Consider the following 53602-nt stretch of genomic DNA (forward strand, 5'->3'; position numbering starts at 1 on the left):
TATGATGGATTTCTTAGTTACCAGTACTTCTAACATTACTAATCAGCTTGGCCTTTGGCAATCTCAGCCATGTGGTCACTGTGAATACATGACGCACACGTTGCTTTCTAATGCTATAGTTCAGTCAAGCCTGGACAACTGCTTGGTGGACCCATTTGTTTGAGACTTACGTCTTACTGGTAGATCTAGCAAAGCTTTCATGTATCTCTGGCTTGCATATGTTTAAAATATCTGAGGTAAGCATCTTGCTTTCAGAGCTGGTTGTCCATCTCTATAAGATGGATTTTTAAATTCCTAATTAAAGGACTACACTATCGCAGCAAGAAGTGTGAAGGTATGATGAAACATGAATTCTAATCATTATGCTATTTGTTGATAGCAAACTTGACTGTAAATCATACAATGGATGGCTTTAAAAGAACTTCATACTTTTTGTAAGCTTTATCAGACTGAATTGGAATCATCTCTACAATACCAGCCAATTTAAAATAAAATGTCTGGTTTTCCCCTGATAGTTGTTATTTAAAAAAATACAACTCAGACAATTCTTTTCCATATGGTAAATGAACATATGATCAATTTTATCCTATAGTGTTCTCATGTAGTACCTCCTTAGCTAAAACTATTGGCTTTCACTACTGTGTGTCTAGTTGGATCTGTGAACACAGCTCTAGCTAACCTCTGTTACAGAAAGGAATGTAAGTACAAAGGAACAGATACTGCCATAAAGTTTTCAGAATAGATATGCCTCAAAAGGTTAGTACTGGACCTTCACTGTTAAGGGCAAGGCACAGCTGGAGCTAAACCTGGCAAGGGATACAAAGAATATTAAGAAGGGCTTCTACAGGTACGTCAGCCACAAAAGGAAGGTCAAATAAAGCATTCCCCCCCGATAAGCAAGACTGGCAAACAGGTAACAATGAATGAGGAGAAGGCTGAGGTACTCAACAACTCTTTTGCCTCAGTTGTCACTGGCAAACCTCTCTTCCCACACCTCTGGAGTGGATGGACCACAAGGAAGGGACTGGGGGAGGAAAGACCCTCGTGCTGTAAGAGATATGGTTTGTGACCACCTGAGGAACCTGCACATACAGAATTCCATGGAACCTGATGAGACGCATCCCAGAGTCCTGAGATAACTGGCTGATGCAGTTGCCAAGCCTCTCTCCATGATATTTGAAAAGTCATCGCAGTCAGGTAAAACCCCTGGTGACTGGAAAAAAGGTAGAAAGGAGAACCCTGGGAGCTACTGACTTGCCAGCCTCACCTCCATGCCTGGGAAGATCATGGAACAGATCCTCCTAGAAGCTATGCTAAGGACGGATGACAGGGAGGTGATTAGAGAGAGCCAGCATGGCTTCCCCAAGGGCAAGTCCTGCCTGACCAACCTAGTGGCCTTCTATGATGGAGTGACTACAACAGTGGACAAGGGAAGAGCTGTGGATGTCATCTATCTGAACTTCTGTAAGGCCTTTGACATGGTCCCCCACAACATCCTTCTCTCTAAACTGGAGAGGTATGGATTTGATGGGTGGACTGTTTGGTGGAAGAAGAACTGGTTGGATGGTCGCATCCAGAGGGTAGTGGTCAACAGCTCAATGTCCAGATGGAGGTGGGTGACAAGTGGTGTCCCTCAGGGTTCCATACTTGGACCAGTACTGTTTAATATCTTCATCTCTTATAAGAAAGGTGGGGACAGACTTTTAGCAGGGCCTGTTGCAATGGGACAAGGGGTAATGGTTTTAAACTAAAAGAGGATACATTTAGACTAGAGAGAAGGAAAAAATTTTTTACAGTGGGGATGCTGAAACACTGGGACGGGTTGCCCAGAGAGGTGGTAGATGCCCCATCCCTAGAAACATTCAAGGTCAGGTTGAATGAGGCTCTGAGCAACCTGATCTAGTAGATGTCCTTCCTCATTGCAGGAGGGTTGGACTAGATGACCTTCAAAGGTCCCTTCCAACCCAAGGTATTCTATGATAAGGCTACATTTTTTGATAATAGTACTGCAAAAGACCAAGCAAAACACCTGTTTTCCACACCAATAGCTGGCCAAAATCCACTGGTAGAGAATTGCTAATCTTCGAAATACCTAGAAATATAACTTTGTATGAGTTCCCATAATGATAAACACTAGGATATTAATACCTTGATCCTCATTCTTTATGTTTCTAGATTAATACTTGTTTTGAAAGCTTCTCAAAGTACTTCAGAGTATTTCAGTATGTTATTTACCAACTGTCACGGTTTTAGCCTGCCTCGGTGCGTCCAGACTGTAGACCTAGACCTGCATTCTCCTTCTGGGTAAAGCATTGAACAGGTGAGTTTCACACCTTGCAAACATTCGAGGTAACACCGCTATCGACTTCGTGTAAATGCTGTGTCTTCCGATACCTTTTTCCTCCGTAGCTGTTAAATGAAGTTGCTTGAATTGTTGCACTAGGCAACAGTGTCTTATAACCATCGAAGGATCATAATCGGGTATAAATAAAATGTACAAAGGGGCACCATAGTTCTGGTAACTTCCTATTGCTGTCTTTGCTATGCAAATTGGATACCACCTAAATTCTCTCCAGTTTAGGTATCTTGTGCACCTGCTGAAGACAAACTTTAAGGGTAAGGAACTAACTCAAGGTTTTGATTTGGAGGGAGTGAATTTCCATGTTTCCTTTTGTGAGTTCAGTGAAACACTGGAACTACCCTGAGACGGAAGGGTGCGCTGGTTTTGACTGGGACAGAGTTAATTTTTGTCAGAGTAGCTGCTGTGGTGCTGTGTTTTGGATTTGCGACCAAAACACTTATCAATAACACAGGGATGCTTTGGCTACTGCTGAGCAGGGCTCACACAGCATCAAGGCCACCTCTGTTTCTCTTGCTGCCCCACCAGCGAGCAGGCTGGGGGTGCACAAGAAGCTGGGAGGGGACACAGCCGGGACCCCTGACCACATCGGATCAAAGGGAAACCCCAGAGCACACGATGTTGTGCTCAACACTACAAGCTGGGCGAAGGAGGAGGAACTTGGCTGGCGCGATAACGTAGCAGCCACCAGAAAGTAAGCTACACGCAGTGTTCAGCTAAAATGCTACCCACATTTCAAAACAACCCAAAGTCAAAGGACTAATTCTAAGTAACCTGCAATACGTAAGGCTTTTCTAGTTTTTCTCCACCTCCCAAAGTTCTTGAGCTTAATCAAGTTGACAGCCACTTTGCCAGGAACCTGGTCTGTATTCATTGAGGTCAAACTTACATTGCTTTAAAAATCCTTGGTTTCAGCAACTGAGTTTCAAAATATGATTGCTTGTCCTAAATACTTCATAAAACTGTTGCTATAGTGCACCTGCAGACTTTTGGAGCTTTTAAAAAAAATAAACCCTTTGCTTTCCCTTATCTCCCCACTTTCCTTTTTTTCCCTTCTCCTCCTTTTTTTCTGTACTTGCATGCTGGTGCAACTTGCATTTCATTTACTTGTTTTTAGTTTCTTTGTGTAACACTTGTCCTTTTCACATAGGTTCTTCTCTCAGCAGCACATTAGATAGCTGACAAGAAAATCTCAGAGTTTTACCTCAGATTCTTTACTTTGCAGAGTAGCAGACCAGATTTTTTTTTTTTAAATTCTAATTCAGTTCCTGATCCATTATTTTGAAGTAGATGAAGCCTGAAATATTAACAGAATCTTTGCTCCAACAAAAAGGCATATGAGTTCTGGCTTACAAGTAGTTACTTTCAATCTGAAGTTTCTGAAGTTACATAAAAATATTTCGGTTAATGATTAAACTTATTTTTAGAATAACATAGCCACTGGTATCTACGGAGGTTCATGTTTTACAGGAAGAAATATCAGGCAAACATCAAACCCAGCACATAGGTAGACTAAAATGCTTGCAACAATACTTCCACGACTAGGAAGGAAAGGAAGGAAATAAGCACTATTGAACTGGATGTTGCTCGATTTAGGTACTTGCTGGCGTTGCTTCCTTGATGGCTGCTGTGTGCACAAAAAGTGGGTCCTGAAAGGAAAATCTTGGGTGTAAAATTTTTTCCACTTTGTTTTGTAGTGAATGTTGTGTGTTAAAAGTGCTGTTTTAAATACAAGTGGTAAGTGCAATAACATTCTGAAAAACATTTTAGGAAGACGTTAAAATAGTCTTTAAGCATATTTTGTTCTCTATTGATATCTTTTACATCACCAGCTTCACATGACTCAAGTCCTTCAATGAATCAATTTCATAACTTTTACGTTCTTGTACTGCCACAGAAATGGAATAAAACAAAAATGCTTTTCAGCTATCCATAACATTCTAATTTTGGAAAAGGAAGTAGAGATAAAAATCCTTTAAAGTAATTTGGTTTTAGTATGATGCATGATTCAAAATCTTTAAAATGGGCAGTTTTCACTGGACTAATCTTATTTACTGTCTTAACCAAAATGGCAAAACGACAAATTACCATAGTTAACAATAAATACTTTTTACACTCACATTGGTGTGATTTTTTTTTTATATTTTATGATTACCAGACATACTTTCCCCTGCTTCTAAGAAGAAATTAAAAGATGAGTGAAAGTACCTACAATTTCTTGCTAGATGCTGCAGAGCTGCGTCACTGGAGAACAGAAAGCCAGCTCGAGTGACAACGATGAGGTGTTCTGCACCACCGCAAAAAGTGATGAAAACCACAGAGCACACAACCTCCGAATGCTGGGTAGGTGTAATTCACTTTTACAGCTAGATTCTTCTTTTCTTCTGGGCAAACTTATTAAGGGACAATATTTTTGTATAAAATCATTATAGTATTAGATGTTTTAAGATTTTCCTTGTAAGCAATTTAGGAACTTACGTTATTTAGTGACAGTAAAGATGTTGTGGCAAGCATTACCATATAGTCCCCTCGGCAAGAGAAGGGTATCCCTGCCATAAACGGCACTCCTGCACATTCACCGTTGTTAAGAAGAATATTCTTCACTATAGGTCACATAATATGTAAGTTGAGGGAAGTACTGCTGTTTTCTTAATTGAGGAGCAGTAATGAGAAATTACACTTTATACTGTAATTACAATGAACAAATGACGTATTGTCCAATTTTGTTCTTAAGGCGTCTATATAACAGTAGCATCTTGTAATTGCCCTTGTGTTTGACTATTCCAAAACACAGCAAATAGTCTTTCTGTTATTTCTACCAGTTAATAACAGGTCTCTGGTTTGTAAATGTTATGTAAAACATCACCTGCAGAAGTAACTAAAGGATTTGGCTCACAAAGATCATATTAGACATGAGGTTTTTCTGGCGTGCTGTTGAGCTGTGAACTGCACCTTTGATAGCTATCTTATGCCTGCATGGATGTTGTCCTGGTTTGAGTGACACAGGATTAGTTTCTCCTCTAATGCTTGGGAAAACTGCGCTTTTGAAGACTCTAGTATCTGAATTTGCCAAAATATTTACTTTATAGACAGCTAGGCTATCTGGGATTCAAGGTCTTGGTGTTTTTGAGCCTTGCCAGGTGCAGGGATGTGGAGCGAGACCCGGGCACTTGACCCAGGCTGGCCAACAGGATTATTTTGTACCATGAACGACACATTCAATATAAATTTGCAAGTTTGCTGTATAGCATGCTCTCTCTCTCCCTTCATGGTGGCTTTCCAGAGAACTCCTTGCCCCAATGCCAGACCCCTGAGCCCTCTCTTCCTCCCGAAGCCATTGTGTTTGCAGTGTCCGTCATTTGCCGTTCACTGCTGGGAGTGCACAGCTTCCCACTGATAGAACTGTCTGAGTATAATCCTTGTAGATTTTATATTGGTATCAGGATCAATACTGGTTCTTTAGCATTATTAATGTTAATTATTTAACCTTATTCTGTTAAATCTATTAATATTTCAACCCTCGTGCTTCCTCATTTTTTTTCACGCTGATTCTCCTTCCTGGTGAGGAGGAGTCATTGGGTGATAGAATAATTTTCTAAATGACAGTAAATTGTTGTGGGTTTCTCAAACCATAAGAGATGTTTAAACCTTCGTTTGGTTCACCTGCATGTTCTAGGATTTAAGGGGAAATATTGGACAGAGGAGGAGAATCATAGCGGGGTAAATGCTTGCAGTTAGGAGTGGTGTTTGTGTATTTCTGACAAACTGAGTAGAATGCATCTTCAGCCCACTGTCACACGCAAATGCCATCAAGATAATCAAACCACTTTCAGGGTCTACTGATCTACAAAACGATGAGGAGAAGTACCAGGAGCATGGTGGGAAGCATGACGTGCGTTTTAGGAAGCTGCTTGCAGCAAGTTTCTCCCTTCCTGCAGCTGCGAGCCCGTCTCGTGCGGCAGCACATACCTGAGGTACCTGGGTAGCCAGGGGGATAACATCAGTTCTCACTGACCATGCCACTGTTCAGTTTTGGTGTTCTCACTTTAATTCTTGTACCACCAGCTCATGAGGTAGCAAATACCGGGCAATCAAGCCCGGTACTCGAGCTGGGAAACTACTACAAAAAGGAATAAGCTATTAAGAAAGGAATATAGGACTTTTTTTTATATATATATGTATTTTTTAAGGGCAGTGAAAGTCCGCTCTGGCACAGAGAGAGGGGTCTGGAAGCATCCCCCGGGCCTGTGGGGCCGCTGTGCCTCCGCCGGCGCCGCCGCCGCCGCCCCGTGAGGTCCCAGCAGAGGCCACCGAGGGGCGGCGGACGGAGGGCGGCACCTCAACACCCCCGCAGCAGTGACAGCCTGAACCGGTGGGCCTGGCCGCCCGCTCCCCGCCGCGGCCCTGTGCCGCCGGGCCCGTCCCCTGTCGGCGTCTCCAGGGACGGAGAAAGGGGCAGGCGCCCCTGGATGCGGCAGAGGAGCCAGCAGCTCCACACGCACCGTAGTGGCAGCGGCATCCCCTTCCGCGGCCGCCTTCTCCCTGAGGGAGCGGGGCGCGGCGGGCCCCACAGCCGCCCCCGCGGCAGCTCCATCCCGGAAACCGCCAGCCGTTCCGCAGGACTTTTTTTTTATCCGTACAACAACATGGCGCCCGCCTCTGGCGGACCTCTGCGCGCAGCCGGCCGTAAAGCAGTGCCCCGCTTCCCGATACCCAGCTGTCGCAAACCGGTGAATGGCTCCGGAGAGGAACCGGAGGGGGTGGGGCGCGCGAGCCTGCGATTGTGGCCCGGGGGGGGGCGGCAGCGCGAGCGGCGGCGGCGGCGGCTCCTCTTCCTCCCGCAGCCCCCGGGGGAGCGCTGCCCGCCGGCGCGGGAAGGGGGAAGATGGACCCCAACAGGATCATCCAGGCCCTGCGGGGCACCATTGACCCCAACCTGCGCATCGCCGCCGAGAACGAGCTCGATCAGGTGAGCGGGAATTCAGCGGCGCCTCAGCTCCGCCCCCGGCCGCGCCTCAGACCCGGCCGCCGCCCGGTATGGGGTCGTCTGGACCCGCCGGCAGGGGCGGGGGGGGTCGCGGCGGCCCCCCCCTCCGCGCCGGTACCGGCCGGCTCCGCTCCGCAGCGAGGGGCCGCGGGGCGGCTGAAGCGGAAAGCCGGGCTAGGCCGGCGGCGGCATCCCCCACCGGAGCTGCCTGTCAGCGGCCGCTCGAGGGAGGCCTGGCGGGCGGGCAGCAAACCCGCCCCGCTCCGGCTGCCGGGACCCCCGGGGCGGGGTCTGCCGCTGCCGGCTCCCGGAGCTTCCTCCTGGGCGCCGGGCGAGGAGCGCCGCCCCGGCGGCCCCCCGTCCGTGGGTGGTCTGTGGCCCCTGGTCCGTAGGTGGCCCCCAGTCCGTGGGTGCCCCTTGGCTGGGCGGGATCGGCGCCTGCAGTCAGTGTTGTCCTGAGTGCCGTGACCCGGGGAGCAGGGCGCAGCGGGGCGAAGTGCGGCAGATCTCATCCTCGGCGTGGCCCGAGCTGGGTGCTGGAAGGCACGACATTGGGCTCCGCGCTGCCCAGGTCGCTCTGTCTTGCTCTCACAGGTGACAGACAGCAGTGACTCTCGGGGACTGATTTTGTCCTGTCCAGCAGTACGCCAAGTAAAACTTTGGGAAAGGCACATTGGATTTTTGTGGGTAGCATTTGTCACAGCATCCCACAGTTAATGTAGCGCCAGTATGCACTGAATCAACACGGTGACCGCAGTCTCAATTTGGATGTTTGAAAAAGGAGAAAGTTCCTTTACGCAGCATAAATAAAACTTTAACCTCTATAATTCGATGGAATATTTGTTTGGTTCTATTGGAGGTCTTGGATTTTTTAGACTGCATTGGTATGTTAACAAAACGGTCAGTGAGAATTGGCTTTCAGGAATTACTGCTTCTCTGGCTTGATTTTCTATTTAGGCAACTTAAAACTCCTTCTGAATTAGCTGTAGCTAATCCTTGCTTTAGCAGTTGGCAAGTTCCTTTAGTAAATCGGCGGATTAAGTGCTGGACATTGAGAATGCTCTTGTGGATAGTTAGATAAAAATGCAAAACTTTTTTTTCCTCATTTGGCGTAGTAACTTTAAAAATTCATCAGTACCTATTTTTATCCCTGCTATTAAGGACTGAGAGGGAAAGTATAAATATTTGTCAGCAGCCTGTTGCACGGGAATCAAAACTACAGTAATGAATTGCTGCGTGTTTGGCAGGCTCAGAACAAAGAGGCAGCTGTCTGGGTTCCTGGGTCCTGCTCCTAACACTGTCATTTTAACATCACCAATAAGTACTGCAAGGCTCAGGAGAAGTTTTAAAAGTGTTTTAAGACTGACACCGGTGGCATGTTTTAAGTTCAAGTGATGGATAATGCAATTTGCGTGAAAGACCTGGGTTTTAGTTTCAAGATTGCAAGTGTATTTATTGAGCACAGGTTGAGATACATATTTTTATTTAAAATAGGTGACACATTTTCTCTTTTCTGATTATTATAAAGAGTGAATCTTGAAATTAAGACATACCTATTATTGTGTAGGCTTCCTGTTACTAAATGAAGCATGATGTATCTGATATAATGTACTGATGCAGCGTTGGTAGTTTGACATGACTCTTTGGATGAGCGAAACAAAAGTGCTCCTGAGGAATGTTGCTGAACGTGGGCCTTTGACATCTTGAAGCCTTTCAATGCTTTTGAAGCGAGACTTCAAAGCGACTTGTCAGACGCAGTGTATCTAATGATAGTGTTGACATGTAACTGTGCTCCTGCAAGTACTGGAATCCAGATGCTGTTCTAGCTTTTATCTTGCCCTAGCAAGGGAACCGATCCACCAACCAAACAGAAAACCCTCCAACAATAAGTACTTGAAGTGGAAATACAACATTTGGCCAAACAGAATAGGGGTCACCATTATTCTATGTGCTAGTTAAACTGGTGCTGCTCCTGAGACACGCCAGTGGGTATTGAGGTAAAACTTCTCTTGTGTTATCCCCATCAGCAGTGTACGTTGGTTTTCAAGTTTGAATCCAGGTAGTGACAGGAGCTTCCCAGAGAGTATAAATCCTACTAGTCCCCCAATACAGCACCTCTCTGTAGGCACTGCATTGCTTTTACCAATACAGATAGTCCTTTAGAACAGTATCATAATAGTCCCGACTCCATAGCTTGCTTACAGTGTGGAGCGTGGGGAATGGAGTTAAAATGAATGAAAGCTTGCCTACCTGTAAGAAGTCCCAGCATGTTTGAAAATGCCTCTTTTTCTTCAGTATGTTCCTGCGCTTGTGTAAAGATAGAGCTAAATCAATGAAGTTGCTGTCTGCCTTCTGGATTATCATCTAACTGCATTCAGAAATGGAATCAAGATTCCTTTCTTTTTCCCCCCTTATTATATCTATTGGAAGGCTCTTTGTGAGTTTTCTTCCTCCTGCAGCTAGAAATAAGTGTTGGTTTTCAGCCTAAATTAATTTATGCTCTATTTATATCCATTTGTGCCGATCTTACTTCTTAGCTAGAATAGGTTTTTTGGTACCTGCTCTGGCATATTTGTCCACGGCTGATCCCTACCAGCCTGTTTTCCTAGCCTCAACAGGCTGTATTTCCTCTGCAATATCATAAAACTGAATTTATGAAATCTAATAATAGGAGAGCACAGCTCTTCTGCATACTCATTTCCATTTGAATTAATCTTTCTTGTGTAATTTGGTCATTTGTATTTGCAGCATTCAAGAAAGTCTCATGCTCAATGCCCCTAATACCTCATTTGATACATCCTAAAATTACAATTATCTTTTTCATGTCCAATGTGTACATATTTCTTATCACTTAATATACCGAGGTCCTTTTATCCTATGGTTCCTCACTAAGAAACCTGAAGCTTTTAGGAGAAATTCCTATTATCTTTGGGTGTATGACCATGTACTTTGTCTTATTACCCCATTCCATTTTTGTTGGTGCAGTTCTAAAGATCATTCAGTTCTTAGTAGAATTTTTTTGATCTTTCTGCTTGGATGATGCGTGCTGCTTCTGAGTCATCAACAAACTTCACTTCTGTCAGTGACCTGAACACAAATGTAAGTGCGGGATTTGTCTGAAATGTGATTCTTGAAACTAGAGCAGTAATTTCCTGCCAGGTCAGTAACCTCTATCATGTAACTGTTTAATTTCCCTGTTAGCCTGTTGATTTTCTAAGTGTACACATCTTTCCATCTCCCTCTTTTTCTTTTCTTGTGTCGTGTCCCCTCCCACCCTTTTTTTCTTCAGCTCTGTCACATCATAATCGGTGTGCATCTTATAATCATGTTTATGGATCACACTTCTTAGAACAGTCAGTTATATCAAGAAAGATACTCAATTTCTGTGCACTTTTCTTTGATGTCTCTTCTAGGCTGTTCCCTCTTGTTAGAGCTGTCTCATGGACTTCAGGGATTTTTGCTGGTTTTAATTTCCTTTTTTTTTTTTTAAATGGCTAAATACTGCTTTCATGTGCCAGTTCTTGGAGTGCTGTGGAATGTACTGTCTGATTGTGTGAACGTACAAGGTCATCTCTGATTCCAATTCAGATAGGATTACCACACAATTTTTGTGCATTAATCTTCATTGGCTCAACCTGCTGTAATATGTCTCTTTGGCCTGTAACAGAGAGGAAAATAAAACACAATTGCAGAAATATAGATGTTTGTTTAAATATCGAGAAGGAGTTGCAGAATTTGACTTTGATGGGAACTGAGCAGCAGTGCTGGAAGAAGAGTAAGAAGTATGAGAAGACTGCCCAAAAGCAGAAGAGTCCAGAATAAAGTTGGGCTTCCATATCTTTGTTGAGCCGGCTGCCACAGTGGACAGGGATCCTAAGGTGACTCTGAAAGTGACAATGAAGACCTCTTGTTACCTAGAGGAAGGAATCTCAGGTATTTGTATTGAAGAGCAATTTGATGAGGAAGTTGCGTGATTAGAAGTTCCGTGGAAAGCGGAGTTTGTTTGAGACTGAGTGAATTTGACAGCAGAACCCATAAAGGAAAGAAGCTCAGGTAGGTTCTTACACATGCTTATTTTCCCTGTGTATGAAAACACTGTGTGTTTTCCCCTCCCCAGACAATACCTTTGCGTGTAAGACAGGGAAAGAAGAAAGTGTCTTTTGAAGTTCTAGTTTGTTTTAACAGCTGTCTGTGACTGACAGTGTAAAAAACAAGAGAGAAAATAGTATTAAGAACTGCGAAAATATTCCCGAGTGTGACAAATACTGACGGAATTTTTAAGTAACACATTTTCAGTGCACAGCAAACAGAAAATAAAGCTCAGTAAACCAGATCATTAAGCATTCATATCAGATGTACGTAAGCCTTAAAATAACCTTTGTAAACAGGTAATTTCATATGTATTCAAGGTACAAATTTCTTCTGTGTATTTGTCTTTGCAAATAAAGATGTAGTGCCTTGATTTTTCAGCAATTTTTACATGCCATACTTGGATTCAGAGGTACAGAGAAAGAAATGTGTATCACTGGTGGAGAAGGGATGGTCGTGGCTTCACTTTCAGAACCTGAGGGAAGGCTCTGGTTTTCTCTATCCATTGTCCTAGATCGTCCCATTGTTGTTCTGCAGGGATAAAAACAGCTTCTAGTGCTGTTCTGCATTCAGCCACTGTGGTTGTCATCAGAGCAATGGGAAGCTTAGTGACAGATGTGACTATGGAGCAGTTGCTTGCTCTGGGCTTTAAATGCAACAGGAAACAAGACACAAGAATAATGCTTACTGAAATGAGTTTAGTAATATATAATGCATCATAACCTGGGAGCCAAATCTGGGTGTTAGACATGAAAAGTATTTGCTTCGGTAGGATCCATTTGGGGAAATTTTTATATATTTTTCCAGCTTATCTCTCTTTGTATTGTAGTCCTTTGCATGTGACGATGTTCATCTTGCTGTTTTTCAGTGGCCCATCTTAGGCTTTCTCGGGTATCATCTGTTCTATGCCCAACCAAATGGAAAAGGAAACAGGCAAAAAAATTGATTTGTTCTCTGACGTTTTGAAGAGTGGAACTGTGATGCTGAGGTGGGGAAGAATGTGTGTTAGGCCAAAGGTGTGAAAGGACCAGGTGCAGGAAGTTGTGCACAGATCTCCTGAGACAGCGGGCACAGATGGAACAAGATCTGTGGGGACATAGGCATCTCCTTGGTCATTGCTGTAAATTTACCCAATTGTATCCTACCAGTGCTGTATGCCTCTCCCAGTTTAGCTGCTAGCCTTGCACATGCTGTATCCCATCCTCTTGATCACAATGGAAATTAAATGAGATTTTTTTTTTAGCATAAATGTCCTGATCTGTGATTCATGCAAGAGCAGTCAGTATGTGTTTTACACAGCTTTAAAATAATCTTTGTAAGTACTCAGTGAAAGTTTATTTTTCAAAAACTTTTACTTTCTCCTTCAAAATAAACATATGCCCCCATTGATCGACGCCTTCATAGAAAGTTTTACCAAATCACAACAGTGTGAATTCAAGGCACTGTAATTATTCACAAACTGCACAAAGCGGCGTGCTGTGTTATGGGAGTTGTGCTGAAGGTCTTTTTTCAGCCATCTGGTGCCTCCCTGCGGCTCCTGGGCACGGCTCTTCAAAATCGGCAGCTAGCTTTCCATTCCTTCCATTGGACTGATGGTATTCCTGCTCTCCCTTTGTAAAAGTTCAGGTGTGGCTGTAACAATACAAATGAATTCATCCAGCTCCGAGGTCTCTTCCTTGTCTCTTTCCATTTACACAGTGGACACCTGATGATTGCTCTGCACTTTACTCACTAGTGTCCAGGTGCCTGTTGTATGGTTTCCCGAGCAAGGCAGGGAAAGGATACATCCTCAGATCACAGTTAGCATGACAGCTAAACCAACGAGAATGTGCTGCTATAGAAAGAATGTTGCTGCATGCAGCTTTTTAGAAAGTCCTCTGTTCCAAAAATTGCAAGCGGTGTGTGGTTTTCCTGATGGGGTTTGTTGCTGCACAAGTGAGCAGGATGGTATTTGAGCTTCACAACTACAATAGAATCGGGTGTCTTGTTTCTAAAATGGGCACACAATCTCTTTTGATCTCTGCAGCATTTAGGTTTCTGATAAATGAGTAGAAAACAAAGCTTTATAAAAATGTGAACTATGCTAATGACAGTAGCACAGAGTAGAAGGATTTAGTGGGAGCTTGATACTGTGTCCCCGTGATCTCTTGAGGGGTGTCGGTATGTAAAGTCTAAAGAAACCCTCATAGCAGTGTGCTGGTAGGGATGGGGCCCCCTCTGAGACACTGTGCGTACCTTCTGCGTAACATGTCTTTTGTCACTCCAGGCACTTGCTGAGAGGATTTGCTGCGCAGGCCAAATAACCATATTTGTGTACATCCTGGCAAAACTTCAGGGATAGCAGTTGTATGCCAGCACAAGTGGTACTAATAAAGCTCCCTGGAGTAGTGGTGACTTTAATGTAGATTCAGTAAAAGTTATTTGGTCAAAGAAAGGGAAAGAATTTATGCTGTTATCGGTGTATCCACCCTAAATGTGATACTGGTAGGATTACTGCAAGAAAACAACAAAACAACCCCCAAAACAGTTGCATTCTTAATCAGTGTGTTTATAGTAGTAAAAACTGTGTGTAGATTGGGTCTGAGAACAGCATATTGGCACTACTTAGAAGAAAAAAGATGATTAAGGGTTCACACACATTTTTGGTTTTCTGTGCTGCTGGGATTTCTTGTGCTTTCCTTATCTCCCTGGAAGTTGGGTGTTGAGTGCTGGAGGCTACTGCAGCCCCTGTCAGAACCCACCAACGTTGTACGGATTCTGTCCGGTAGTGACTGAAGGACAAACTTTGGACTCCAGGATACTCGATTAAAGGGTGATCTTTGGAATCCAGTACACTTCAACCAGCTGACATTGAAAGCTGGTATTTCAACGTGTCGATAGATAAATGGAGTTCCTGTGCTGTCTGTTACAGCTTTTACTTTATTTAGAGCATTTCTTATGGATAATTAAAGTTTTTTAGAGAAGGGAATTGCAGGAAAATATGCTTTTGATTTGCTGTTACTGCTTTTATCTGAGATCTCAGATTACTCTATAAACATCAAATGAGTCTCTGAGCACAACGTAGGTTAGAATTACAAAATCATTATAATGAGTAAAACGAGGGCCAGAAAGTTAAGTGATTTGGTAAAATTATTGAATGATAGTGTTGTGTAGCAGCTGTTACACTTAGGCATCATGAAAGCGATGTAATTTTACCTCATTACGGAAATGTTAGATCAAGGAACTGGGTACATGAAGAGTAAAACCTACCTCTTATTTCACAGCTTTCGAATGCAGCAAAGTTTATGGAAGATGCAGTATACTTGTACTTAAAGCACAGCTCTGGAAACAACCACAGAACTCCCAGGCATAGTCTAGTTGGAAAGAAATACTGTAAAAGGTGAAATAAAGAAAGCTTCTGCCATCTAGCCCTAAGAAACATCTCTCTTTGAATGTAAAGCACATGGATGAAAGATCTGACATACTAGTAACTACTGATGTTGCCAAGGCTTAGTAGTAACTGCACCATGCTAAGTCCGCGATTCTTCATGTTGGAGGACCCCAGTTGAATGACAGCAGTATAATGCTATCAGATTTTCACATCTTTTAAATCTGGCATGCTCTGCTCAGAAGTTCAGTGAGCATTGTTTTCTCTTTGAAATTCTTCAGCTCCATGACTGATGTAATGTTTGAAAAGTTCCCAGGAAGACTGTGGGTTTTGAAATGTTATCTGCCTATGCTTGATTTTAATTAAAAATGGTTATTCTGCTGTGTTTCCCCAGTTGTTTTTTTTCTGTTAAGACGCGCTATACATCTAGTTTGTTAAAAGATAGCTGTGTAATATATGGCAAAGGCAGATGCTGTTTACACTTGAAAATAATTTTAAATGTTTTTTTAATCTCTTCAAAATCCAGTATTGCTATTGTACCAGAATCTATTTTGTAAATAAATAGTAGGTATTGATGAAGCATGTCAATATCCATTTGACTTATGAGGTTAAATAATTCGAAGACAGATCTGCAGTGTTTCTCATTATGCAGTCTCACAATTTTTTAAATATACGTTATCACTAATCTCTAATAGAGAGCATTGTCACAATGCTTATTCCACCCATGTGCAATCATGTGCTCTGCTTTTACAAGTGATTATTTGGATTGGTGCAGATGTGGATAAATTCAAGTGCTAAAAACTTTCATACTTCATGAGGAGAGTCAAAGAACACTGCAAAATCCTTATTTTGTATTTCTTATTCAGCTTTTGGTAATACGGTCTTTTTTAAACATAGTGTTTTTCTAACTGTGTTTTATATGTGTTTCAGTCCTATAAGATCATCAATTTTGCTCCAACTCTACTCCAAATCATAGTATCAGATGAAGTTGAATTTCCAGTGCGTCAAGCAGGTGAGATAAATTCCTCGTTTCATTTTCTTTCAGTAGAAATTCAGTCTCTCTGTTATTTCAAGAGAGTATTGAGCTGTTGCAATGTAAGGAAGTTCATGTTTGTTCTGAGTGTGGAAAAGGGTCTGTCTTTGCTGTTTCTTTCCTACAAGAGGATCAGATAAAATTGTGCATATAGGGTAGAGTCCTTCTTTGGCTTCTCTGTGTTTGTAGTGATCCCTACTGGATTGCTGTGATACTGATACAAAAAGAAAATGATTTCTGCTTAAAACTGGGTACCCAGGGAGCCTTAGGTATTCTTTAATTTTCGTGGTGGTCATGAAGTAGTGATGCCAAGACAAGTGGAAATTTAAAAAAAAAGTTAAAATTGAGTCTCATTTGAATACATGTTTCTCTATTTGTATCCCGTTTCCTGGAAAAAATGAAAGTTTTGGAAAAATGAAAAAAAACCCGCAGTTCCCTTCGTCAAGGGTAGCCACATATGCTTAGTCAATATCTATGATGTCCACCCACAAAAGTAGATATGAAGGAAGGTCACATCACTGATAAGTTATAAATTTATAATCTCAGCATGTCTAAAAAGATTGCCCAACTGTTTGTAAGTTCAGGAATGGTGATGTAGTTGACTTTACGGTATACATTTGTGTAAGATCAGGTTCTAAATATTCATAATTTATTTTTACTCCTATACAATATTTTTGACAGATACAGAAAATATTCAGCTTTTTCAAGAAATTGATGAATACTTGTCCTGGTTTCAGCTGAGATAGAGTTAATTTTCTTTCTAGCAGCTGCTGTGTTTTAGATATAGTATGGGAAGAATGTCAATAACGCATACTGTTTTAGTTGTTGCTAAGTAATGTTTACATTGGTCAAGGACTTTTTCAGCTTCCTGTAGAAGCTGAGAGGGACCATAGACAGGACAAGCTGCCCAAAGGAGTATTCCAGACCACAGATGTCATGCTCAGTATATAAAAAAGGGTTGGCTGGGGGGCAGGAATCCATGATCGCTGCTCGGGATGGGCTGGGCAACCAATCATTGGGTGGTAAGAGCAACTTGTGTTGTATCACTTTAATTTGTATATTCTTTTACTGTTATTATTATTATTATTGTTGTTGTTATTATTATTTTCCTCTTCTGTAACTGTTCTGTTAAACTGTCTTTATCTCAACACATGAGGTTTTTTCCCTTTTCCCTCCTTTTCTCCCTCTTCTCCCTCTCTACCCGGGGGGGAGGCGGGGAGTAAGCGAGCGGCTGCGTGGTCCTAGTTGTTGGCTGGAGTTAAACCATGACAATATTGTTTCGTTCACAGCTCTGTTTTTATCCTATGGAACAGCGTTTCCCATAGAAGCACTGTTGGGTTTTTTGTACAGATCCTATTAATCCCCTGAGTGCATGCTGACATATGCTGTTTGTCATGCTGGCGTTTATTTTTTCAAAGATAATCCAACTTTGAATGGCATTGTTAAACCATTCTGTAGTAAAGTTTGATGCTTAATCTAGACTACATCAGGCTAATTTTATAAATTAATCTCTCATTTCAGGATTGTTCAGGGGGGAAAAAAAAGCCCAAGTATGTAGAACGTGATTTTTAAAATTTTTGGTTTTTTATTTTTTACGAAGTACTTGTATAAAATAGAAAAGCACATATAAATTACATATGTAAGTCAACAGATTCCCCTGGGAAATTTCTATAACAACAAATCTATGGACAAAGAAAATTAAAGTCTTGGGCTGGTCTTTCTGGACCTGTTTCTTGTTTGAATATTCTGGCACGTCATAAACAAAGAACTGTTTTTCCTCCTGCTCCTGTGAAATCTTTTGCAAACAACTTGTTTTCATACTTTGTAATTTGTCTTCACCAAGAAAAATGATTGTACCCAAGGATATCTTATTTATACTTTAAACTCCTAGCTAGTAATCAGCCCAAATAGTACAGGGATAAGAGTCTATTAAGAATGTCTTATACCATATTTCCTATGTTTCCTAAAGAATGCCTACAGGCATTTTAGTACCGAGGCATAAATGCTGCTTTACTTTCAGTTGAAGATTAACTTTATTTTTTGTGTTTTTTCATGTGAGACAGAAGGGAACAACTCTGAGGGATTATGGGAAATCCTAATAGTGAGTTAAAGCTTAGGGAATGCACAACAAACATTTCTGTCTGAATAGAAGGTAGGCCATGTGCCAGTTTCATACTGGGCATTTCCCCAAGCAGAGTGTCCCATCTGCGTGCACAGTGATTTGTTTACACAAGCCTTCCAAAACTTCACTTACTGAGCTTGAGTAGTTGTTTTAGGGATGAGTAAAAATGCGGATAAATAGATTTTTGTGTGCTTGTTTGTAATGATGGAATATTATGTCCATAGGGAAGACTACTGTAATAAAGAATGCACTCCAATAGAAGCTGTCTGAAATGCTATCCTGTTCTGTTTAGGACCAGCCACTTGAGCTGGATCTTGTGTGGAATCATAAAAAAATTTGTTTTCTGACTTAGCTGCGCTTAGTGCCTATAATTGTCAAGAACTCATGCAGTGGTTTTCAGTCATCTTTTCAACTCTTTGTTCTACTTTCAGCTGTACTATGTGTTGAGCACAGAGTAATGTGGAGATGTGTTAGAATTAAATTATTATTTCCCCAATGTTTGTATTTAGCTGCCATTTACCTGAAGAACATGGTGGGATGGTACTGGGCGGACCGTGAACCACGTCCTGGAGAAGTAGTATTTCCATTCAACATTCATGAAAATGATCGTCAGCAGATTCGTGATAACATTGTAGAAGGAATAATTCGTTCTCCTGACTTATTGAGGTACCTTATATTGTGTAGAGATATTTCTGTAGCTCAAGTTTTCAGACTGGTAGTCAGGATGTAGTTAATGTGAGAATCTCAGTTTCTTGGGAGATGAAGCAAGTACTACTTTTGAAAATGCAACATTTGAAAATTTGCATTTGAAAATGTAAATTTTACCACATTTATTTGCACTTGTTTTTCAGAAATGTATTAACCTGGCTAAGAGCTCTGTAATGTGATTTGTCCTTTTACAGTGTAGTTTAAAGTGTCTTCTAACACTTGCTGTAGTGACAGCCTGCCTGTTTGGCTGATTCAGAGCAGATAGTGTAGAGGGCTATCTGTAGTACGGAATTACCCATTCAGAGAAATACTGCTCGAGATCTTTTTTTTTTTCTAGTAGCCCTTTTCTCAATTACTTTTGCCATTTTTTATATGTAATCCTAGTATTTAAATGTGTGCTAGCATTCTTGGTTTTAAGATGTTGAAAGAATGAAAAAAATGTTGTTCTCTTCTTTTGCTGGAAGAATAGTTAAGATTCACAGACATACTACAGTCTATGATTGTTCACCACTCTAATTAAAGTGAAGCTGATAGGATGGGATTAGGCTGTAGTGTATAGATGTTCATCTTTGCAAAACAGAAGAAAATCTTCCTATTGTCTCCTCCTCCTCTCCACCAGCTAGGTGCCCAGAGGTGTCTTTTTTGTCAGTAGTCATATCTGGAGGAGGAGTGCTTGTCTATGGATTGAAATTAGGATTAGAGAAAACACTTTAAAAAAATAATGAAACACTGGAACGCATTAGGCTGCTATAGCATTGCTGTCACTAGAGGTCTTTACAAATAGATTAGACAAATACCTGCTGGGACTGCTTAGATCCTGCACTGAGACAGGAAAATGAACTAAAACATCGTTTCCAGTTCAGCTTTTCTAGCATGCTCTGACACAGATGTCTAGAATCCCCACTGAAAGAAGTAGTTGCTCCTTGCCAAGGTTGTGCTACAAGGTAAGGAAGCTCGTGTTGTTTCTGTGATAATGTAATAAAGGCATGTAGTTTCCCCTTCCATTATGTCATAAATGCCAAGGCTAAGTTTATACAAAAGAACACAAAATAATGGAAATTTGAGGAGGTTGGTCTTTTTTTTTTCTTCCCCCCAAGATCTACATCTAAAAGGATTGTTGAAAACCCCGGGAAAATCATCTGGAATAAAATAGAGGGTTTCTAAATAATGGCCAAACTTGTACATTTCTCAGAGGCTAAAAAAGTCAAAGAAACTTTACTGGAACTAGTCTGATGCTGTAATACTGATATTTTTTCACTGTTTACTTGTGAGAATAAGGGGGGAGGTGGAACCAAATCAACAATGAGCACAAACTCCAAAGGCTTGAGGGACAAGGTAAGTTTGTACAAAGCTAAAAGGATTGGTAGGTGAAGGGCCCCTTATTGAACTGCTTTGTAATAGTGGCTGCTTGTGTGAAAGACTCCAAGAGGATACCCAAGGGAAACTAAATATAGAAGAACCAATATTTTCTGTGGACTTTTTTTTTTTAATTCCTTAGCAGAGCCAAGAGTATTTATTTACAGCTTCCAGTTCAATGCTGCTCAGCTTTTCTAGTCACACCTTACTTTAGTCAATTAACAAACCTGTGTTGCCTCACCATTGTGAGTGGCATCTAAAAGCATGCGGAGGGAGAGGAATAGTAAGATGTTTTTACCTAATTGGCTCTACCGTGTGCTTCAGAGGTTGAGAAGTGGTGTTCTAGAAGATCCTGTAATTTCATGAGGAAACTCTGGCTTGGATCATAACACAAGCCAATATTTTTTAATAAAAATGTACAAATGTGTGTTTTTGTGGTTGCTTTCAGCCTCATAAGCATGTAGAAGTATAAACATTCATTTTCAAAGTACAAAGCTAGCTGGTTTCATTGAGCAATTAATTGTTTTCAAGTATTGCCTGATGGGTGTAGAGAGGGAAAAGGAAGGGACAAAAGTAGCTAAAGTGTTCTGAAATTAGTTTCTTCCTTAAAGTTAAATCCCCTGGGATTTTTTTTCTTGCTTTTCCTCTGCGGCTCCTCAGAACTCTTTCAGTGCTGTTAAAATATGTATGATAGTTAGGTAATATGTATATTGTGGCCAGTAAACCAAGATTTGGGATCTATCCTTTTAAACACCATACCATGATCTTATTTATTTATAATGTATTTCTTTTTCCCTCCTGCCGTAGAGCCCAGCTGGCAAGGTGCCTCCATGCTATCATTACATATGACTTTCCTGGCCATTGGACAGCTGTAGTAGACAAGATAGGCTACTACTTGCAGTCTCAGAACAGTGGGAGTTGGCTTGGGAGCCTCCTGTGCCTGTATGAGCTGGTGAAGAATTACGAGTAAGTTGGTGTCCATCAGTAGATGAAGAATCAGTACTTTTAGTCCCAGCTGATTACTGAGAACGTCATTCTTAAAAGCACTGGCAGTTCTACAAGGAATTCAGATAGAAAATGGGGATTAATAATTATCATATGCTTCCTTTTCTGCAAATAAATGAAAACTATTAATCATCTTTATATCTTCAGCGAATTGAAAGCAGAGATGCCAGCAATAATCTGTATGAATTTACTGACATTTTTTCCTGAGGCTTTGTACTTTTGATCTGATTTAACCCATCTGTGAAAAATTTCTTAAATGTTTATAACTTCTTTTGTTTGGAGATTCACCAAATTCTGCATATATGAATGCAAATTATTTTCTACTTCTATGCCATGAATACAGTACTGTCGTTGTCATATACTCCTATTGCATATTGTTACCTGTACCATCCTCCTGATAGTCTAAATCCAGAAAGTGTAGATTAGGATAAGCGTAGAATGTTCTCTCACTCATTTTTTTATTTTTAAATTATTTGCTTTTAGAAACGTATGTAAAAGAAATGTAAACAGAGAAAGAGAAAATCTTTTCAAAACAAAGGAATGGTCTTTCCCTTTCAATTGCTATTGACTCCTGTTTCTTCAGTACCCAACTTGGGTTTGGCATTGATACGAGTGTCAGAAAAATTCAAGTGCCTGCTCCTCTGAGCTGACAATTCAGTAGTAAAGAACATTAGTTCTTCCTCCTAATAACAGTATTTATATAAGGTAACAGTTGTTGTTTTTCCTAGTCGGAGAATTTGCTCAAATTGTTGAGTTGCGGGCTAGAGAAGGGGAGAGTAAATGAGTGAGTGTTGGATGTTAATTAATTTTTTTTAGGGTACAGAAATTAAATTGCTGGTGAGGAATAGGCATTAGAATCTCCAGTGTGTAGATCCTGGACCAACATTTTTGTTTCCTTTGCAGATGCAGAAAAGCAGAGGAACAAGGTCCTCTCATAGCAGCAATGCAAATATTTTTGCCTCGGATTCAGCAGCAGATGATCCAGCTTCTGCCTGATAACTCCCATTACTCTGTACTGCTTCAGAAACAAATCTTAAAAATCTTCTATGCTTTTGTTCAGGTTGGCATCTGTGTAGAGGAAAACCGAAACTTTTGCTTTGTTGGGCACAACGACTCCTTTCAGTACACTCATGTGTGATTGAAGAGGAATACCAATTTGGATGGGAAAAGTCATAAAGAATAAACAGTTTTTACAAAAATATGATCTTTATAGATTTTTCTACTTAAAAACTGGTCACATGATCCCCCAGATTAAATTTTTGATGAACCTAGGTACTTCTGCACATCCTCTCTGTAAGCTTACTGGAGCAATGTTCCTGTTTTTATGAAGTCACACATAACCTAATATAAACTGTATAGGTATTTAGACTGTGCTGGTTGGCGTCTGAAAGTGTCAGTAGTGCATGTTGTAGTATAATTGTCAAAGAGTGCACTTCAGTAGGTGGCATTTCTCATTATCTTCTGAAGATCTGGCAGAAATTATTTATGGAGGCACATGCATTTTACAGAGATGAGTTTGGCTTTTACAAAGATGAGTTTGGTGAGGACGTACTTCTAGAGAATGAGAAACAAAACAAGATCCTGCGAAAAGGGCAGCCTGAAAATTCTTACTGGAGGTTAAAAAGCTAAAATAGTTTGTTATTAGGTGTGGGGAGGATTAAAAAGATCCTGAGATCCTATTTCACTTTTCAATAGCTTACCTGAATATTGTCACTTTGCTTTGGATTTTATAGAGAAGTAAGATTTACTAAGTAGATAGTAGCCACGTAGTAATTAGAGTACATTTCACTTACTAAAATGCTATTGGTTTAGCCAAGCCCTGTAGTATAGCTGCTGCAGTGGTCCCTAAAAGTCAGCTGGGCTATTGTGAAGAAGAGGAAAAAATTAAAAGAATTACCAAGTTCTCAGACCAAGGAGCTTTCCTCAAATAGTGTCTGCTCCAAAATTCCTCTGTAAATTGTGCCAAGAAGGATGCAATTAGAGCAGTATTGATATCTAACCTAATTAGTTTTAATTTTACTTAAAAGCTCATCTTCCTCAGAATGTAACTACTGTAGAAACATCTTCGAACTTTCTCAGAGAAAATTAGTATTTCATGACTGTTTTTTATTGCAGTATGTGTTGCCGCTCCAGTTGCTGAATAACCAGACTATGACTCAGTGGATGGAGTTCTTCCGTACTATCATTGATAGAAATGTACCTCCGGTAAGTTTTAGTTTTCTAAAGAACTCTGATCCCTGTGTCTTGGCATTTGAGGAACAGTCAACGTGAAGGTTTTCTAAGTGTTCTTTTTTTTTAAGAGGTCATCTATTTAAGATTCGTATCTTTGGAATAAGTGGTGTTTCTGACAGAAACATAGGAAGATCATGTAAGCTGTCAGAATTTAATTGACACCATGTAAATTCCAATTTGGGATACGTTGGAAGTTTCCAAATATTTTAGCCAGATCTCTCAAACAAGAACCAAAAGCTCATCACAAGCCCATCATTTGTCTCCGTTCCTCTTTTTCTTTCATCTGTCCTTATATTTCTTGAACAAAATAAAAATAGGAATTAAATTCTTGTTTGTATGTGTACAACATTAACTGGCGTTTCCTAAGTTCTTTAGATATTTATTTCACAACCTTAACATTGTTTTAATAGCTTTTGTGTTAGTATATTGTTAGGGTGTATATATTTAGAGGAGTTAGTATCATTCATTATTTTTAAGCCAGTTGCACGCCACTGTTTAGTCAATTATATGTGAGAGTTTCCATTTTTAAAATATGCATAATTTTGAAAATTAAAGTACAGGCATTGTACAAGTATTTCACATACGCAGTTATATTGACTAATTAAGATATTTGGAAGTTCCTTAATATTATATAACTGCTAACAGAACCAAAGCTTTAGTCAATATGAATTTGTATTCGTTTACTCAGCAAGAAATGATTAAAGCATCATTTCTCTCAACAATACACACAGCTAATTTAAAATAAATGTATTTATTTATAGGAGACTTTGCAAATTGATGAAGATGATAGACCGGAGCTGGTGTGGTGGAAATGCAAGAAGTGGGCATTGCATATTGTAGCTCGTCTTTTTAAACGGTAACAAACTGATTAAAAACTAAATTTGGGTTACAAATTTGTAACGCTACTTCAGGTGCAATTAGACAAGACAGTTTAGTGGGTTTAACAGCTCATGGTCACCAAAGAGGTGTTCCTGCTGCTGTCTTCTGCCTTGCACTGGCACAGCAACTGGTCTGAGCTCTTAGTGAAATGATTTGGCTCTCTAAGATGATAACAAACTAGCCCCACAGGAAAAGAACGCTTTTTTTCCACTTTTTTTGGTTATTGTTACTACATCCAGCTACAAGTGCTTATGTTCTCAAATATAAAGGCAGGGGAAGATTTGGAAAGAAATCCATAAACATGGAAATTACAGAGCTTGTGACAAAAAGGCGGCTATATTTGCTTGTGTCTAGTATTGTACCTTATGAGAATCTAAGAAAAGAAAAGGGAAGTGGGGCATTATATGGGAAATAATGACTTAGAAGGAACCTATGGGAAAGCGTTCCTTTGGGGATGGGTGACTACTCAGGCTCCTTTGTGTTTTAGAAAGTTTTGTGTCTTCCTGAGGCATCGGAGTTCTCACAATGTAAATATGTGTGTTCTCTTCTTTTTAAAGATATGGAAGTCCTGGAAATGTAACTAAAGAATACTTTCAATTCTCAGAGTTTTTTTTAAAAACCTATGCTGTGGGCATACAAGAGGTAAGTACAGTTCATTTGTTTCTGAATTAGATCATTTTGGCTGAACAAATGTATTGTTTTCAACAGTGTGCTCATATTGACGTTCATTCATTAAAGAAAAATTAACAGAGTCGGACAGGTTTTCCTTACAGTGATTGAGAAGTTCTTTAGAACTCATTGCCATACAACCGAAGTATAATAACACAGATTTTCAGCAATTCAAAAAAAAAAACCCTGCAGGAAAATTCTCAGAAAAGACAAGTGCTGATAAAATGGTGTTATCGTAATGTATAAAGGTTCTAGATATAGCTGAGAAAAAAACTATTGATGCAGAGGCCTCATGTCATAGAAGGGTGTATTTTCAGCCCAGTCTTTAGTAAGTGCTTTTGCTGCAAACAACTTAGGCGCAGTAATCCAATGATGCTGTTTTATTTCAGGAAGATACAAGCAGATTAGAAGGTGTCTAGAGAACAGCAATAAAAGTTATTTTATACCTAGAAAGCGTTTTTATGAAAATATAGCATAAATTCACAGTTTGCAAGGAAATTATTTTTGTTGGGGAATTCTAATTATTTGTGATTAACATGGTGTTGTGGAGACAGTTCAGTTCTGATAAAGTCGTGTAGAAGAGAGGTAGTTCCCATCAGAGTTCTGTGTGTTTTTCTGCCAGCTCAGCTGTGAGCCCCTGAGAACATGGGCTTCCAGGTTTCCAGCATCTCCCTGGTTTGGTGGAACAGCTATAGCAATTGGGTGCCTAAAGCACTGGGAGTGCTGGCTCCCAAGCTCAGATATTTTTGGCAGAGCTCGTCCTGTTTCTCATTCATCCCACCATATACTAGATGACTAGGAGTGGTAGTTCCCAGGCTTTTGACTCAACCAAAGCTCTTGGTTGTCCAGGCTTTTGGGTTACATATTCCAAACAGGCGTCTAAGAAGCCAGGAGAATGCAGTACGCTGTCCTACTCATGATTCTGGGCTCTTGATTGCATTTGGTCTGTAAACCTTGCAAAACACCTGGGAATGCTGTTTTTCAAGTGACAAGTGTTTAGATAATGTGTATTTCCAGAATATGTGGCTCCTCAGCATGCTGTCAGATGAAGTATCCCTGACGTGGCATCTGCAGGCTTCTTACAGTTTAAATTTCCAGTGTCTTTGATGGAGGGTGCCAGGCTGTTGTTGTCACTTCACGTCAAACTTAAACTAGGTTTCAAAATACCAGGATTGTCTGCAAAACAAAATTACTTTTCTCCATCCAGTTTGACAACAGAATAGTTAATCCATCTGTGTATTAATTCAGTATAAATATGTAAATGTTAAGAACTAAAGAGAGGAAGGTAAGGCTGTAAGCATTAAATGAAAAGAAAAGGGAAGTAAACAGTCTAATATCTATTCTAAACTCCTTGCAATGTTTAGCTCCTGAGTGGAAAAATAGACTTCCATGGGCTGTTGCCATTTGAAATACTTAAAGTTTGTCTGTTAAGAGATTAGGCTATGTAGTAGAGGGAGCAGTTTAGCTTTCAAGACAAATGAACTGGACAATCTGCACAGTTCTTGCATTTCTGGCTCTTAAATGCTGATTTGTCACATTTCCTCACAGAGTTAGTAAGAATTTTGTTGTGAATATTACATTGCTAAGCCTTCATTACTTATTCATCTGTTGTTAAGTGCTGACATCATGCTAGAGTCTATATGAGATATAGACAATTCTTGCCCAAGGAGCCTATCATATAAAAGACTTGAGATAAGACTTAGTACTCCTAAGGAAGGAGTTATGTTCAAAATAAAGTTTATTATAGCGTTGTGAAGAATTATGAAGCAGAATTGTCCTTCTGCAAATATATGACCCAATATTTTCTTATACATTGCCAATGGTCTTTATTGTTATTCAGGTACGTTCCAGTTCTTTATGCTTATTAACACTTAATAGTTCATCTGCCATTAGTGCAGATTAATGGCTTTATACTGTAGGTTCCTCTTAGTAGAGCAAGCCTTTATATTACGGAAACATTGTGTGATAGAGTTTGTGATAGCATGCTAGGTGATACTACCTGATGGTTACAACGGGTAATTGAAGTTAAGGGTTTTGCATCTCTTCTGATTCACAGATTTAGGTGCTAACCTATTTTTCTTTTCTAGTTTAGAATTTCTATTCTTATCACTGTTCTTCCAAAGTAATTTGTCTTCTTTAGGGGCCTGTCCTTAAAAAGGGAGCACAGACGCCACGCCACTAATGGATTTAGAAGCCAACCAGTTTGAAAAATCTCACTGTGCCTTTTCTTTATCTGTTCCTAATTTTGCTGAGGCCTGTGTAAACTGTCAGCCTGTGAATACTGAAGTGTATCTTTGGTTTACAATCACAAGTGATCACACGGTGGGGCTAGTAGTAAAGGCAAACATGTACATAAATGCTAGCAGGATTAGCTCCTTAATGTTTAAATGACTTCTGATTTTTGGATCAAAGGCATTACAGTGATTACTAGCACTAGAACCTCTACTGTAAAACTAATTAATCTGTCCGTGTATGTTCACTGAAGAGATGCACTGCATGTCTGTGCATGAGAGAGAATTTTCAGTCTTCATTTAAAAATACCACTTTTTCATTTCTTCAGGTTCTTTTAAGAATCTTAGACCAATACAGGCAAAAAGACTATGTTGCACCACGTGTTCTTCAGCTAACGTTAAATTATCTGAACCAAGGGGTTATTCACTCTGTAACATGGAAGCAAATGAAGCCACACATGAAGGTCAGTGTATAAAACCCAGTCATAAAAACTGCATGTCATCAGAGTGATTAAAAAAAAAAAAAAAAACAAAAAAAAAAACCACAAACCAAAAAATCCCCAGCAGTTTTAAAGTAGGCTTCATGAATCTTTCATGCAGCAATGGATCTGGGCAGAAAACAGCATTTCTACAGAAGTGTGATTGGTTTTTTTTTTTCAGTATTATAACTACCTTTTATTGCAGATATTGTTAACTCAGTTAAAGATTCTGTTCCGTAAATTCTTTATTTTTATTTTTGAAATCTGCCATATTCTGGCTTTTATTCGTTGCTAGTGTTCAGAATTGTCTATAGATTTGGAAATTCGTAATTGGTTGTTGTGCAAAGATAGTGGGCAAAGACAACATGAACTATAAGGAACTGAACTCTGTTTCGAGGACATGTTTTAGAAGTGAACTAAGAAAAAGTGAAAAGTGATTTTCATGCTTTTATTTTTGCATATCATAAGCTCCCCTCTTCTAGTCAGTTAATCCCATGACCGTTAAGAGGGACTTTGAAATGCATTCTCATGTTGAGTGTTGGATTGGTGAGATTCTTCTGCAGAATGTGATGTTCTGCTGTTATAGGCTACATCCTGAAGTATATTTTGTGTGTGGTACTGTATTAATATAAAGTTAGATTAAATAATTACTGCTGTCTGGGACTGTTGCAAAAGGAAAATATATATATATATTGTAAGTTTATTTCTGTTAGCCAAAATAAATGAGCACTGGTTAAAAGAATTTTGCTGTTCAGAAAAGTAGGTCTAGTAAATTAGTGCATAGTGGAGGGATTTGATTTTATGTGTACTTACATGTATTTGACTTCCCTGATATTAGAGTATAACAGAAGAAGTGATATTCCCTCTAATGTGCTACAAAGACGAGGATGAAGAGCTCTGGCAAGAGGATCCGTATGAATATATCCGCATGAAATTTGGTAAATGTTTCTGTTCAGCATTTATTTTCTGCTTTCATCATAACTGTACACTATAGTCTCAATTAACAGCACGGCCACTGTAATGTCTCTGTCTTCACCAGTGTCCCGAACAATAGGAAGAAGAAAATCTGTTTCTTAAATCTCACCATTCTGTAGTTAAAAGAAGAAGGCAGATCAAGTGAGTTTTGGCCGTTTGGCTGGTAGCTTTAAACTAAATGATTCACTTAATGTTTTCTTCTACTTCACGTGTGCTCAGTGCAGCCCAAATAGACTGGCTTGCTCACTTTTTAATGCCAGTTTCAGAGTCCCGAATTGCAGATGTCTGCAAGTTCTTGCAGCTCTCACTTTGACCAGAAGAGGCCTGACTTGCTCTTTCCCTGTTGAAAATTGCTAATGTCTTCAGCATTTTTTTCCCAATTATTATTACTAAATTGTCAGATAATTAGATGTATGTATTCTTTCAAAAGGTACTCAAAAATACAGCAAATTTTGCTGGAAAACTCCAGTAAGGTGGGTACCACGGAGATATGTAACATATGGGAACTTTTAATTAGTTGATTTGGGATTAGCATATGTGAAAACAGAATTTAAATGTGCATAGAATAATTTAAAAAACTTGGAGGGTTGTTATGCAAAAAAATTAATCACGATATAGTGTTGATCACTGGTGTACAAATACATTGCTGCTTTTTGGTAAATGAATCCAGTTCTTTCTGTGTAAGGAGTGAATCCTATTTTTATATGTAGCTGAGACAGTTAAATACAGATTTAGATTGTATAGTTGAAAGTAAAAGAAACAAAGCCAAGCATGAAAGTACATTAAGTTGAAGTTTAGTGAGGCACATTTGGGTTTGGAACAAGAATTTCAGTAGTCTGGTAGTATTTCTTAATCATGTTTTATCTTCAAGTTCTCAGGAAAAGTTAGTGTGTAATTTTAACCACATTTTAAGATTACCTTTTTAGATCTTTTTATGTAATTCAATTTGTGTAGGTATGTTTGGATTAGAATATGTTTGGCAGCACAGATTGTTTTTTTTCTCAATATATAAATTATATTTTCAATATGATTAAAGGAAGTTTACTTCTAATGAATGAAGCTAAAAAGCTTCGACTTCCAGCAGATTTAAAACTACCCCAGGTCCAAGTAGTTTTTACATACAAAAAGTTTCCCATGAGGTTTTAATAAAATCAAACCAAAATTGTGTACATATGGTATACAGATGGTACTGGAATACATTGTTGCTCTTCCTAGAGTGGTTTTAATTAAAAAAAAGCTATTATTTTTCATCCCTTAAATTACATGGTCTCAAAAGAATTAATGAATAAATAACACATTCCTAGTAAAGGGAATGATGAGTGGTCAGTAGATTTGGAAGGCATGAAGTAAATGCTTTCATAAGCTATGTGACATAAGCTTGGGTCTGACTCTTTAACCACAACGTGAAGACAACTGTGTCAATAGTTTTGAAGTTACACATTCACCCTGATTCCTGATTTTGTGATATCCCACAAACAAGATGGTTTATAACAATCTTATTATTATGTCATTCAGAAAAGGAAATTTTTTTGCCTTTTTTTTTACTTGCTAGATGTATTTGAGGATTATGCATGCACTACAACAGCAGCACAGAATCTCCTTTATACCGCTGCGAAGAAGAGAAAAGAGGTATGGAAACAGTGGCCTTTAATGATTTGAAGTTTCCTTAGTAATGTCATTTTCCCTTAAATTTGAAGATGCTACAGGAAGCTAGTCTTGAAAAATCTACTTGCTAATACATAATCACACGCTTTCCTGCCTGTGCGCTATGAATTTTGGGAGTATTAAATTATGCGTTTATGTATAAATAAATAAATAAGGGGATTCCTCTTGCAGTTTTAAAATTAACCTGCCAGATACGAACTGAGTTGTAATAGATGTCCTTTTCCCAAGTTTACAAACAGCCTCTGTCATGGCTGTTCTGAGCTTCCCAAACTGTAGCAGTAGGGGGAAAAGTGAACCTGATCCTTATTAATTTTCACTGATGCTATTTAAATCCTGTTGACAGCAATGAAATTAGCAGGAATGAAACCAATTTCATACAGCTGCTCTTTAAATGAGGACATAACTTTTCTGCAGATCTTTCTGTACTTCCATTGATCTGTGCAAAAGCACCCAACCAAGCCCTAGAAAGCACGTCAGTTTGCTAGAGCTACGAGCTTTTTTCTGGGTACCATTTTAACATCTGGTAAATATGGAGCTCCATTTCCAGATGGATTTTCAGAGCAGGGCATAGTCTTTATGTCAGGTGGAATAGCCTATGAACTTTCTACTTTTTATTGTCAAAACAGCCCTTGCCTGCTGACCTCCTCATTTTCATAATTTGTACTGAGACCGTCAAAACGTCATGATATCTGAAAAGCACATATCGGGTGTGGAAATGACATTAAACAATTGGTTTTGCCAAGAAACCTTTTCTAAGTCTAGTCAACTTTAGAAGTTATTGCCAAAATCGTTAGATTAATATAAGTTTATGAGGTTTTAGTCCAAGCTGTTCTTGGATATGTATGTGTTCATACATATATGTACACACACGAATGTATTTATATGTGTGAGAGAAACCAGAAGAGAACTTAAGGGGAGAAAAAATGGGTGAGGTACTGTTTGAGCCTCTTGCCTCTTCGTCACCTTCTTTGATTTGCCTCAAGACAACAAAAATACCTTATTTACTATTACTAATGTGAAATTTCAAGGAGATTAATTTAATTTTGACGAGTTTGGCTGAAAAGTTGAAAAAGGAACCTTCTATATTTTAACTATGGAAAGATGCTACATGTAGTACCTCACAGTTGCTTTGACCAGAATAAAATTTCTACTTAAAAATGTCATGTGAATATTTTGACTTAAACAATACTATTAAAATAATCTGACAGAAGGAGGTTGAGTGTTTTCTGTCTTGCATAGGTGTTACCAAAAATGATGGCATATTGCTATGAGATTCTGACAGAGCCAAACGTTGATCCGAGGAAAAAAGATGGAGCTCTGCATGTTATAGGATCCCTAGCAGATATTTTACTGAAAGTAAGTGGGTAAAGAAGTGAAAAAGGTTTGTAATTCTTAATATCAAGTGCCATTGCCAATAAAAAAGTCTTAGTTTATAAAGTATGGCTAGCCCTTACCTGTATTTATAAAGTCTGTAGAGAGATTGCACTGTGGGATAAGAATCTGAGGGTTTGTTTCTTTAAAGATATTAACATTCTTTCCTGTTTTTTAAATTCCCATTTTATTTGCAGATTTTTCTTCTCAAGTTTCTCCAAAGCTGTGTTTGTTTGCTACAGAACAGTCCCTTGGTCCTCTCCTGCTTTACTAATAAAATGGAAGGGTGTTAAAAAAGCAAACATGCCATCAATAAACATTCCATCAATAGCGTTGCCTATGATTCTTTAGCAAACTCCCCAACAGCCTGTACTACTGTGAGCTGCTTCTGGTTGCATAAAAATATTTACTTAACGTCTTGCAGGAATGTTTTGTCTAGCTTTCCAGCTTTCTTACCCTACAACGTGTGGCTGTAAGTCTTGTTTCATCAGCCAGTTGGGAGTTTTGAAAATAACTGCAAAGAGCACAGAGTTTCTGTCCTTCCTCCATTCTGTATAGACAGTATCTTCAGAATTCTGAGTATTTTTCTGGAATTTGAATACACGTCTAATCTCCACTGTTGCTCTGTAATGTAATCTTCATTACGATTTCCCTTACGCTTTTGTAGACAATGGAGTCCAAAGTATACCCTTTCTCCATGTCAAAAGTAACTGCCAAAAGGTTATAATTTTTTAGCATGAGAATGGCGGCCTTGTGCTGGAGGCCTCCTTTTTAAAGGAATTTATTTTATTTTATGCAAGTTGTCTCTCTCTGTGCAGGATGTGTCTTCATGTTGCAAGGCACATCTTATCAATGTTCCTAACATTTATTTTTGGCCAATGTACCAATCCCTGATCTGATCTGAAATCCTGAAACATCAGTAACTTTTGCAGAATTTTTGTAGATTAGGTTGCATTGTAAATGCCCTCCCTTGTGCTGGAGTATAGCGGTGAAAGAGGAGGACATCGTTTGTGTTGTGAGGAGCCTTTCATATTGACTGTGGGCTTCTAAACCCATTTATCTCTGTCCTGTGGAAAAAAAGGGGATTTATGCTAGTATACTGCTCTCATTTGAAATTTTTGGTCTTGAAACATGAGGCTATAATGTACTTTACAAAAGAGTAATAATCCCCAAACACTGCAGACTCCTCTCAACTCTAAATTTCTTGTGTTTGGGGTTTGGCAGACTGAAAAATTCCATGAACTTTCTGCTTAAAATACTCGACTTGTAAGTGCTTTCTGGCTGGTGAGCTGACTGAGATACAGATTGTAAGGAGCTCGTAAACACAATGACCCTGCCTTACCCACGTGGCTCTCCACAGTGGCTCCGGTTTAATGCATGCAAACCTCTGACCTTTGTGCACAAGGGAAAATTCTTTTCCCTTCTTTGTGTTTTTCTCTGCTCAGTTCTTTATCTGCCTCTCTGAAGATTTGGGAATCAGTGTGGGGAAAAATGATGTATGCATTGGTGAAGTCGATGTGTGATCACCTGAGATACATTTTGTATTGAATGTCCTCTTTCACCCTTTTCCTGTCTCAGCCACTGAATCATTCCTTTCGATGGTAACACAGTCCCCAGCATATATCTTTTCTAGTATCCCGGGACTATAGGTGCTGGGAAAGTCACAAGTCTCCATGTTTATGGTCCTGACTTCCTGTGAATATCTTGGGATTTGCCAAGGTTGGAATAACGGAGGATAATTTTCATCAAATATCCTTCTCCAGCCAAGGAAATTTCTGTCACAAAGGAATTATCTTAGTCCATTAATAAACACGAAAAATGATGTGAGTTATTGTTATAGTGTGTAAAATAATTAGTTTTGATGCTTATAGTAATAGTAGGTCATTGAAACTGATGTGTTTCATACTAAGCTTATATTTATCTTCAGCTATGTATATACTCCTTTGTGGGAAGAATGGAGGTACTAGGTTATTTATCCTAATTGATTTTTAAGAAAAATCAGCTGGAATCAGTTGCCTTAAAGAAAATGAAAATTCCAGTTTACAGTATTGTAATGAGTTGCATGTACAGTTCTTTCACTTATCTGGCATTGAACTTGCTGTGCTTATGAGGTTCGTTCAGTTCAAGGTACAAGATCCAGATCTCTTCATGAGAGAATAGCTTTATTACATAGACAAATCATTGCATTTCTCATGGTTGATAGTTGAAATGAATAACTGGCTAGAATGAAATATGTAAAATGAATGGTCTCCAAAATTAATTTTTGTTTACACCAACAGAAGAGTGTCTTCAAGGATCAAATGGAGCTGACATTACAGAATCATGTCTTTCCGTTGTTCATGTCTAACCTGGGGTACCTCAGGGCTAGAGTAAGTTCACCGGTTATATCAATTTCAGTATTTGCCATGATTCTTTCCTTCCAAGTTTCACTTCATTCTGAATGTCAATGAAAGAAATAAAGCAAATACATAGTAAAATTTCAAATAGCCACCCTGTGCAGTAATTTTTCAGTGTGTTGGCTGAAAAAATCATTTGTCAGTTAAATGAATTGATGGAAAGTCTGTGTCATATTGTTGTTTACCTCTTTGATCAGACTGGAGAATTTGAGCAGTGGTCGTGGCCCTTTTGTGACCAGTTTTCGTTAGCAGATCTCAATAACTAGAGTGGTTGGATGGCTGTGAAGAATAGGTGGGATTTCCACAGAGTAGATAATATCAGTTTAAGTGTAGCTTGAAGAAAATCCTGGACTGCCCATATCAGTCATAAGCAAACAGTTAATTTTCTTTAATTTCTGTTCTGATTTTTTCCCCCAGAAGGACCAAAACTATGAATGCCAATTATGTGCATACTGAATTTATTGGAATTTGTGAAAGGAAAATAAAGAACTGCTTAAGTGCAAAAAAACTTTGTTACATGTTACTGTATGAATACACCATAATTAAAAAAAAAAAAAGCATGGAAACATAGAGGTAGTTAGCATTGTTTTTGAATCAGTTAAAAAAAATGCTAAAAAATTGCAGTAGTCCCTAACTTGCTTTTCTTTTTGTCATGCAGTCCTGTTGGGTGCTTCATTCTTTCAGTGCTTTGAAATTTCACAATGAGCTAAACTTGAGGAATGCTGTAGAGTTGGCGAAGAAGAGCCTGATTGATGATAAGGAAATGCCTGTCAAAGTAGAAGCAGCCATAGCTCTTCAGATGTTAATAAGCAACCAAGAGCAAGGTATGCTACAGTGATTCATCAGTTGTATACACTGCTTATTTTTTTTTTCGGTAGAGGAGGAGGTTGGTGCGGATTTATCTAAACACTTCTACTGTTTAAAGACATGCATTTCAAAACATCTCATCATGTTTAGAGAGTGTCACTTGCTCATCAGTTACTGTGTACATCCCAGAATTCTGACTTCAAGTTTTTACTACAGGTCTCTGCACAAAAGAAGTTAGAATCAACATATTTCCTTTAATAAAGTAAACAGCAGCTGTCTTTGTTTTTCTTTAGTGAAATAAAATAGTGTGTATGTTTAAGAATGAATGCTGCCTATGTATTGAGGGCATGCGTCCCCCAGAACAGTCGATTTTTTTTTTTGTTGTAGATGGCATTTCAGTGTTGAATGTGGTAAATGTACAATTTATTTACTTTGTTAGTCTACTAGTTATGGGCTACAAAAGTGCCTTGGGTAGATTTTTTTGGTTGTTTTGTTTTTGTTTTTTAGCAAATTAAACTTTAAAAAATTACTTTGTTCAAGAGTAGTCAGTTACTAATAGTTTTGAGTTATGGTATAATTGTGTTTATGGATAATTGATTTCACCTAATTTCAATTATTTTTTTTTTAGCCAAGGAATATGTGAAGCCTTATGTAAGGCCAGTTATGCAAGAGCTCTTGCACGTTGTTAGAGAGACGGAAAATGATGATCTTACTAATGTAATCCAGAAGATGATCTGTGAGTACAGTCAGGAAGTAGCTACCATCGCCGTTGACATGACTCAACACCTGGTAAGAGACAGTAGTAAAGTAACAGTCTAGTCAGAAGCACATGCCTAGTTCAGTAAACATTTAATGAGCTTTGTTTGACATGCACACCATTTAAAATAACCTTTATAAAGGTCCACATATAGTATTCACAATATATTGTTTTCTGTATGCAGCATCTTTAAAACCTATAGGTTTTTCAAAGATACTGAATTTTGACACTGGTTTTAAAGAGACAAGCTCTAACTATTTAACATTTCAAATGACTTATCGTAGCCAGACTCCTCAAAGAAAAGAGGAGTTTTCAATTTTCTGTATTCCGCTTTCAAAAGTAAGGAGCGTATTTTTCAGCACTGACAGCTCTTACGGATAAGGCATTGCTGCTGTTGCATTGACCTTCTTGGTTTTGCGTGACAAATTAGAAATGTGAGTTTACTCCTGAATGTCAAGTTGCTTGTTTTTTTTCATAGGCTGAAATATTTGGTAAAATAATTCAGAATGACGAACAAGACGAAGACCAAGACAAAGGAGCTATGGCCACGGACATCTTGCACACAATTGACACTATCCTGACAGTTGTGGAAGATCACAAGGAGGTGAGATTTTCTTTTATACATCTTTTCTCCTGCTGTTTTGCCTCGTGCCTTTCATTCATGACAACAAGCACTTCCATGTATGGCGCATTGCTTGAGCTGACGTGACTCTGCATTTACTATAGCAGGATGGTGAATTAGTACCAAGTGATCTCTGACAAATTTGAATTTAAAGCCCAGTTTACTTTTGTGATTTCCTAATTGTTTAGATCTCAACTTTGAGGGGAATTTACATCCTGAGGGTAAAATCCTTAGCCCTTACTCTGTTAAGCACTTAATTTGATAATTGTATTATAGACTGTTAAAATAGATTTTAGGGAGAAAAAACTTGCATAAGGTTCATTTTTTTTACAACAGTAACTCATATTTTGTTGTTTAGCCATCAGTTTCTTGGATAGAATTCCTAGGAATTGGTCTAGCAGTTGTGGTGCAATTTAAGTTTACATTTCACATATTCAGGGAAGAAAGAGATTCTTTCTGCTCATACCAGCTGGGCTGACTGAGGTAGGAAGGAGTTAAGTGATGACCGAAGAGGCAAAGTCAGTCAGTAACTTAAGCTCTGTTGGCATAAAAGTGCTTTCTCCTAGATTTACGAGAAAGTTTCACTGTGCATGAAGCTATGAAGCTTATAATTTTAAAAATACATTAATTAAAATACTAATTATTTTCTCTTAAGACCATTGTGTTCCTTTGGATTTCAAAACGTTTTTCATTTCTTTACAAAAACCCCTTGCATCTTTTGAAAGCTAAAATAAAATTTGGTAGCTAAGCTCAGCATCACGAATGATAACCTGAAGTGGATTTTCAGGTTTTAGCCTAGGAAAACATTTAGAGTTGGGATATTTTTGGTATAAACTTAGCAGCTTGTTTTTCTGTTGTGTGAGGCACAAACTAAAATATTGTGCAGAGTGCTCTTCATCTCAGGATCTGTAATCATCTTAGAAGTGATATAAATGATATACAAATTATATATGAGGCTGAAAACTCCTTATAAATTCCTTTCAAAAATAAAAAAATCCTTAGAAATCCTTTACGTATGGAGAGAGTTTAGGGGATGATTGCTTCTGAGCCAGGTGCCTGAAGATAAGTGGATCAATCTGTGTTCACATACTTGATCCGTTCACTAGAACAAGGCCAGAAAGCCTGACATCCTCCAAGATTATGTCTGTAATGAATGGCCTGTGGTAATAACATCAAATGTCTGTATTTACTAGTTTTAATTAGACTTATAAAGTAGCCATGTAGTTCTCCTTGTAATTTAGTTTAATTCATAGCCTCTGTGTCCACCGTGGCAAGGCTGAATCCCGATTTCAACACAGTTGTATGCATGTGTTCCTCTTGCTGAGCCTACTCGGGGAGGCTCTCCGTAGACCTTAGGCAAAAGCATCTCTTCCTTTCTTGCTTTTTACGCATTCTACTTCAAAGATTTTGGACAGAGGCTTTATCAGAAATACTTTTGAGTACAATGTTGCTTTATATCCAGACAGGACAACAGAAACAGTTTTTGGTAGGATGTGTGGAATAATCACAAAATAAGATTTTTTTAAAATAAAAATGCTGTAAGTGACAAGTTTTAAAGAAAAACTGCTTAGTGAGAATTTGAGTATTTACATCAGTAAGACCTTACTTCATAATATTGTGATTGTTAATGCAGCATTTAAAAATTGATAAAAGCCTTTTTGCCTTGAAGAACTTCTCAAACTGAATTAGTCAAAGACATTGATTAAATTATTGTATTTCTGAGTTTTAAAATAAACTGCTTTATATTTTTATTTCAGATAACTCAACAGCTCGAGAGCATTTGTTTACAGATCATAGGCCTCGTTATGCAGAAACGCGTTATAGGTATGTTTTAGAGATAGTTTTTAGAAAAACATTTACATGTTTTTACATTAAAAAACATTCTTAAATTAATTAGTGTAAACCACACTGTCTTCCTGACAGAAATTAATCTTTTTTTTGTGTGCTTCTTTGAAGAAAAAAAGACGTTAGTTTTCAGTTATGATTTGTTTTTCCTGATCTCCTCTTGTACATTAGTCAGGCTGTTTATTGTGTTTTGAAGGTCAGACTCAAAAGCTGAAGATGCAATTCTGATTATAGTTCTAGCTAGCTGTGTTAAAGGACAATGTCTGCAATTACATTAGTATTTTATGGACATGGTCTGCAATTAAATTACTGCTTTATCAGTAACCTGAACTAAAGAGCTACACAGTTTTGTGGTAAGACCTTTAAATGAAAACAAGGGTTGGGAAAATAAAAATATTTTGCAGTAAATTGTTTAGACACAATGTCTTTGATGTGCTGGTAATATATTTTTCTAGTGTGTATTTATAATGAAAAACTGTGCATATTGTTGTAACTATAGCCAACGTAAGAGCATTCTAAAAGAGTTTTTTCCAATTTGTATTATTGTACCATGTATTGATTTTGTTACTAATTGCTGTCTCCTGGTTGTCATATGACTTGGGCCTTGGTTTCAAATTTCAAGGTATTTGCAAGGTAAATTTATTTTTTAAAGCACCCTACTTAAAGTTGTTTCTCCTTTCCAGAGTTTTACGAAGACATTCTCTCCTTGGCCTACAGCTTGACATGCCAGATGATTTCACCTCAAATGTGGCAGCTCTTAGGTGTTATATATGAGTTTTTCCCGCAGGTTTGGTATGGGTGCTTTGCAGGTATGATCACTTCTATTCTGTTGATGTTTCCACTGTTTGGGAATTCATCAATAAAACCCACCTCAATAAGGGTCGCTTGCATTTAGTGTCTTGGTTTAAAATGATCATGTATTTGAGTCATGCCCTGACCGTCTGTTTAGTGTGGGAGTGTAACAGGAGCATATTTAAGTAGGAGAAGCATGTTCAAATCTTGTCGGTGTGATCAGTTATTGTAGGAGGTCCTGAACTCAAAGAAAGCTGAAATATACCAAGTTAATGTGAAATTACAAATGAATTAATTAAAATGTAGACCTATTCTATTTACGCTTCTGAGAATGCAACCTGCGTGATGCACTTTATGAAGAATTCTGCTAGAATAGACTTTTGCAGAGTTTGAATTTCCAACCATATCCAAGAATCTGAGCTAACAAATTCCATTATAGGACTACAGCCTCACTCATTAGCACTTGCATGGATTGGTTTGTAATTTTTTTCTCCTTTGCTCTCCCTGTTCTGCAGAAATGATGCCTCTCTTGCATAATTATGTGACCATTGACACCGATACTTTACTGTCTAACCCAAAGCATTTAGAAATCATTTATGCTATGTGTAAAGAGGTAAGGCTTATTACTGTTAACGCTTATCGCTGTTACTTAACAATCACATTGGCGGAGTGACCTGAACATGCCAGGTGGTGGCCAGTCATTTCAGAAGGAAATGAAATTTGGTCTCGGCTCAGTTCTGAGTACACATAGCACCCTCACAGTTTTTAAGTGACATGCTTTTTAAAAAATTACATGCACAAATTTGTGTGGGAGAAAGTTGCTGTTCCTCTTGACTCTCTTCTATGAACAGGCTATTTTGGTAAGTAGAGGAATTAATGAAGCTTGATTTCCTTGGGCTGTGTATCTTGTGATTGGATTCTCTAGTTGTCAGCTAAGGTGCGAACTCATTTGAAGTTCTTCCTACATTTATAATGTTTCTCTTTTATGCTGGTTCTCTGATGTATAATAAAGTATGAGATCACACTGCAGCCTTTCTCTGATTTTGGGCATTACAGAGTGGCATCTAGCTACCTGCTTATTTTTAGGAAAGTTAGAGAGATTGAATGTGTTTGAGAATTCTGATTCTTTGTCAGGTTTGATTGACACTGACCATAGGGTTGAAACATACTGAGAAGAAGCAGTCAGTTTCACATATATGCACATATACATAGAGTGATTGCATACATCTTGTTTTTAATCAGAAACTAGTCTAGAGATAGGACTTCACTTTGCCGGGCTGTTAATCTGCCAGTGTCTATTAGAATTGAAGTCACAAAACAGAAACAGCATATGGAAAACATCAATGATTCTTATAAGTAACATTTCCTTTAAAAAAGGGAAAGCAACGACATATAAAGAATACTAACATTCATAAAGCACTGTAGCAATTTCTTCTAAATTTTAAATTCATCTTTAGCCTTTTATCCTGGTTTATGTCCTGTAGAGATGATTTTTTATGTGTTTTATTGCCTCACAAAATATAGCATGAATAGATATGTATATACCACATTTTTTGATGTATGCATCTACAGGAGCACTTGCTTTCAAAATTGTCAGTGGTTAATACTGATAAACTAAATTGTTGTTCTGGTTGTTAGGTGTTAACAGGAGATTTACGAGAAGATGCAGAGTGCCATGCAGCCAAACTCCTAGAAGTAATTGTTCTTCAATGCAAAGGACGGGGTATTGACCAGGTGATATATATTGAACAGGTTTTCTCTTTTACTGGCTTCCAACGATACGCATATGATTCCTGAGAGAAGTGGTTGGAATTAGAGAGTTTGAGGGAAATGTAAAAAGTAGAAATGGGGAGAAATACAGAAAGAAGTAAATGGGCACAGGAGAGTTTGTAAGGTTGGGTGTGTGTTGGATTTGTTTGTTTTGGGGTTTTTTTTGAGGTGAGAGATTAGTGGGCATGACCAGAAAATGAATATAGACTGAACGGTAAGGATATAGTATGATGTGCAGAATTGTCTTTTTTTTTGGCTTTCTCCTAATAAGATTTCCCCTTTGGCGCAAAACGCACATTCTTAAAACTGTTGCAGCTGAGAGGTTAAGTATACGTATCCAACTACTGAAATTGTTTCTCCAAGCAATATGAACTTGGTCCTTTTTAATATTTTAAATTATTACTCAGTGCATTTGGAAATGAAGAATTTCTAGCGTGACTGGATTGTGATTGCTGGGAAAAAAATAATCACAATTTTCCAAAGTTTCTTATAACACACTTTTCGATAGCAGTCCTTTTCCTATTAAGGGCTAAATTCCGGTCTCTCATGTTTTACATGACACTCCAGCCTAAATTACTTTTACATATCACGTTTGATGTTGCCACGGTGCAATCCATGGACTTCAGTGATAAATTTTTAGTTAATTTCACTGAAAGCAATATAACTTCACTAATGTAACGCTGAAGTGAATGAACATAAAAGGGTTCCGCGAAAGACTTTATTTTTAAAAGAAATCTGGAAGGGATTAAAGTGAATTGTATGTGTTTGCATTAAAGTGAGTATGTGGTGGAAGGATTAACTGAGCTGCACAACTCTGAATTGAAATGGTTGCACACTGAACTGAAACTCATAAACTAAAACATTCATAATGCTTCCCAAATTATTATAAAGCATAAACCGGCACATGGAAATATATGTAGTGTTTATTTTGTTGTGTAGGAATTTGTGCGCACTTGCTTTTATTTGAATAAACTCACTCATTTCAAACTTTTATAAGGAATTTAACATCACTTTAGTTTTATTAAGAAAAACTTCTTTTTCTTGCAGATTTAGGTAATTTCTTTTTTAATGCCTGTTAGTTTTGAAAATGTTGGATAACTTTATTCAAAGATGAGAATGTCTTTGAGTTCTTTTCTAAACCTTTTATACACGCTAGAACAAATTCCACCAAATGGCCCTAAATATTCTCCTCCATACTGAGAATAACACTGGCAATTTTCAGTTCAGAGAATAGCTGTTTTGGGGAAGATTTATAAGAATGTAATCAGAGGCTTAAAAGGCTTTTATACTAGGAAGTGAATAGAATGCATTCCTAGGTTATACCTGGACTTCAGTTAACTCTGGAGATCAATTCTGATAAAAGTATTTTAAACTTCTGTGTAACCTGTCAACATGTATAATGCCTGGGTTTTTTTGTTTAGTGGTTGTTTTTTTTTTTGTCTTCTCCTTTGTATGCCCAGTGTATTCCACTCTTTGTGGAGGCTGTTCTGGAGCGGTTAACTAGAGGAGTTAAAACAAGTGAGCTTCGTACCATGTGTCTTCAGGTTGCCATAGCTGCACTCTACTACAATCCTGACCTACTTCTGCACACCTTAGAGAACATGAGATTTCCACACAATCCTGCACCTGTCACTGCACAGTTTATAAACCAGTGGATGAATGACACGGACTGTTTTCTTGGGCAAGTATTGTGGTTTTTATTTTTTAAAAGTCCATGGTTTTGACTTCTGTTTGTATCTCTAGTCATGTTGATGTAAGAGTTCTCATTCCTTGGTTAGTCTAAATAACAGTAATCCACACCAGGTCTAATTGCTATGATGCCAGTAAAGCTGACCTGTGTCTGTGTAGCTTTTCTGTGTCCGTTGAGCTACTTGCTGAATTTTCTGTGTTGTGAGGATACAAGGGTAAAATACATAAAATTTTTCAGAATTCTTTTAAGTTCCTTAATTACAAACTATGTGCTTCTCCAAGAGATGGTCCAACATGCCTTGAGGCTAATGTTCAGAGCTGACCAGCAGCATTTCAGTGAGATGTTAACTTTTTTTTCTGAAACACAGTGTATACATATTTTTCTGTCCTATATTTTATAAAGTATTTTTAATTTATCCATTTAATGTGAAAAAACATTTTTCTGTCCAATGAATCCACATTCTGATTTTAATTCCTGTAAGTTGTTCAGGATAAACTTTGCATATTTATCATTATGCAACTGATGTACTGACTGTTTAGCATATTTCTAAACTTCCTTAAACTTTATTCTGACCTCCCTTGAACATGTGTCTGCACTGCAGTAGCGTGCACTTGGGCAGGAGCTGAACATTTGTAAAATAAATGAAGGTGGACAAAGCCTGTCATCACATAGCTAAGCAGGCAGTTGATGCTGGGCAGATGTGAAGTCCAGTGCCTAACAGTTAGTGCTTGCCCCTCAGCTGAGATGTGGTGTCTGACTGTGGGATTCAAATCCACTTAAGAGCAAAGCAGACGGTCAGATGTAGTTAACAGCTACCTCTCACCTTCCTGCTATGAGTTAGATTTTGTCACTGGAGGCTGACATCTGACTGTAGGTGTACAGATAGGCTTAGAACATCTCTGTGCATAGCCTATGCCAACAGACAAAGTGTTAGCGTCTTAAGAGTCATGCTGTGAATGAACAGGGGGCCAAGACAGGCAGCTTCTGACCCATAGATTGCATACCTTATTTTAGGTTGTTATTCTTTTCCTACATGTTTTTTATTGGTCCAGTCTTGTCTTTCCAGTTCAAAACAAGTCTCTAAGGGCCTTCATTTAAGATGGTTTCTCCACTCCCTAGTCATCCAAATAGCTTTTTTCCATACCAGTTCTTATTTGTGTTAATCTGTCTTGAACAGAATTATATGCCATCTTGGTACAGCTACGTTACTGCCTCAGTGTTCATCTTGAATTTAGAACTGTGTGGTGCATCGTAGCACTGCATTACCTTTTTCTTATCTGTAATAAAATACTGACTCCCAGTCAGTCAATGACCAACTGGCATATGCAGGTTTTGCTCTCAGCGTACTTTGCAGTATTTTTAAAACACGTACCAAATGCACACAGTAAAGATTGTTTTCCTCCCTCCTCTGTCCTAAGCACAATTCAGTGGGATGAGGATGAAAGTGCAGCAGTTTGTAGAATTGCAGCATAGACTACTCTATTTCATGTCTGCAAGTTAATTCTGTCTGGTTTACTAGAATGAAAAGCACTTGGAGATACAAGAGAAATTGCCTGCTTTGGTGCATACAAGCTTTGTGCAGATTCCCTGTGTGTGTTTGTGTTTGAAGGTATTACCCTAGCAGTCTCTCCTTGAAGAAAAAAAAATTTGAAAGCACTAAATTAAACATATAGAAAGTGTGGGGAAAAAAAATCTCTTATTCTTTATAACAAAAATGGACAGTTCATATTAGCACAAGCATTCTGACTTCTTCTACCTGCTGTGGATGAAATATCTATAGTACGTTCTGTATCTTAACATAAATACATATCTTATCAATTAGAGAGGTTACTTGAGTCAGTGACAAAAAAGGCGTAATGGACCCTAATTTCCCCCTTTTCTTTTGGAGTGCCAGTGAATGAAAAAGGGCACCTTTAAGCCTACCTCTCCCACACCTTGTGGGAATATTGTTGTTCATTACTAAATTATTTTTATATCTACCAACTTTAGAAAAAAGCAAGAAGTTTTAGGATTTCCATGTACTGATTTTCTTTATGACTGAAGCAAAGATCTTGAGATTCAGTGCTTTGTGCTGTCATTTTTTCTTCTGCATATCAAATGATGAATGCATACAGAGACAGTGTGAAAGAAGATATTCCCTATAGGTGGTAAGCTTGCCATTCCTTTTTTAAAAGAAATAAAAAATGAAAGAGATTTATAGCTTTAAACAGTTCATCCTGGAGCATTCAGTGAGAAACTATTTAGGTCCGGAGGGGAGAAGTGCTGCAGATCTGACTAGGCTCCAACCTCAAGTACTCCTGTGAGGTACAGCTTAACTTTCAGTTCTTTTGTGCTGCTTTTCAAAAAGCATCAGCTACTGCAACTACTGTTCAACTAAATTCTTCTTCAGAGCTGAGACAAAAGTTGACAAAGCCTATGAAAATGAAACACGGAGATCATGATGCTGGATTGTGCTCAGACTCTGCACTTGAACGGCAACAGGAGGTTAAAATGTATCTCTTTGATCTGCTGCTACCAGCAGTGAAATAGATATCTGTAATACAGCTTAAATCCAAACCCCACTTTTCCTTCAGTGCTGTCTCCTCAGTATGAGGCTTCCAGGTGTAGGGGTTTTGCTGTAGTACTGCTTGTCAGGCACCGTGATGTGATGCGGGGGAGTTCCTTTCCCTCAGGATAGTATTGCTTCTAGAAGACCATTTGTTTTAGTAAGGGTAGTAAAGGGTCATCATCTGAAAAGCAGCCAGATATTCCGAGGCCTAACTGAACAGGAAAAGACAGAAATGCAAACAAAATCTGGCTTTCTTGAAACCCTTTCTTGGGTCCACCTCTGCAGACTTCATCAGTGAAGGCAGGCGCAGGCACTCTAATTTGAACAGTCCTTTTTCTCACCAGCCATCGTTCACTGCTGCACTGGTTTACAGTTAGATTGCTTTCCATCAAGAGGCAGTTTTAGGCTTAAATTCAAATCAGTTGGAAGACTCACAGATCCTAGAGAAACTGGAGAAGATCGAAGTAGATCCACCTCCAGGTGTGAAGGACCAGGTGAATCTTACTGCCATTTCATTGTCAGCCATGCAGGAAATCTGTGACTTACTGGTAACAGTGACTCTTCAAGATGCTTTCTCCACGTAAATCTCACGCCCCTCTGTCCTTCTTCTGTTCCTGTGAAGTCCTAGTATCCACAGAACGTGCTCTTCCAGGAGTGTGTGGGGTTGTGTGCGTCTGCATGCTCTCAGGCTGGAGTCAACCATGTATGCCAAAAGAATGCAGTATTTCTTGAGCAGCACTTGTGAACAGATGAGATGGAATGCGTGGGAATAATACATCTTCAGGGGGAAAAGCAGTTATGGTAAGATAAGTAACTGCTCTTCCGTGTCATTAAAAACATGGAAGCTATTTAAAACTGATTAGAAATTTGGAATGTTAAAAATTACCCAGGCAAGGAGAGCTCAGAACTCAGTGTAAGACTGTGCATAAATCCAGTATGTCATTGTGGATATTACATATTTGTGCATGTGTGCCCATAATGCCCATGTACCACATTATATGGTATTTATTTATTTCTAAATGTTTTCTACAATAACTTCAAATTGACTAAGAGCAAGAGACTGAAAAACCGTTTGTAGAAACATTTGTTCCTTATTGCTTTCCACCTTTTCCCTGACAGCCTGAAATTTGAGTGAGACTTCTGCATGACTTACGCATACTCTTATACTAAAATTTCTTCTGTGGAAACTAGGGTGAAAGGAAAATCTAACTTGCTTCAAAAAAAAACCCTGAGTGATTTATTTTTTTTTTTAGAAGCTAGGGGGATTTATTTGGTAGGAGTTTAAATAGTTAGAAATTCTAGTTTTGTCAGAATTGTATATAAAATCCCAATCTTATATAGGAAAATGGAGTCAGTTCCAACTTTGCAACTAGAAGGAAATGGCTAATCATTTGCAGTTTGTCCAGGAACTGGACTGATGTAATAGAAAGCAACCTGATCCTCACATAAAGGAGCACAGCAACGCAGTAAAGAAAAGGCTTTGTGATTTCCCTTTGAAATCTTTTCAGCTCAGTTTAAAATACAGAAGATTCTTAGATCCTTTTGTCCTGTATTGGAAGGAAGTTTATTAGCAAGAAAAGGTCCTGCAGATTATGAAGACCACACACAGCTTGTTAAAAATAGACTTGCCTGGGAGTTATGCACTGCACTGCCATGTGTTGCATGTTTAGCACTCCAGGCTTGATACACCATTGAGAGAGCAAGCAGAGTCCGTGATTGTTAGGGAGGACCATTCTGTGCCGCTGAGCAAATAAGCATGGATCTCCAAGGACAAAGCACAAAGGAGAGTTTTATCCAGGCTCCCTCACGCAGACGGAAGGGTGCTGAAATAATGATCCTTTTGAATGCAAAGGAATAGTCCTCAAACCATTATTTGCCATTACAAAAATATGCAGATGACATAGAACTATGTTTTTCTTGTTCAGTCCTGTGGGTACTTGATACATCTGGGGCGTAATAGAATGCTGAACTTCAGGCAAGGCGGATGCTTGTCCTGCTGTTTGTCTGCTGGCAGGTGGAAGAAACAAGTCTCCTTCTGGCTGAGGTTCATTAAAGATAGCTTGATGCCTGGATTTCTGCTGTCCTGCTGGGTCTTCTAATAACATGCATATTCTGAAGACGTGTTCATTCTTACAACGTCTCTGCTTAGAAGCTTGAAAATGGAGCATGACAAATATGCTGTATTTTTGGCCATTTGGGCTGCTTCCTAATGATGACTCCCTTTAAACAGCAATGCTTGATTCTTGCACTTTTGCTTGCTGTCCAGAAAGGTAGTTTAGTATGAAGCGAAGCCACTAATTACTAGAGATTTTTTTACTTTTCACTGTGTTGTGTTCTGCAATTGGCATTGTGTAACGGTAGCTTTTTCAAATGTATTATAAAAGGTAATGCCAAGTGTCTTTAACTACTCTGGTGGATGTACACTGAAATTGCTTCGTTATACATTTGGGACTTGAAGAAATTTCATGCCTTTCCAGTGTCAAGATGTGGGAGAGAAGTCTTGTGCATAGATTACAGAGCTTTGGTCAAATTTGGATTAAGATGCTGGCAGGGAGAGGAGGTAGAGAAAGTTCTTTCCTTTCATACTTACAGTAAGGACAACTCTCCCAGAAAAGCTATGCTTCATTCATAGGTAGCATCATCTTTAGCTTGGATTTTGGTCTTCACAGTGTTGGCATGAGAGCAAATGGTGATGAGCTTGTTTTCAACATAGATAAACTGGCAGGAGTAAGGGGTTTAATTTTTTTTTTTTATTGTGAAAGCAGACCCTGTTCCCCTCGCTCAGTTTCTTTGATTGGTTTATATGTCCTCTTTTGTGCCCCATTCCTTCTGAAAATAAAGTATTGCAGTGAGCAATGATGGAAGGACACTCTTTGCCTACTTGCATTTTGGTGCATTTTTCAACACGTGTAATGGAGCCGCCAAACCCAACGTGACAGAGTGTGTTATTTGATATGCTAGGTGACTTTGTTTTTCTTGGAAGGTCTTCTGTGATCATAATGTTACACGTGGTCATATATAATTTATTGTTGTCAACTACTCTGAGAATGGAATCACTTCACTAAGCCCTAACAAGACGAACAACGTGGGAGGTGTAATGAAATCCCTCCAGATCCCCAGTCTTGTTTAAGCACATGTAAAGGTCAGAAAGCTCTAATATGTGGTCACTTGTATTACTTAAAGAATATCATAGTTCAGTAGCATGTTGTATGGCATGTTTGGTAATGAAATTGTAAGCACTTTTAAAATTGTATTTCTGCAGCAATTTTTGAAGTGGTGGATTGAGCTGCTGGCTGTTCCCCTGTAAGCTTTATTACAGTCTGTGGTACACATCTCATTGGTTTCTTCTGTCTCCTTTTTTATCCTCTTCATTTCAAAGTAAAACTGATTCAGTAATGGAAGTATCTACTGAGAGTCTGGAGGATGGCCATTTTCTTCCGACTCTGGGGGTTTGCTTGGTTTCTGTAGGTCTTACTGAAACTTTTTGCTGGAACTGCTTGTCCTGCAGAAGGCTTGCACAGAAGCTGTCAGCATCAGGTTGAATAGTTCAAACAAAACAAGCTCCTCTCAAGCCCTTAATAGAAAAATACCGTAATGTTAGAGAAGAGTTGAAAACTACTGGTGTTTCCAGTAAAGGAGAACCAAAGAGTAACTGCAGAGGCAGTTAGAGAATTTTTCCCTGTCTCGTTTGCAAATAACTTCTGTTTCTGGAAGTGAAAATCAATTCTTATTTTTAAGAGCATAGGCTCCTAGCTAGTTTCCTGGCCATGGTCACATAAAAATCTTTCTGCTACTAATTTCATTATTTTCTTTCCTTTGAATTATGTATAGTTTGTTTGTTTTACTGGAGATCTACTCATTTGCAAGTTCCCTGTTTGAGTGTACTGCCAGTTATTCTTGATACAGCGAAATTATTTCCCTGCTTTCACTGGAGTTAGCACTGTGTCTCAAGTTAGTGTTGGAAATTGGGTGTATAATAAACATGTTTAAATACAGCTTGCCTTGTGGCACTCCATAAATGCACCCTGCAATTCACTGCATTCCTGCTTATCATTACTCTTCACTAATAGTCTTTTTGCTAATTTCAATTCCTGCAACAGTACTGCTGTCAAAGCCAAGGCAAATTAATTTTCCATCCTATTTAATGATGATAATCTGTATCAAATGCTTTATTGAAGACAAGATATTCTACATAATTATTAAACAGTATTTATTTAGCATTACAAACTTTGCATTTGGTAATCAGAAACAGTTGTTCCAGGAATTTGACCTGTGCTTGAAAGGTATTTAATTGTTATTGGACAAGCCCTTTCCAGTGGGGGACTTGCATTCAAAGCAAAGTAAATAATATGTTTAGGAGCTTTGAACATAGTCTCTGTGACATTGTCTTCTGCCACGTCAAGTGCCAGGACACTACATATCCTTGCAGTGAAAATCTGTTTTTTGTCTAACAAGTGTATGTTGTTTCAGACGCCATGACAGAAAGATGTGTATAATAGGACTGAGCATCCTAATGGAATTGCAGAATCGACCGCCTACAGTGGATGCTGTGGCTGCCCAGATTGTCCCTTCAATCCTCCTCCTCTTCCTGGGCTTAAAACAAGTTCGCACCTCACGAGAACTCACAGAACCTGAGGATCATGCTAAACGTGAAAAACACGTTGCAGAAGATAATGGTAAAGTGTCTCCCCTTTTCACATTGTGGTTTTTGTCTGGGTTTAATTTAAAGGAGGTAAGAAATTGCGGTTCATTCTTAAAACTCATCAATCTGCTGGAAATAACTCAGTTTACTGGGTGCTTGAAAGATCATCTTAGGAATTGATATTTCTTCCCAAAATATAATCAAAACATTTCAATGCATAACAGCTAACGCTTCATGAAAGGGTAGTATTGGTTTAAGAGTAACAATAAAACTTGCAAGTCTAATCTTGTGGGTTGGAATGTGCTTTGTCTTCTCACATAGGCAGCAGGAGGTTGCCAGGACTGCACTGGTTGTATTCTTGATTCCTGGAAAGAAGCTGTTCCTAGTACTCAACTGTTTGAAAGACTTGTTTTCTTGAACTTTGAAGGAAATCCTAGCAAGTCGTCTTTGCCCAAATGGAAAGTGATTTGCAAAGTGGAGTTTGAGACAGCTGAGGTTCCTGGAGTAGACAGACCTCTTACTGCTGTGTCTGCCAGAAGAGAAAAAACATCAAAGAATACCTTGTGGAGGGAATTGTGGGGAGTGAATTTTACACAGCAGTGCAGGCAGTTAAGTGTGGCTGTATTTGACTTGGAACAGGAGATAGATAGTTTGAGGTCTGAAAATTAGATTGGATGTAAACAGATTATGTAATCCACTCAAATTTCACACGTGATTTTCTGTAATGGAATTACAGAATTCTTCTCAATGCATAGGATTACAGTATGGAAACAGCACGGTAGTTTTTAAATCTCTTTCATTTGATTCAGTCCCTGCTTGTTGCAGATATAGTCATGTTTATTCTTTCTAAAATGTTAACACAGAAAGAGCTGAAGGTTTGAAATTGGAGGGGGATTTTTTTTATCTTGATTGTAAGTTGGAAATACTTTTCCTTCAGTAAAAAATAGCAGTGTTTATAATTGCATGTTGGAGTTACATTTAATTCAAGATGTAATAGTTGTTTCATAAGTGGAATAGAAAGTAAAGCTAAGTGAATGGTGCTATTTTAAGTTTACTCAAATAAAGGAGCGCTATGAAGAACGGCAGGCAGACATGTGGTCTGCATCTGCTTTTCTCTTTGTTTTGTGTCAATTTGGGAAGTCTATGCAAGTCTCTATTTGTTCATAATCTAAAAAGCACAGTGATGGAGCACTTTGTCAAAGACACATTTCCTAAACATTTTTGGATCTTATAATTGCACAACGACTGCATAAATGAGGGAAGAAAAAAGGCAGCAGTTTCACGTTCCCCAGGTGTGCTTAGAAACAAAAGTTTATCTGATCTTGAATGTAGGAAACATTTTAGCAGCCTCATTTTTCCAATTCTAAGATTTTGGTGGAAGGGTGTTAACAGAGAGTCCCCTTTCCAGCCAGAACGTAGATTTATTAATTGTTCTTCATTCATAAGTCATTGTTTTCTTATACTTTTTAAACCTTGTTTTACAAAACACATCAATGCTTTTCCAGAAGAGATACCGAGTGATGAGGAGGAGACAAATGAATTGAGCCTGGCAGTCCAAGAGAAACATAATGGAGGAGGAGGTGATGGTGGTGGTGGTGGTGAGGAAGAGGAGGAGGATGATGATGATGATGACTGGGATGAAGAAGCACTGGAAGAGACTGCCCTTGAAGGGTTCAGCACACCTATTGACCTTGAAAATGGTGTTGATGAATACCAGTTTTTTACACAAGCACTTTTAGGTATGTATTTGCTTCTTGGCAGAATGATATGATGAAATTGTTTGGAGATGTTTATGGTCCTCACCGGGAAAAGCCCTTTTTTTTGTTACAAGTAATAATTTAGATTATTGAAACTGAAGATGTGATCTTTCTGTCTAAAGTTAATCCTAAGATTTTTTGGCTTACAAGTACTAAACGGTAGCAAATACAGCCAGAGATTAATTTTCTTCATGTTCTCTTTCAGAACTTCTAAATCACAACCTAAATTAGTGGGACTCAGTCACTAGAGGGACTCCTATATATAGAAATATTTGTCCCTTCCTAGATGTTAAAATCATGATGGAGAAATTATTTTCTCCCTTTCCCATTTGACTAATCCTGTTGCTTTTAGTTTTGATATGCGTTTTAAATGAGAAGATTCACTTGATCATTGTCCGTGAATAATGGCCACATGGTCAACTTTCTGTTTCAGAAAGCAGAGGATGTAATTAAGTTCCCCGAGATGAATTGCCTCTATTACAGTGGGGGTTCTGTGCTAAGAAGACTAACAGGAATACTGAACCTGTTTTGCAGTGCAAATTCTGTTTTAAAACCAACCAGGGATTCCATGTGTTTCATTTTGTTCTACTGAAATTAAGTTGCAAGGTAACCTGATAACCACTTTTCATCCATTCCTGTTCTGACAGCGGTGCAGAGCCGAGATGCAGCCTGGTACCATTCGCTGACAGCACTGTTGAGCGAGGATCAGAAGAAACAGCTGCAGGAAATTCATACATTAGCAGAACACCGGCGCAATGCTGCAGGTGAGTCACTTCTCTGGGGCCATTTTATCTGTTGCAGGGATCTTGGAACTGCATGTGATTTGTAACAGCAGAGAGAATAAATCTTTGTGCTAATTAACGTTTCCTGAGAAGCGTGAGTAAGATATTGCACTTATATTATCCCTTGCCTGGAATTGTGTGTTATTCAGAGAGATTACTGTTGCTTCTAATTAATTGCCTTCTCATTGACATGTGCTGCTGTTTGAACAGGGTGCGAACTAGTTTTGCACAATCTGACATTTGGAATGAAGAGCAAATTAAGGTACTATCTAGCTGTCAGCCAGGCATTTGATGAATATTACTATAGATTATTGTGTGTTTAATAGTTTTGTAACTTTTTAACTGCTAACGTTGCTTTCACAGTCAGTGTGAGGTTTTAGATGTTTAGAAAGCTTGCATCATGGAAAATAAGTTCAAATTTATTCAAAAAGCATGCAGGATAGTGTAACAGACGGATTCTGCAGAGGATTAATTTCTCAGCTCTGTTGTAGAGGTGTGTGTGTTTATGCATTTAGAGAAAATCTGGGTGTAATTTATTACTGCCACTGCATTTAAGGAATGAAATTTTGACTCAAATAAGAATTTTCTCCACAACGTTGCATTCTTAGCTGAGCTGTAGTGTCTCTGGCAAAAGCGTTCTCTATAGACTTTTTCATATGCTTTTCCCCTTTGAATTCTAGGGACTTAAGACAGTAGTCCAAGAAAGTGGCTACACATTTGACAACAAAGGACTGATCACAGCCTTTAACTTTGCTGGAAGTACTCCTGGTGGCAACTGAAGGATCAGCTACAAAGGTCATTGGGAAGGGTCTCATCATTACATTTTCTTGACATCATCATGACTTCTGAGAGACAGGGGAGAGTAATTTAATGCTGCTGAAGGTTTTCTGAAAAATAGCAGTGTGCTTCTCCCACCAGAATGCTCTTTCTAACCAGCTACTGTAATGTACAAATTCTTGTGATGTTTTTATAATTTGATGGACTGAAAGGAAACATTTGTCCTCGAGGAACCTGAATGACTGGGAGGGGCCAGGCTGCATCTGATTGAGTTGCACTTCTCAGGTTTTTGCTGTGCAGAATTGATAGATTCATATGGATAACAGTGCCTTCTGTTGTACATGGATTGCCTGAACAAGTGGATTTTGGAGTGCATTATAATTTTTTAAGTGTAAGGACATTTCTTGATACACTATAAGCCTTGGTTCCGTGTTTTCCTGTCACCTGCTTTTTACTACTTGGTTTAATTGTTTGTTGGTTGCATACACATTGCAGGATTCTAAATATCTCATCTTCCCTATTTGGTACAGACCAAGTGTGTAGAGGGAGGTGTCTGACGGAGTTGCAAAGCATACACTGGTTACATCAAAGAGTCTTAATAAAATTGCAGATTTTCCCTTGATGCACTTAGTCTTAAACTATTTCTCTTAGCTATGAAATCAACTCACTTGAGTTACAATGGAATGCATGGCAGGTGGCTACCCTAAATCTACACTGATATTACCTCCTGCCTGGACAAGTAGTGTGGCCCTTGCATGTAGATGTTCTACATGACAACTTTTTATTTCCAGTATTTTTGATGAATATTGGATTTTACTTGGGATTTTTTAAACCTCTTTTCTGGTTTTATTCATTCATTACCATTCCAGTGGTAGTACTGAATAATGTGG

The 53602-nt window shown here is 38.7% G+C and overlaps 1 protein-coding gene across 3 annotated transcripts; it reads left to right on the plus strand.

Annotated features, from left to right (window-relative positions):
• Window positions 1-7094: 7094 nt before the first annotated feature.
• On the plus strand, window positions 7095-53334 carry IPO8 (importin 8). Of its 3 annotated transcripts, XM_074583497.1 has the most exons (26): window positions 7095-7328; window positions 15733-15814; window positions 18467-18623; window positions 20829-20987; window positions 21930-22086; window positions 23142-23231; window positions 24020-24114; window positions 24695-24779; window positions 27367-27501; window positions 28355-28454; window positions 30044-30120; window positions 31396-31512; window positions 33807-33896; window positions 34582-34747; window positions 35359-35519; window positions 35966-36091; window positions 37867-37933; window positions 38638-38763; window positions 39262-39359; window positions 40385-40480; window positions 41977-42197; window positions 49225-49430; window positions 50902-51135; window positions 51801-51917; window positions 52427-52428; window positions 52616-53334. In XM_074583497.1, the coding sequence occupies exons 1-26, from the start codon at window positions 7245-7247 to the stop codon at window positions 52712-52714; spliced, it is 3147 nt and encodes a 1048-aa protein (XP_074439598.1). In that variant the 5' UTR covers window positions 7095-7244; the 3' UTR covers window positions 52715-53334. The 3 variants fall into 3 exon arrangements, with proteins under 3 accessions (XP_074439598.1, XP_074439580.1, XP_074439589.1); XM_074583479.1 differs by lacking the exon at window positions 52427-52428; XM_074583488.1 differs by lacking the exons at window positions 49225-49430; window positions 50902-51135; window positions 51801-51917; window positions 52427-52428 and having other exon boundaries at window positions 41977-42138; window positions 52969-53334.
• Window positions 53335-53602: the final 268 nt, after the last annotated feature.

The sequence above is a fragment of the Larus michahellis genome, chromosome 1, assembly GCF_964199755.1.
Source record: "Larus michahellis chromosome 1, bLarMic1.1, whole genome shotgun sequence".
In the NCBI taxonomy this organism is placed as follows: domain Eukaryota; kingdom Metazoa; phylum Chordata; class Aves; order Charadriiformes; family Laridae; genus Larus; species Larus michahellis.

Coding starts and splice junctions, on each gene's coding strand:
- IPO8 (XM_074583497.1), top strand. CDS start 7,245: ATGGACCCCAACAGGATCATCCAGGCCCTGCGGGGCACCATTGACCCC. Junction 15,815..18,466: donor ATTTCCAGTGCGTCAAGCAG/GTGAGATAAATT, acceptor GTTTGTATTTAG/CTGCCATTTACCTGAAGAAC. Junction 20,988..21,929: donor GAGCTGGTGAAGAATTACGA/GTAAGTTGGTGT, acceptor TTTCCTTTGCAG/ATGCAGAAAAGCAGAGGAAC.